The 72,089-nt window shown below is 41.8% G+C and overlaps 1 protein-coding gene across 2 annotated transcripts; it reads left to right on the top strand.

Moving 5' to 3' along the window:
• Positions 1-9,171: 9,171 nt before the first annotated feature.
• SMIM3 (small integral membrane protein 3) lies at positions 9,172-28,967 on the top strand. 2 transcript variants are annotated; one of them, XM_068980556.1, is made up of 2 exons: positions 9,172-9,521; positions 27,707-28,967. In XM_068980556.1, the coding sequence occupies exon 2, from the start codon at positions 27,718-27,720 to the stop codon at positions 27,898-27,900; it is 183 nt and encodes a 60-aa protein (XP_068836657.1). In that variant the 5' UTR covers positions 9,172-9,521; positions 27,707-27,717; the 3' UTR covers positions 27,901-28,967. The 2 variants fall into 2 exon arrangements, with proteins under 2 accessions (XP_068836657.1, XP_068836658.1); XM_068980557.1 differs by lacking the exon at positions 9,172-9,521 and adding an exon at positions 19,380-19,448.
• The last annotated feature ends 43,122 nt before the right edge of the window (positions 28,968-72,089 follow it).

Raw genomic sequence — 72,089 nt, forward strand, 5'->3', positions numbered from 1 at the left:
TTGTAAGTTTTGAAATTGAAAAATGGGAATACTCCAACTTTGTTCTTATTTTTAAAGATTGTTTTTGGTACTTAAGGTCCCTTGCATTTTCATATGAATTTAATTTACAAGCTTGTCCATTTCTGTGAAAAATACAGTTGGGCTTTTGATAGAAATTGAATCAGATGTGTATTTATTGAGATGATCATGTTATTTTGTCCTTGGCTCTCTTGATGTGGCATATTACATTGATTTTTGGATGGTAAACAACCTCGTATTTCTGGGATAAGTCCCACTTGGCCATGCTTTTGGGTATCTGTGGTCTTGTTGCTAGGTGCATATATGTTTATAACTTCCTGATGGATTGACCCATTATAAAAGTGGCTCTTTTTGTATAGTTGGAGGTACACCTGCCATTTCATTTTTTAAATATCTCATATACATTTTTGTTCTTTTATTCCTCCTTTACTGTTTTCTTTTGTATCAAGTAGTATTTTCTATAATTTAATGATATTTAAAAATTGCTCTTCCTTGCTCATCTATTCTAGTCTGAGAAACCCAAAGCTAAGAAATTAACCTCTATCAGATTCTACTTGCAGTCCCTAAAAGTAAGTGACTTTGTCTTTTCTCAAGACCCCCAACATTTGGTAAGCTTCCTGACCTGCCAGCAAGTGAACTTCTCACTATCTTACTAGCATAATGCTGAGCTCTGTAAGCCATAAAATAGGTTTATCAGACCAGTCTCCTGGGAGGATTCATGGTCTAGCTTTCACAAGGAAGTACAACTCCTGGTCCTTAATGGTTACATGATCATATTTTCTCAAAAGTAAAATTATTTGAATGGCTTTGTTTGTGTAATAGATTTGTTCAGTTTCATCCTGATAGAGATTAAGGGCAGATTCTTTGATTCTTGGCCATTATTCTTTGCAAATAATTACTAGGGGCTCACTAAAAGTATTCACTTTTGAATTTCAAGGGGTCAGTGAGAATGAAGTATCATTTTTAAATATTTCCTTTAGTTTGTACAAGCATAGCTTAACATATTGGGGGTTAGAGAGATCAGGAAGAAAACAAAAGAGCAAAAAGGCTATTCTCACAGGCACAACAAATATAAAACATTAAAAATGGTCCAATGACAAAATTCTATAACAAATGACCACAGTCCACAATTATGCTCCCCTCATCAACTTATTAGGCTTATATGACTTATTCTTGACTCATAAATCTTGGACCAGAAGCGTACTTCCATGAGGTTTTCACTTGTGGACTAGCAAGAGTCCTAGCAATCCTGCCTCAGTGCTGTAGTTCAGTATATAGGTATCTACTTGTGGCTGCAATGCCAGCTAGTATGGAGAAGTGGCACCTGGTGCAATCTTTCCCACCAAGACATTGGGACTGTCCTTGGTTGAAGACTTAAGCATGCAGTAGAAGTCTTGAGGTAAGCATGCAAGGAAAGCCAAAACCTCTTGATCTTGATGATGAGGCTCTGTTGGCTCTGTTAATTTATTTGAGAAAACAACTAATACTGATTTTATTCTAAAATCTTATTGGATTGCAGACTTTGTCAGGGTTTCCTGTGGATGTGGGGATACTGATAAATCTACTTCAAAAAATGGACATAGGGAAGACAGAACTTCTTTTTTTGATAGGACAGCTTGTCCCATTTTGTGGGCTTAATATATAATGTGTATCCTACAACAGTATTAATTCAATTAAGAAAACAGAGCATATCAAACACATCTAAGTAACTTATCCTTCCTGACTGTGAATGACAAACCATGGATTATAAGGTAAGAGGCCAAGCCTTTGATATTTTAGTCATCTAAAATAGAAAACAACAAAGATGGTTTGACATGTAAAAACACATTAATATTTACATTTTTATAAGCTACAAAACAGATCTTGGGAATGTAATATTGAAAAGAATCTTCAAAGAACCATCAATAGCTTAAAACAGAAGCACAGATGCCTGGGGACAATGAATGGTTGTAGCTTGGCTACCTATTAACCAGAGTGACAATGCTTGCTTGCTTAGTTATGCTTAGTCATGTCTGACTCTTGCGACCCCATAGACTATAGCTTACCAAGCTCCTTCGTCCATGGGATTCTCCAGGCAAGAATACTGTAGTGGACTGCTATGCTGTCCTCCAGGGGATCTTCCTGATCTAGGGATCAAACCCGGGTCTCCTGCATTGCAGGTGGATTCTTTATCAGCTGAGCTACCAGGGAACACTGGTACTAAATAAACATAACTGTGGGTATAATTGTAAGGAACTTCAACTGTTTAAAAAGTGAGGAACTTCTGCTATTGTTTCATTTTGAAATAATCAAGGGCATGACAAAGTCAGCAGAAAGTACAGACAGTTTCTTCTGGTTAGATACATAATATCTGATATCTGGGCAGATTACACAGAAATTAACTTTTACTATCTCTCGTTGAGAACAAACTGAACGGTGGTGGTGGTGGCGGTTTAGTTGTTAAGTCATGTCCAACTCTTGCAACCCCATGGACTATAGCCTGCCAGGCTCCTCTGCCTATGGGGATTCTCCAGGCAAGAATACTGGAGTGGGTTGCCATTTCCTTCTCCAGGGGATCTTCCCAACCCAAGGACTGAACCCAGGTCTCTCACATTGCAGGTGGATTCTTTACCAGCTGAACCAGAAGGGAAGCCCACAAACTGAATAGCCCAAGACAAGTTTGTCATTTTAACATAGAGGAAAAAAATAAAATTCTACTCTTGTATTAATGTAACAGTTGGCATCAAAGAGCTTTTTAACAAGTCTTATGAGTAACAAGCCCAGTAAAGAAGAACCAATTTTGTCAAAAGTTTTAACGTATTTCATTGCTTCTTTTGAGACTTATTATTTGTAGGTATTATAAACCATAGAAAACAAAGTTTTCTTTCCCTCAAACTTCTACAGTGTACTCATTCAAATTTTGTCTCTTACTAATGTTTCACATTCTGACACAGTCAGTCATTTATTTTACTTCAAGACAAATTGCTCTTTTATGTTGATAAAACCATGCTCATAATCTTACATACACATTCATATTTCTTTGCTACTTCAATTCTTAATATAGTCTCAATGGCCCATATAAATTAAAACTTTTTAAAATTTATACATTTATTTGAAAAGAACTGACATTATCACAACTAGATTCTTTTCTTCTAGAAAAGTGATAGGTTCATATGTTTGCTTATATCTTATTTTGTGTATCTCAAAAAGATTTTTCTTGTTTTCATCATATTGAATAAAATGGGATACTAACAGAATAGATAGCCCAGAAATAAACCCACACGCCTATGGTCAATTACTCTTCAACAAAAGAGGCATCAATATACAATGGAGAAAAGATATTCTCTTCAGCAAGTGGTGTTAGAAAAGCTGGACAGGCGCGTGTAAAGTAATGAAGTTAGAGCATTCCATCACATTATACACAAAAATGAACTCAAAATGGTTTAAAGACTTAAATATAAGACATGATACCATAAAACACCTAGAAGAAAATAAAGACAAAATACTCTCTGACATAAATTGTACCAATGTTTTCTTAGGTCAGTCTCCCAAGACAAAAGAAATAAAAGCAAAAATAAGCAGATGAGACCTAATCCAACTTAAAGGCTTTTGTACAGCAAAGAAAACTGTAAACAAAATGAAAAGGCAACCTACAGAATGGGAGAAGATATTTGCAAATGATGTGACTGAGAAAGGCTTAATTTCCAAAATATACAAATAGCTCATACAACTCAGTATCAAAAAAATAAACAATCCAATCAAAAATTGCAGACCTAAATAAACATTTCTCTGAAGAAGACACATAGATGGCCAAAAGGCTCATGAAAAGATCCTCAACATTGCTAATTATTAGGGAAATACAAATCAAAATTACCACAAGGTATCACCTCTCATTGGTCAGAATGGCCATCATCAGAAAGTCTGTAAGTAATAAATGCTGGAGAAGGTATGGAGAAAAGGGAACCTTCCCGTACTGTTGGAGGGTATATAAATTGGTGAAGTCACTACATAGGTTACTTTAAAAACTAACAATAGAGCTAACATTTGATCCAGCAACCTCACTGCTAGGCATGTGTCCAGAAAAGATGAAAACTCTAATTTGAAAACATACATGTATCCCAGTGTTCATAGCCACAGTATTTACAATAGCAAACACATGGAAGCAGCCTAAATGGCCATTGACAGATGAATGGAGAAAAAAAGAAGTGCCCCCTACAACAGAATATTATTCAGTCATGAAAAATTCCATTTGAAGATACATGGATGGACCCAGAGATTATCACACTAAGTGATATGTCAGATAGAGAAAGACAAATGTCATGATAGCACGATATGTGGAATCTAAAACAATGATACAAATGAACTTAATTACAAAACAGAAACAAACTCACAGACACAGAAAACAAACTTATAGTTACCAAAGGGGAAGGGGTAGGAGGGATAAACTAGGAGTTTGGGATTAACAGAGTACTAAATACAAAACAGGTGAACATCAAGGTCCTGTTGTATAGCACAGGGAATTTATATTCAGTATCTTGTAATAACCTATAATGGCAAAGAATCTGAAAAAGATTATATATTTATATATAATATACAAATCATTGTGCTGTACACCTGAAGTTAACACATCGTAAATCAACTATGCTGCAATTTTTTTAAAAAAAGATCATACCCATTTCTCTTTTTTTCCAGCACTACTGAGATATAATTGGCACTTTACATTGTATAAGTTTAAGATGTATAACATGTTGATTTGATACATTTATAAACTGTAAAAATTATTACCACCATAATATTAGCTACCACCTCCATCCCATCACACAGTTACCATTCCCTTTGTGTGCTGAGAACATTAGGTTCTACTCTCTTAGCATATAAATTACAACATTTAACCAATGTAACTGCCTTCTATTTCCTCATGGAGATAACTGTAGGCAAGTAACTGAATACACTTTGAAATACACAAACATTTAGCTACTAGCAAAACAAACATTACAAAACCTCCTCTGGCCACACACATCCCTTTTACATTTATTAAGGTGGAAAACTAAAGATATATACTTGCTGCTGTTGTTCAGTCACTCATTCATGTCCAACTCTTTGTGACCCCATGGACTGCAGCACGCCAGGCTTCCCTGTCCATCACCAACTCCCGGAGCTTACTCACACTCATGTCCATCGAGTTGGTGATACCATCCAACCATTTCGTCCTCTGTCATCCCCTACCCCTCCTGCCTTCAGTCTTTCCCAGCATCAGGGTCTTTCCCAATGAGTCAGTTCTTTGCATCAGATGGCCAAAGAAAGTGTTGGAGTTTCAGTTTCAGCATCAGTCCTTCCAATGAATATCCAGGACTGATTTCCTTTAGGATTGACTGGTTTGATATCCTTGCTATCCAAGGGACTGTCAAGAGTCTTCTCCAACACCACTCAAAACCACCAATTCTTCAGCACTCAGCTTTCTTTATGGGTCAACTACATCCATATGTGACTGCTGGAAAAACCATAGTTTTGACTATTTGGACCCTTGTCAGTAAAGCAATGTCCCTGCTTTTTAATATGCTGTCTAGGTTTGTCATAGTTTTTCCTCCAAGGAGCCAGTGTCTTTTAATTTCACGGCTGCAGTCACCATCTGCAGTGATTTTGGAGCCCAAGAAAATAAAGTCTGTTACTGTTTCCATTGTTTACTCATCTATTTGCCATGAAGTGATGGAACCAGATGTCATGATCTTCGTTTTCTGAATGTTGTTTTAAGCCAGCTTTTTCACTCTCCTCTTTCACTTTCATCAAGAGGCTCTTTAGTTCCTCTTCACTTTCTGCCATAAGGGTGGTGTCATCTGCATATGTGAGGTTATTGATAATTTTTCCCAGCAATCTTGATTCCAGCTTGTGCTTCATCCAGCCTGGCATTTTGTATGATGTACTCTGCATGGAAGTAAATAAGCAGGGTGACAATATACAGCCTGATGTACCCCTTTTCCCATTTGGAACCAGTCGGTTGTTCCATGTCTGGTTCTAACTGTTGCTTCTTGAGCTGCATACAGATTTCTCAGGAGGCAGGTAAGGTGGTCTGATATTCCCATCTCTTGAAGAATTTCCCACAGTTTGTTGTGATTCACACAGTCAAAGGCTTTAGTGTGGGCAATGAAACAGAAGTAGGTGTTTTTCTGGAATTCTCTTGCTTTTTCTATGATCCAGTGGATGTTGGCAATTTGATCTCTGGTTCCTTTGCCTTTTCTAAATCCTTTCTTTGGGATTAGAATGAAAACTGACCTTTTCCAGTCCTGTGGCCACTGCTGAATTTTCCTAATTTGCTGGCATATTGAGTGCAGTACTTTCACAGCATCATCTTTTAGTATTTGAAATAGCTCAGCTGGAATTCCATCACCTCCACCAGCTTTGTTCATAGCAATACTTCCTAAGGCCCACTTTACTCAATAATTGAATTAGACCAGAGGAATATGTCTTACTTTACTGTTTTACAAGTGAGGCAACTGAGCCAATAATGGTTATTTAGCTACTGAGTGACACACTTAGAATTTTGCTTTCCTGATTTCTAATCCAATATACCACATTATTTCTCAAAATTTGTGCATGTGCAAGTGAAAAATATACTGAAGAAAATATACTGAAGAAGAAAATTCTTGCACAGATGTGATTAACAGAGAAGGTATCTGAATGGTTTGCATCCTAGTGGAGGAGCCTTTAGACAGTGTTTTGATAGAAGCTAATGATATTAGACTACAGTTTCTTTTATTCAAATTCCCTCTACTATGGGGGAGGGGAAGATCTCCCAATAAATTGAGCTCCTGATGGTTTTCCCTTTGGAGTACTTGTAACAGAGGGTGAAGAAAGTGAAATGTGAGTGGTTTCCTGATTTTTGTTGTAACAAAAGCTTGTTGCTGAAATTAGCTCGTCTCCCCCACCTACTACCCGAACACAGCATCCATTATTCTTCCCTTCCAAAGCCATCTCACCAAAATCAGCTCACCTGAGACACCAGACCCAATGTAGGACATCTCCCATAGGATACTCAAGCTTCCTCTTCTGGCTTGCTTTTTGGGTGTCAGGGCAAATCATGACTAAAGAGAGACTGCTGCTGCTGCTACTAAGTCACTTCAGTTTTGTCCGACTCTGTGCGACCCCATAGATGGCAGCCCACCAGGCTCCCCTATCGCTGGGATTCTCCAGGCAAGAACACTGGAGTGGGTTGCCATTTCCTTCTCCAAGGCATTTATGCAAGCTAAGTCACTTCAGTCGTGTCTGACTCTGTGTGACCCTATGGACAGCAGCCGACCAGGCTCCTCTGTCCACAGGATTCTCCAGGCAAGAATACTGCAGTGGGTTGCCATGTCCTTCTCCAAAAAAGATACTGAGACACTGCCAAATGTGAAGGCAGACTAAGCCTGGCTGTAACTGGCTCTGTCTGGGGCCCCTGCAGTCCCTAAGAAGGAAGCCAGCGTTCACATAGGACACTTGGAGTTACCAGCGGTCCACCCAAAGGAACCCCCTCTCTCCCTCCGATAGCCAAAGAACATTTTGTGTCGAGATTGTCCTCCCTTAACTTTTTAATTTTTCCCTGTCACCAGTTTTGTATTCAACAATTCAGAATTCTCTGGGTACTTTAGGATCCCTTTTCATTAAAACATGCTGTTGGGTAACAATTGCTAGAATTTTCAAGTCATTTTTCATGTCAGTCCCCTTCATCCTCATTGTTCTCCCTCTAAAAAACTGGCATCTGGTAGGGATGATTTGAAAGTCATTTCTGAGACCCTATCACTGACTCAAAGAAAGCAGTAGGGGTTAAGCCCAGTGCCTACACCACACAAAATTTAGTCCTGGGAAAGTATGGTTCCTACTGTACGTATCTATTGGCCAAAGGAAGAAACTGAAACACACCTGGGCTCTAAGACTCCTCAAGGTCTGAGCTCTGTGTTTTAGAATAGTAAGACTGAATGACACTGTGCGCTGTAGGTGTGTGTGCTAAGTCACTTCAGTTGTGTTCTGCTCTTTGTGACCCTATGCACTGTGCCTGCCAGGCTCCTCTGTTCATGGGATCCTCCAGGCAAGAATACTGGAGTGGGTTGCCATGCTCTTCTCCAAGGGGTCTTCCCGACCCAGGGATGGAACTCGCATCTCTTATGTCTCCTGCCTTGGCAGGTGGGTTCTTCACCCCTAGTAGCACCAGGGAAGCCAAGAACACTGTGCTACTGAATTTAAATATTGTAGGTGCTAAGATGGGACAGGGAGCCTCCCTCACTGGGTGGATCACAGAGGCATGTAGGAGATTGTCCTGTGGAAGCTGGGGTGGAGAACTGGTAGGGCCTGGGAGGCCTCTCAGACACTGGGATCTAACGGGCCTTAGATTGGGCCCTTTCACTGTTAGCACAAAATAAACAGGAGATGCAGAGGCATGTTACAGCAGACAACCAACAGCTTCATGCTGGCCCTCCAAGTCTGTCCCTACACCAGGACTGGGAGGCAGGTGTTGCTGCCCCCATCTTACAGAGAAAGCAGCTGTCAGGAAGATAAAGCCTCTTGTTAAGGATCCTATGCTCAGTTCAGTTCAGTTCAGTTCAGTCTCTCAGTCGTGTCCGACTCTTTGCGACCCCATGAATCGCAGCATGCCAGGCCTCCCTGTTCATCACCATCTCCTGGAGTTCACTCAGACTCACGTCCATCGAGTCCGTGATGCCATCCAGTCATCTCATCCTTGGTCGTCCCTTTCTCCTACTGCCCCCAATCCCTCTCAGCATCAGAGTCTTTTCCAATGAGTCAACTCTTCGCATGAGGTGGCCAAAGTTCTGGAGTTTCAGCTTTAGCATCATTCCTTCCAAAGAAATCCTTCAGAATAGACTGGCTGGATCTCCTTGCAGTCCAAGGGACTCTCAAGAGTCTTCTCCAACACCACAGTTCAAAAGCATCAATACATTGCAAAGGAAGAGATTTGAGTTCTGCTCCTTGATTCAAACCTCCTCTCAAACCAAACTCCACGTTTCCCACGTACAAGACTACAGCTGCAAAGGATCACGGAGGACACATTTTAGGTCAACTCCCTCTTGGTTTACAATACAAGAGAATGGAGATCCTCAACAGAAGTGATTGCTAAGGTCACAAGGAGTGCGCGTGACAAGCTGCACTCTCGGGAACCAAGACTCAGTTTCTTCTTTCCTGTGCAGCCTCCTGGGGAGGTGGGGGAGGGGCTGCCGCTGCCGGGGCCCTGGCGTTCCGGGGCGGTCCCTGGCGGCCGTGCATTCCACAACCACCCGGGCACGGCGAGCCGGGTGCCGAGCTGCGCGTGCCGGCCACTCCTGCGCGCTCCCGCCTGCCCGCGGCTCCGAGCTACCCGGCACGTTGACGGCCGAGGTCCGAGGGCCAGGGGTCGCATCCCGCTGCTGGAGCCCGCCGTCCCCAGGACATCTAGAGAAGCGTTCCAGCTGCCTCTGCCCCAGGAACTTTTCGCAGACCTGGCACGATCCAGCAGCGGCGGTGGCCGCGGGTTTTCAAAGCAGCTGCGCGGATCTCGGGTGAGTGGGGTCATCGGGTGCCGTTCGTCGGCTCCGGCTCTCGCGCTGCCTCTACCCAAGTGCCCCTCCCAACTGCCTTCTTTTTATCTCCTTTTCCCCCACTTCTCCCTCTTCACCACTTCTGCTTTTTCTTGTCTCCTTTTGTCCGCCCTTAAGTTCCAGCGACCTTTATCGGCGCTCGATCTTGGGCCTCCCCGGAGGCCGGAGCTCGTATGGGTGGGCTCCAGCCCTCTGGGAGGCAAGTCTGTTCCGCGTTTCCCTGCCCCTGCCTGTGGTCGCGGGAGGGAAGGGGGAAGCGCGCCCGGTCCTTGAGCAGGTTCTGCTCTCTCTTTGCTCTCCAGGCGCGGCGGCGGAGCTCGGCTCCCGGCCTTAGCGCACCCGCTGTGGGCGCTGCGCTGGCAGTTTGGGTCTTTGCACCCCCCAGAGCAGCAGGCTCTCTGTCTTACTTTTCTCAGAGCCCTGCGTGGAAGGCGCCCGGAGTTGGGAGTCAGGGGTGGTGGGTTCCAGCCGTGGTTTGTTACTAGCAGTTCTCTGTCTGTGAAATGGAGAAAATACTCTTTGCATTCCGATCAAATGAGAAAGGGAAAGTTCAAAGTATCTTGGAGACAAAGAAGCCTTCCTCCCAAGCTCCCTCCTGCCTCTTTATTTAGGGGTTGTTTCGACTGCCAGTTCTCCCGCACCGCTCACCCCCCTTCCACAAATTCCTTGAGGGTAGGCTCTGTCTCTCATCTTCAGCACCTGGCACAGGACGCCCAATACTGCCTACTGAGTGAAAGAGAGATATAAATCTTAAAAACCTCATGCAACTGTTAAGGCTGCTTTTTGGATTGAGTGGGCAGGCTGGGCTCTTACTCATGCAGGTCCACTTGTTTCTTCCTGACTCACTCGTTCTCGTCCTGTGTCACCCATTTATCTACAGATTCCCTCAAAGCTCTAGGCTGCAGCGGTGAGAGCCCCTCAGTCATTCGATCATGGAAGATTCCCTGATCATCTGCTAGGATCTGTGATCCCACTGTAGGGGATACATAGTCCAGTCCATAATCCTGCAGGACTGTGAAGGCCTGAGTAGGGGTGGGGGTGAGGGGTTGAGGTGGGAAGGACTGTTTCCCTGGGAGTCAGGAAACACTCTGAGTACCTTGAGGCGTTTCCATATCTAGACCTTGCCTTTGCCATCCCCGTAAAATAAGGGAGTGGAGGTGGAAGAGTTGGGTGTCTGTGGTTAAATGGGATGTGCTTTGGGGTTATATTCAGGCCACCCAGCAATCCTCTGAGCACATCTGAGACAGCCCAGCTGGGTTTCAGGACATCATGTACTTCTGTAGTAACACCCAAGAAAAGCCAAGGAGAAATGCTTCTCTGCTCTAGCCGAGACCTCGAGTTTCCAGCCGTCTAGGGTTTATGAATCATGCCATGGGGGTTATAAGTCATGCTCTATCAAATCTTCCAAACACTTGACCACTCAGAGCATCAGCACAGTGGGCTCCGCCGCAAAAAAAGGTCTGGGGATTTCCTGTTTCTGGCCCAGCCAGACAGTCACTGGGCTGTGGTGAGGTGTTTGAGACAGAAAACCGATCAGATGCTCTGGGGGCTGAGTATGGCTGGGTCACATATTGGGCTCTGGGGTGTCAGACTAAGGGGACAATAAGAGGTAGGTACAACCTTAGATGCTTTCCCAGCCATATTCTGACCCTTCTTTTAAGAAGAGTGCTTCTGCTGCTTCTCCATGAAAGCACTTCTGTTTCTTCTTTTATGTTTTAATAGAAACCCAGAAAATATTTCCAAGGACAGAGGATCTTTATCTTGACTGTCTTACACTGTCGCTATTGGCAGTGGTATCAAAGACAGGCACATGTCCTCCCACTCACAGTTTATAAGAGTAAACACTAGTATTACCACACCCTGCTGACCTCTGCCTGGTTGGCCAGGTAAGCTGAATAATGTAACAATAATAATATTTGTTGTTGTTTAGTTGCTAAGTTGTGTCCGACTCTTTTGTGACCCCATGGAGTGTAGCCCGCCAGGCTCCTCTGTCCATGGGATTTCGCAGGCAAGAATACTGGAATGGGTTACCATTTCCTTCTCAGAGGATCTTCCTGATCCAGGGATCGAACATGCATCTCCTGCACTGGCAGCGGATTCTTTACCACTGAGCTACCTAACATTTACTAAGTGCTTGCTATCAGCCAGGTATTATTCTAAGCATTTTATATGTATTAACTCATTTAGTCTTTCAGTTCAGTTCAGTTCAGTTCAGTTGCTCAGTCGTGTCCGACTCTTTGCGACCCCATGAATCGCAGCACGCCAGGCCTCCCTGTCCATCACCAACTCCCAGAGTTCACTCAGACTCACACCCATCGAGTCAGTAATGCCATCCAGCCATCTCATCCTCTGTCATCCCCTTCTCCTCCTGCCCCCAATCCCTCCCAGCATCAGAGTCTTTTCCAATGAGTCAGCTCTTCGCACGAGGTGGCCAAAGTACTGCAGTTTCAGCTTTAGCATCATTCCTCCCAAAGAAATCCCAGGGCTGATCTCCTTCAGAATGGACTGGTTGGATCTCCTTGCAGTCCAAGGAACTCTCAAGAGTCTTCCTATGAGGTAGGGATCATCACTGCATCCATTTTATAGATGAGGAAACTGGGGTCCAGAGAGAGTAGCTCACACATATCACACAGGAAGTAAGTGGCAGAGCTGCAGTTTGAACCCAGGCAGTTTGGCTTTGGGGCCTATGCTCTGAACCTCATTGCAATTGAAGGGATCTAGGTTCAGATCTTGCCTCTGTCAATTACTTACAGGGTGACCTGGGGGAGTTAATTGAGAATTTGGCAGCCTCTTGACCAGTGAATCACGAGGCCCCCTAGTATCAGTTCATCTCGCTTATAGACAGTGAACCTCAACTGAGAGTGATGTACATCTGGTGTAAAGATTAAGAGTTAGGGAACCAGGAAGGGTAACAGGTCAGAATTATGACTTCTTGGCATATCAGAAAGCAGCAAAACAGATCCAGTGACTAAACTGTGTACTTCAAACTACTTAGTTGTGTGCACATACAGCTTCATTATTTTGGTGATTTGGATCCTGGTAGGCTAATTGGGGCATGTGAATTGCTGATGACCCACTGCATAGGATAGGATAGGAAAAAAGACATGGAGGAGGGAGACAAAAAGACAGAGAAGACAGCAGGGCTCCCCAGATCAGTTACGATCAAGATGACACGTCTGGCACACACATCTCTCCCCCTAACTCCCTGCCTCAGGCTGACACTGATACTCAGGACTTTTCAACAAACCTCTATAGGGAGGGAAGATCCTTCTTAACTTGGTGCTCTGGCCTCCACTGAGGGACTGTGAAGCATCTGTCTAGCCCTCCCAGACTTCCCGCTTCCTTCTTCTTGGTCAGAGAAGTAACAAGGGGGCAAAACAGGAGACTTTTTTCTCTTTGAGTGCCCTGGTGGCACCTTAGGGAACATCTTGGGGCTGTTTAAAGATTCATCTCACTTTTCCCTCACTCTTTTCTAGATTTTCTTGAATGGTTTTCAACCCAGCGCCATCCTGACTGGGGCAGGGCTCTAGGGGCAGCAGAGTCAGCCTTTGAGAGCTGGCCCTTTAGAGGTTACCTTGTCCATCCTCTCCTATTGACCTATGGGAAACTGAAGCTCAGTTTGAAAGAGGAAAATACTCAGGATTGCACCCTGCATTCATTTTCTAGCTGTAACAAATCACTACAAATTTAGTGGCTTCAAATATATTGTAATACAGTTCTAGCAATCATAGGTCTAGTATGGGTCTCCTTAGAGTAAATCAAGGCATCATCAGCTTGCGTTTCTCTCTGGAGCTTTGAGGGGACTTGGTCCCCGGCTTATTTGAGTTGTTGGTAGAATTCAGTTCTGTGGTTGTAAGACCAAGGTCACTGTTTTCTTGCTGGCTGCAAGCTGAGGGGCATTCCCTGCTTCTCAGGCCACTGGATTCCTTGGCTCATAGCCCTCTTTCTCCATCTTCAAAATAAGCAACAGTGAGTCAGATCCTTTTCCTATCATATTTCTCCCACTCTTCTGCCTTCCTTTTCACTTGTAAGGATGCATGTGAGTAGACTGGGTTCACCTAGATAATGAGGCTAATCTCCCCATCTCAAAGTCCTTAACTTTAGTCACATCTGTCAAGTCCCTGTGCCTGTTCTCTTGGCTCCTCCCTCTGAGTCACGCTTCCTTGTTCATATTCAAGGTTTTGAGGACCGGGACGTGTACCTCTCTGTGGGGTCGTCTTTCTGTCTACCATATACAGCGAGGCCCACTTTAGGAGAGTGGCTTGTTCTGGATCACACATCTTGGCAGGAGATTTCCACCACTGTGGTGCACTTGCAGCTCTATCAATGACACCCCTCTTCCCCCCAGCCCCCCACCAGTCCACCTCATGGAGAGTCTCCTTTGTCAGCCCAGCAGCAGCAGGCACTTAGTCAGTGGCAAACAGCAGTGATGGACGGTGGAGGCTTAAACAGGATACTGTGGATTTGGGCCTGGGTTTCTCCTCTGCTGGCTCCCTGCCGATTTCTAAGACTCTGTGATTGGCTGGGTCAGATGGTACGTGCAGTCGTGAATAGCTCTGGCTTGATTTCTAAAGTCTTTGAAATATCTTGGTGTTTTTCCATTTTTCCAGCCACAGAAGAGCAGATAGAAACTCAGGCAGGGAATAAGTCTTTATACTGTTAAGAATTTTGAAGGCAATAGAAGCCAATTGGGGTAAAATGAGAACAGAGTTCTCCCCAGAGACCTGGGGTCATTGGAGAAAGTCCTCTGGTTTGATTTGTTTCACATTTTTGATACTTGTGTGTCCTGCCCATTCCTTCCTCTGGCCCCTTTCTTTAGAACAAAGGTCCCTGGTGAAACGGACTCCTTGCTGAGTTGGGAAATGCTTGAGGCTAACTATAACACTGTTTCCAAGAGTAAATATGAGGCTGGGATGGCCATTTCACACTGGACTTGGCATGAGGACTCCCCTCCCCTTTTATCAGCCTCCCTGTCCTCTTAAAAGAACAGTGAGAGAAAACTCCATATTCTGGGCAGCAAGCCCCCAACCCCTACACCTACAGCAATGCCCAGCCCCTGAGCTCAAGGAATTGAAACTTGAATTTGAACCATCAGCCCAAGCAAGTCGGGAAGAGGGAAGTCTAGAGGATATTACTCAGAAAGGCCAGTGCTAGTTCATTTAGTACATAGAGGGTGAACTGGGAAAGAAAGAGGCCCCATAATCCTTTGGGAATGTACAGAGATCAAATCAGAGGGTGTCATTTTATTTAAAAGATAAGGTTCTGACTTTAAGGTCGTTGAACAGGGGTAAGCATCCTTTCTGGACCTCCCCGACTAAGTTCCAGGAGTTAAGTCAAATCTAATGTTCCCCAGCCTGTCCATATTCATTTCTTTGTCAGTCTTATATTCATCGGACACTTACTGTGTGCTAGGGCCTGTGATGGGTGCTGAGGGAACAGCAGTGAAGGAGAGACTTCTCTCTTTGTATTTGCTTCTTCTCTCTTTGTATTTGCATTTGAGTCAGCAAAGATGGCCAATAAAAACAAACAAGCAAACAGGCTAATCTGAGGCTGTGAAAAGTGTGTGCAGAAAATAAAACAAGGTATGAGACAGAGAATGGCTGGTGGATGAAGGTGGTAATTTAATAGAGAGGGTCTGGAAAGGCTTTTTCAAAGACGTAATGTTTAAAAGTTGAGGTCATGGTCATTGAGACGCTGCATGTTGAAGGGAAGATCTAAGATGATCCAGTGCATTCTAGGAAGAGCGAACAGCAAACAAAAACGTCTTGAAATGGGACCAGCCCTTGGGATATAAGTCACTGGGTAGCCCAGCTACTAGGTGGCCAGTGGGATCCCTTCTTGGTACTTGAGTTGCCCTCTCTGTCTGGCCTAAATGCTTCACTCTTTTCTGACAATCTCACCAGCTCTTTCTGAGGGTGGAGCCTCAGGAAGAGGTGCTGTGAACCAGGCCATGCAGGTAAACCCCCTAGTCCACTGCCTGTGAGCCATCACCTTGTTGTTCACATTCTGCAAGATGCTTCAAGAGATTCCTGCAGCTTCAGTGACTCAGAGCTGGTTCTAGCGGCCTCCTCTGTGGCCTCCGTGTCTAGTGGAAAGGAAACACCAGCACTTGGTGCTCAGTCAGAGCTGTGGAATAAAAGTCCACACCTTCAGGAAGTCCCCTGCCTCTATCTGCCTTTTCTCCCACTGTGGCATAATTAAGCTTGAAGCAGCAGGAAGTCACTTCTTTTATTGTGTTCTTCCTTGGAAAACTCCTTGGTGGTAAAACCGGTTGGATAGCCATTGGCAGTCATTCAAAAGTTCACTGTTAGCTGCAGTTCAGATGTGGAGAGTGTGCATTTCCGGTGGAAAGTTAGAGATGGGAAGACATCAAAGGCTGTTTGTTTATGAAACTATCACTGCAGTTTCTTGATCAGACACAGAGCAGTCATGGTGCCTAAACTAAGTGGTAGGGGCCACTGAACTTTGTGTGACTTTACAAGCTGTGGTCACTAGCTCAGTTTAACATTTATGAAGCCCTTACTGGTGGCTCAGACAGTAAAGAATCTGCCTACAATGGGGGAGACCTGGGTTCGATCCCTGGGTCGGGAAGATCCCCTGGAGGAGGACATGGCAACCCACTCCAGTGTTCTTGCCTGGAGAACCCCATGGACAGAGAAGCCTGGCGGGCTACAGTACACGGGGTCGCAAAGAGTCAGACGCGACTGAGCGACTAAGCACACACACACTACTGTGTACCAGGCACTGTCCAAGCAAGTGCTTTGTACGCATTAGCTCATTCAACTTCCATGGCATCCCCATGAAGAAGTTACTATTATTAGTTAATATCATTCCCATTTTTACAAGCGAGACTGGAGCTTTTAAAGGTTAGGTTTCCTGCCAAAGCCAGTAGCACTACATATGCTCCCAATATACCAAGTAACTCATCAGCTCTGGGCTTTGTTGATGATGCTTTTCTACTAACCCTGCCTTTCTCCCCGTTTCTTTCTTTTGAACTCCTACATATCTTCATAGTCCATATCAAAAACCCCCCTTTTGGGTGAAGTCTTCTATTTCACATAGACAAAAACAAAGGCATGAGAATTAATATTTTTTTGAGCATCTGTTATTTTCTAGGACTCCATACATATTATCTCCTATTATCCTCACAATAGGATGTTGCAGGCCAATGCTTCTAATGTCCTTATTTGGAAGATGAGAAGACCAAGGTTTAGAGATTTTAAGTAACTAGCCCAAAGTCACATTTTTATGGGTGAAAAACAGAATTCAAATCAAATACTCTTTCTGCTTTTTTTCCTGTTTGGAGATGGCATATGGTTTTTACCTTCAGTCCACTTCTCTGCCTTTTATTGCAATTTGTGATTGTAATTAATGTCTTTTCCTCCAGAAGAGTGTGAGCTTCTTAAGGAAAAACACTGTATTTATCTCCACACCCACTCTCCAGTGTTAATCAGAGTGCCATGAATGTTTATTGAATTAGACTGAATTGCTACTCTACTAGTTTCATACTTGGACTGGAAAAATAGGTCAGATTAACCAACGCTGCTGCTGGTTGATTAAAAAAACATCTTAATATGGATTAAGCATCTATCAGCTTCTGTAGCATCTCAGATGGTAAATAATCTGCCTGCAAGGCAGGAGATTCGGGTTTGATTACTGGGTCGGGAAGATCCCCTGGAGAAGGGAATGGCAACCCACTCCAGTATTCTTGCCTGGAAAATTCCATGGACAGAGGAACTTGGCAGGCTACAGTCCATGGGACTGCAAAGAGTCAGACATGACTGAGCAACTAACACTTTTACTTTTAAGCATCTATCATCTTTGTTGATAAAATGAAGTACAGTCCAAGTTAGGGATATTACCAAACTCTAGCCAAAGCGGGTGAATATTTGCTTAGGCCAGAGAGTCCCTATGGTCAGGGATTATTAATCAAAGGACGAACATTTGTAGAGTGCTTACTGTTTGTCAGAACACTACTAAGTACTATATGCAATTATCTCATGGAATTCTCCTTAACCCTATAAGGCAGACTATTTTCCCATTTTTGTTTTCAGCTGAGTAAATGGAATCATTAGGAAGTTTAAGTGACTTATTCAAGGCAGATCAGCTAGAAAGTGGTAAATCTCTTGGATTTAAAACAGCCACATTTAAATCCAAGCCAACTGGCCTCCTAGTTTGGCCTTTTAACACTACTCTGTAGTCTGAGTGTTTCAGAAATATTTCCCTGCTGTTTCCAAGTGTTCTTTATACTTCTAAGAACTTCCGTCACCTTTACCAGATTACAGTAGTTTGAGAATTTGTTGATTTAAGAAATGTTTATTCAGTACCTATACCACTGAGTAGAGAGGGAAGGCATTCTGTGAGGAGAACTGTGCTGGGTAAAGTCAGTGCTGGGGAAGAACTGGAATCCAGGCAAAGGCCACTCCTCTCCCAGTTTTCAGCTTCTATGCATGTTGGCTTTCCCCTCCAGTTTGATGAAATCTCTTATTACAAGTAGGATTCTGGTGTCTCCCTGTCTTCTCTGATGTTCTTACCCATGGTGAGGAGTAAACAAGTTACAAGGTTTAGCGTTACCTTCTTCACTGGGTTGATTTGCATTTGGACTTTAAGTCAAAGAGATGAAACACAAAGGGTGGAATTATATCCGTGAGTGATTCTGACAGGACCCTGCTTTGCTTTTTAGGGGTGTGTCTGTGTGTTCCTGGAAAAACCACCTCACTGCCTCACCTTTGAGGAAGTTGCTTAGGACTCTGAGCCCAGAGTTTCCCCTAGGTGTTTACACAGTAAAAAGGTATAGTCAAGAAGCCCACGGAAAAGAGTATGGAGGTTTCTCAGAAAACTAAAAATAGAATTACTATATGTTTAGCAGTCCCACTCCTGGGCATATATCTGGACAAAACTTTAATCCAAAATGATACATGCACCCCTGTGTTCATAGCAGCACTATTCACAATAGCTAAGACATGGAAACAACCTCAGTGTCCATTGACAGATGAGTGGGTAAAGATGTGGTGAGTGAAGTGTGAAAGTTGCTCAGTCATGTGTGACTCTTTGTGACCCCATGGACTATATAGTCCATGGAATTCTCCAGGCCAGAATACTGGAGTGGATAGCCTTTCCCTTCTCCAGGGGATCTTCCCAACCCAGGGATTGAACCCAGGTCTCCCTCATTGCAAGCAGATTCTTTACCAGCTGAGCCACAAGGGAAGCCCCAAGACATAGTACATATATACAATGGAATACTACTCAGCCATAAAAAAGAATGAAATAATGCCATTTGCAGCAACATAGATGCAACTAGAGATTATCATACGAAGTGAAGTAATTCAGAAAGAGAAAGACAAATACCATATGATATCACTTATATGTGGAATCTAAAATATGACGCAAATGAACCTACCTGTGAAATACAAACAGACGGCAAACATAGAGATCAGACTTGTGGTTGCCAATGGGGAGGAAGTTGGGGGAGGGATGGAGTGGGAGGTTGGGGTTAGCAGATGTAAGCTGTTGTGTATAGAATGGATAAACACCAAGGTCCTACTGTGTAGCACAGAGACCTATATTCACTATCCTATGATGAAACCTAATAGAAAAGAATATGAGAAAGAATATATAGGTATAACTTGAATCACTTTGCTAGATAGCAGGAATTAACACAACATTGTGAATCAACTGTACTTCAATAAAAAACAAGGAAGGCTGGCTGGCTCTCATTCTGTATATTAGTTTATTCTCTATCGCTGCTTACTCCAACCTGATGCCCCACTGCCTTCTCCTGACTCCCATCTGAAATAGGATAGTGATGGAGATGAAAAAGAGCACTGCAAAGCTGGAGGCCTGCGTTGTCCCCTGAGTCCTGCCATTAAATTGCTTTGATGACCTTGGGTAAGTCACGCCCTTCATCTGTAAAATGGAAGGTAGTCTAAAGTCGATAGTGTCTAAATCCTGTGTAGATTTCTAGAATATCATTGGTGTGTAGAAGTTTCATCTCCAGAGAACAAACCCAGTAGGATGTAATATTGCTGTATTCGTGTTCTATTGCTGCCATCACAAATTTCCACACTTTAGTGGCTTAAAACATACATACACAATCTTAGTTTCCTTGAGTCAGGAGTCCAAATACAGTTTAGCTGGGTCCTTACAGAGATGCAGTCAAGATGTCAGCCAGGCTGCCCTGTCATCTGGGGGACCCAGTAGGGAAGAATCTGCCCACCAGCTCTTTCAGGTTATTGGTAGATTTGTTTCTTGCACCTCAAGGCCAGCAGAAAAGTATCATTGACCTAGGGAAGCTTTCAGCCTTCTTTTAGACTTCCACCTTATTAAGTCAGACCCACCCAAGGTAATCTTTCTGATTACTTTAAAGCCAGCAGTTCTGGAGCCTTAACTACATCTGCAAAATCCCTTACCCTTGTTATGTGACCTAACCTAATCACAGTGTAATTCCAGGGAACAGACTGTGGGAGCCATCTTAGGATTCTGCTTCCTGTCATTGTTTTACAGAAATAGCCTGTTTGGAGTTGTAACTGGAGCATATTCTTTCCTGAGTCAGGTCAAATGACTTAGCATATGAAATCAGTTCTAAAACTTACTTGTTCCTACACTAAAACTACCCTGCTTTGAACTTGCTTTTGGAACACAATATATTATGCTTCCCTTTATTCTTATATAATTATCCTCCAAGTTATTTTCTTCCAATACTGTTCATGAATATATAGCTATGCATTGTTGTTGTGTTAGTCGCTCAGTCATGTCCAGCTCTTTGCAACCCTGTGGGCTGTAGCCTGCCAGGCTCCTCTGTCTATGGGATTCTCCAGGCAAGAATATTGGAGTTGGTTGCCATTCCTTTCTCCAGGGGGGGGTCTTCCTGACCCAGGATTCAAACCCAGGTCTCCTGCATTGTAGACAGATTCTTTATCATCTGAGCTATTGAGATAATTTAAATTTAACTTGTTAGTTTTTCTATTTGAAATCATATATTGTAAAAAAATATTAATGTTAAGGAGTCATCTTTGTCCTTAGGTGATTCTTAAAATTATTTTGTTCCATCAATATGTGAGAGAGATGTATTGAACTCCCCCACCATAATTGTAAATTTGTCTATTTCTTATAATTCTGAGATTAGGTATATAAAAATTAAAAATCATTGAATCTTTTGGTATCTCTAGTTATACTTTTTACTTAAATGTTTACTTTGTTCAATGGTAAAACAGCTCTACTAGCTTATTCATGATAGATGGTATTTCTTTGTTTCCAATTACTTTCAATATTTCTGAACCCCTATGTGTCTCTTGTAAAAGCTATTTATATTTTTATATACTCTGATAGTTTTTGTTAGTTTTGGTTTAAATCTATTATGTACTTTCTGTTTGTCTCACATGTTCTATTCCCCTCCCCCACCCCACCCCCCACCCTTTCCCTTGTTTTCTCTGGAAATTATGTATCCATTTACTACTTTTAAATGGCTACCCTAGAGATTAAACGGAGAAGGCAATGGCACCCCACTCCAGTACTCTTGCTTGGAAATCCTATGGACGGAGGAGCCTGGTAGGCTGCAGTCCATGGGGTCACGAAGAGTCGGGGTCGAGAAGAGTCGGGGTTGCCAAGAGTTGGACACGACTGAGCAACTTCACTTTCACTTTTCACTTTCATGCATTGGAGAAGGAAGTGGCAACCCACTCCAGTGTTCTTGCCTGGAGAATCCCAGGGATGGGGGAGCCTGGTGGCTGCTGTCTATGGGGTCGCACAGAGTCAGACACAATTGAAGCGACTTAGCAGCAGCAGCAGCAGCAGAGATTACAATAAACATCCTTAATTTCACAAAGTTCAGTGTTACTGGTTATTTTGCCCTTTCCCAGAAAATAAGAACACTTTGATTCTGTTTCTTCTCCTTATTTATTATTATTGAATATTTAAATTTTCTATTTTATCTGAAATTTTATTTCATCTTAATTCTCAGTTATTTTTGTTCACTTTAAAGAAATCATTGTTTTCTAGATTTCATTGTTTCTGGTGAGATGTTAGCTATCAGTCTAATTGGTTCTCACTTGAATATAATCTTTTCTTCTCTTTGTCTTTGATTTTCAGCAGGTTTACTATGATGCACCTAACTATGGATTTCACTTGATCTAACTAGAACTTTATAGTGCTTCTTGAGTTTGTGAATTCATATCTTTCATCAGCTTTGGAAAATTCTGCCATTTCTTACTGTAATGTTTTTTTCTTCCCCATTCTGTCTTCTCTCTTTCTGGGACTCCAATTACATGGAGGTTGTATTGTGTCACTGTTTCCTCTATACCCCTCACCCAGTTTATTTTTCATCCTGTTATTTCCCTGCATCATTATATTTTTTTCCCTCTGATCCTCCAGTTCACCACTTCTTTTTTCAGCTATGCTTCATCTGCTGTTAAGCCCATTCACTGAATTTTTATATTCAATTATTGTGTTCTTCAGTTCTAGAATTTCTATTTGGCTCTTTTAAAAAAATCCGTTGTGTTCTTTTCTTATAGTTTTCAGTTCTCTGTCAAAATTCTCAATCTTGTTTTATTTTCTCCTCAAACATATTAATCAAAGTTACTTAAAATGTGTGTGTCTCACAACTCCAATATCTGGAGCCCCTGTAAGTCTTTTTCTATTGTCTGTTGTTTCTGATGTTTCCATTCTCGTTGTTTTGTCTTTTTTCACTGCTACTTATTTTTAGTTATGACTGGACATTATATTTGAATAAAAGTTTGAATTGTGCTGTTATCGCCTCTACAGTGGATATGAGTTTGCTTCTGCCAGACACCTGGAGGTACTAGCAATCTAGAACAAGCTTAATTCAGTTTCAAGGACTGTGATGATTCAAAGCTGGGTTGCAGTCTTGGGGTTTAGTATACTTCTTGTTCACTCTTAGTACTAAGAGTGCTCTTTGAAGTCCAAACCCAGAATGCAAGGGTTTTACTCTCTCTGTCTTGGCAGTCTTATACTCCTGAGTCTGTCAGAAACACTGTTAGTCTCCGTCCTTCACTGAAGGAGATGCTGCTGCAAATACCAGGCTTACCTCCCTGGATTCGTCTTCTCCCAGATCTTAGCCTGGTAATTCTTCATTAGTTTGCTATTTCTTAGTGCCTTTGAGCAGATTTTTTTTGGTCTAATTTTTCTAGTTGTCCTCAGGAAGAAAACAAGTCAAAATTATCTACCTTGACATTACCAGAAGTGAAAATCCTGATCTTTACAGATTCTGTCTCTTTTTCTTTTTCTTTAATTGAGGTATAATTGGCATATAATGATATATCAATTTCAGGTGTACAACATAAATGATTCACAGTATGTATATACCATAAAATAATCACCACAATAACTCTAGTTACCATCTGTAACCATACAAAGTTACAAAATATTTTTTGTGATGAGAACTTTTAAGATTTATTCTCATCTCTTTTCAAATGTGCAATACAATATTCTTGACTATGGTTACCATGCTGCCTATTTTTTAATCAATTTTTTTTGTTGAGTTGTATGAGTTCTTTATATATTTTGATTACTGACCCCTTGTCAGATATATGCTTTGCAAATATCTTCTCCCATTTAATAGGTTGCCTTTTTATTTTGCTGATAGTGTCCTTTTCTGTGCAGAAGCTTTTTAGTTTAATGTAGTCCCACTAATTTATCTTTACTTTTGTTGTTCTTGCCTTTGAAGTCAGATCCAAAGAATCCTTGCCAAGACCAGTGTCAAGGAGTTTACTGTCTATGCTTTCTTCTAGTTTTATGGTTTCGGTTCTTTAATCTACTCTGAACTAATTTTTATATATGGTGTAAGATACTAGTCTTGATTCTTTTGCATGTGGCTGTCTAATTTTCCCAATGCCATTTGTAAAAGAGACTATCCTTTCCTTATTGTATATTCTTGCCCCCTCTGTAGTAAATTAATTGACTATATATGTGTGGGATTATTTCTGGGCTCTCTATTCTGTTCCAGTGATCTGTGTGTTCATTCTTATGCCACTGCTATTTTTGTGTGTGTGATTACTGTGATTTTGGGGCTTCCCTGGTGGCTCAGACAGTAAAGAATCTGCCTGCAGTGCAGGAGACCCGTGTTTGATCCCTGGGAAGATCCCCTAGAGAAGGAAATGGCACCCCACTCCAGTAGTCTTGCCTGGAGAATCGCATGGACAGAGGAGCCTGGTGGGCCCCAGGGGCCCTAGACAGAATTACTAGTCCTGATAGTGCTCAACCAAAAACCACATTGCTCTATCAGAGAGGTGAAAGTTACTTGTGGGGGAAGGGAGTCTCACAGTTGAAAGGTAGATAGCACAGATGAGACACTTTGAATTCAGTTATTCTAATACTTCTGACTTGTAGAAAATTTTAATTTATGAAATTTATATATATATATGTATAAGTATATATATATAGTTGGCACTAGAAGATTTGCCAGATGATAGAATTGACTGGAAGGATTATTATTATCTTGTAAACAAACTTTCAGTTGCTTAAGAAAAACAGTCCCAGGAGTAAAACTTGATGTTTCAGAATCAGGCAGCAGGGAACCTGCACTTTCCTTCCTAGTTTGGACCAAATAGACTACTACTTGATAGACGGGATGAATATTCTACCTTTGGAGAAAGTACAATGCTTTCCTCCTTTGAAGGAACTACAATTTTTTACTCTTTCACTTAGTCTTGTTAGTAGATACAAAATAGTCCTTTTCGGTTTCTTAACTTTTCCACTGAATTGTCTAGACCGCTTAAGTTTGTGGTCTAAAGTGGAGCCAGGGTGTCTCCAGGTCACAGGGCAGGTGGCGTAGGGCCTGGAAGACACCCATGATTGACAATGCAGTAGCTTCTTTGTCCGTTCAGGGTGACTTTAACATAGTCTTTTAGACAAACATTGAATATATGTTAAAGTTCATCTTTCATTAATGAGGTAAATAGCAGATAAAGTATGCCAGTTTGAGTTAACAAGAATTTAGGCCTGCCTGCTGTTCTGCCTCCCATGGTCATAAAAACATTGTTATCATTATTAATCAATGATAAGGTTAAATTTATGACATGGTTTGTGCCATTTCCTCTGACATGACCTATTAATCAGAAATCACAAGTAATATATCTGCATAGCAAACAATGAGCTTGTTGATCTATAGTTACTCGTTAGATGTATCAAGAAACAGTTTTACATCCTCACAAGGCGCCAATCACCCAGATGCCAGAGGTCAAACAGAAGTCAGCCAGCAGCAGCTTAGCTGAGTTCTGCTTTTTCTCAGGTAAAGTTTTCTAGCATGCCATTAATAGTGCTGAACATATGGTTTGTGTAGTTCCTATTTGGGGGAAAAATTTTTTTTCTTTCACAGTGGGGAGAGGTGGAAGTGACTGGAATCTCTGTTACGTGGGAGGGAACAGGTCATCAGAGAACACGTGGGAGGACTAAGAGGATTGAAACAGGGAGATGGAGCTCCCGGTGCCCTCTGACACTTGGCCACGTGTACGTCCAGCCTTAGAGCCCTGGAACAGTGGCTCCAGAAGGGTCCTCAGAGAGCATTACAGCCTGTGGCTTTCAGTCTGTGTTTTGAGAAGCCCAAGGGGTCAAGGAGCAGCTAAACAGTTCTGCTGTACCAAGTGAGCAGGCTAGCTGGGAAAAATTATGTTCACAGATTTTTTCAGTTACAAGAAAAAAAATGACTTCAATTTCATCATAAAATGTACATTTTGGTGTTACGGTTTAGTATTGCTTTTAGTTTGAATTGTATATATGAAGGGGGTGGGTGGGCACCCTAATGTCTAGGGTTTAATGTCTGCTCTAAGGATATTTATTCAGCTCTGCTGATGGGATAGGACCCCCAACCCACTCTCTGGGCCCGCCCCAGCAATCTAGAGCAGCTCCAATTTTATCTGTTTTTGTGTTTGGGTTTTAAACAATTTCATGTGTGAGAAAATAATAGTGGTATAGTCTAGAATACAGATTACAGACAGAGTTTCTTTTATTCATCTATTTGTTCTGATTTGTTTCAGTTAGGATCAGTGATCTGATCAGATTTAGGTCTTTGAGTGATTATTCTGGAAGGGGGTGGGCTTGAAGTTGAGGGAAAACCTCAGGACCTCCGTTTTGCCACCTAGGAAACATGGCTGATGCTAGCTAGCTTCAGTGGGTTTTGGTTGTGGATCAGCCTTGGAGCTCAAGTTCCTGTAAATGACAGGTTTTCCTTATGAAAATCAGCCAGGGAGATTATGTGTTCCTGGCATCTGGAGTTCCAGAGACTGTTTGATGTTAATGGGTTTACTGGAAAGGGCTTTTGTGGGGTTCTTTTGGCCCAAGGCAAGCTAGCTATTGATGTAATCAGGAGACCACAATGGATGATTTCCCCCACCCGGTCTCTCTTCAACAGTGTGCTTCTGCTGTGACTCACGCTTCAGTACCTTAGACCTTGTTTCTGAGGCTGAGGCAGGGCCAGCCTGTGCCTCTTCCTCCAAGGCCTGATAATCCCCCTGCCTAATAATCCAGTGGCCTGGAGAGCCTTGCCAGAGGCTTCTCCTCCATCCTAGAACTTGCCCACATCTGTCCAGACTGACTACAGAGTACAGAGGAATCAGTTCCCACAACATGGGGCTAGGAAGAGCTGTAGAAGCCATAGAGATCATCTCGTCTAGGGGTTCCCAAACCCAGCTGCACATTCCAATCACCTGGGAAACATGGGGAACAAGGCCCCTCTGGAGTCTAATTCATCTGTAATGGGACCTTGAATCGACATTTTTTTAAACTGTCCTAAGGTGGTTTTCACTTAGCACGGTTTATGGCATTTAGTGACTTGGAACAATGCATGGTGTGTAGCAAGCACTATATATTTGTTAAATAAATGAATGAAAATTGTTGCACGGTAGTCCATTATATGGATATACTCTACTATATATGGCTACTTCTGTTGTGTTGGTCTCTATAGCAAATGGTGCAGAAACAAACTTCCTGGTGTGCATGTCTTGGAGGCTGTACCTTGGGTATGGTAATCAGTAAACTTACTTAACACAACCACAGTAGGCATGGAGCCAAAAAGCATTAAAAAGGAAAGGTAACTGATGCAAGTAGAAGCAGGAAATAGGACTGAAATTGGGAGTTTTGCCCAGGACCTTGAATCACAGAATTATAGATCTTTTAGATCTAGAAGGGACCATAGATTGTTCTAGCCTGTGAATCAAAAAGTTTGGGGACAACTGATTTACGTCGTTTAGCTGCAAGTGAGGGAAACGAAACTGACACTGGCTTCAGCAAAACCAGAGCATTATTCGCGTATATACCTGGGATGTCCTTTGCAGATGCTGTCAGATTGGCTGGGCTGGGGCGCTCACCTGAGGCTGTCAAGACTCCACTTCTCTTTCCATGTCTAGGACATGCTCTCACATGTGGGTGAGATAGCCCCATGCCCATCCTTTCCAGACTCACATCCTTTCAATTTAGCAGTCCCACTAGAAAGAATCATCTTTCTCAATAGTTTGTGCATAAAAGTCCCAGGAGGACTTTGGTTGACCTAGCCCGAGTTATTTGCCTATCCCTGAATAGAGGCTTTGGAGATTTGTAATGGCCAAGCTTAGGTCACAGTCTTTCCCTGTGCTCAGGTGCGTGCCTTAACTAAACCACACAGAAAAGGTAGGTTCTCCAGAAAAGAGGAGGTTCTGTTACCAGAAGAGGAGAAGGGGTGCAGGACCAAAAACAACAAGTTTTCCACCTTACAGATGAGGGAACAGTCTGGTGGTATGATAGTTTAATAGTTCAACATGGAGGCTCTGGAGTCCTACTCATCTGGCTTTGTTTCCTTGGGCAAATTAACTACGTCTACACCTTTTAAGGCTTTAGTGTCTTCATCTCTGAAGTGGAAATAACTGAAGATAAAGGCCAATAAATAAAAAAAGCACGATGATAATAGTCCCTACCTCAGAGGGTTGGTGGTTGAAGTAAGGACTGAGTGAGTTAATACACATAAAGTGCTTAGCCTAGGGCCTGGCATATAGGAAGCCCACAGTAAATGAGGCTGTTATTATTATTAATCAGGCAACATCAATAAGTACGCAGCAGCTGGTAGGTGACCTACCTTCTGACTCCTAGGGCAGGTTTCTATCCAACTAGGGAGGCAGCGAGAAGGTACAGAACAGTGATTTGCTCTTTCCTGTTTGTTGCAGAGTGAAGCAGCATGGAAGCCACCAGCCAGATCCCCATGGAAGTTGTGCTCCCCAAGCACATCCTGGACATCTGGGTCATTGTCCTCATCATCCTGGCCACCATTGTCATCATGACCTCCTTGTTGCTGTGTCCGGCCACCGCAGTCATCATCTATCGCATGCGATCCCATCCCATCCTGAATGGGCCTGTCTGAGAACCTCCCAAGAGGGGTGGGTGAGGGATGAGGACAGCGTCCTGGCCCCCAGCATCTTCCCCTTTCCCAGAAAAGCAGCAGGGGGAACTTTGCAGCATGGACTTTGGAGCTCAACATGTGAGGAGACCTGAGTTCTGGCTTTGATTCTGCCACTGGCCAGCGGTGTGAGTTCGGTCCAGGGACCTAATTCCATGAGTTCCAGGTTCCTTATCTTCCAAATGGGGATCATGCTCCCTGCTGTCCTACCTCATGGGGTTGTGAGAACCCATGACCTGGTGGAGGTTAAAGCTTGTTAGTGAGCAGATTCACAGGTGTTAACTGTTGGACGTTGATCAGCTTTGAGGAACCATAGACCCTTATTACTGATGAGAGCCTTCAAGGTGGTGAGGGAGACCCTGGGGCAGAGCAGCCTTGCCAGTGACCCTCAGGTGAAATGAAGCAAAAGCACCCTGTCCTCGTTCCAAGAGACCAACAGCATGTAGCTCAATGTTTTCTTTGAGGTGCCACTCCCTTGAGTTTTCTAATTTGGGAGGGAATTAAGTGTGGCAGGGGGAGGGAGATGGGTGGATCTTCCCAGGACACCAGAAGCTCTGCCCCTGTGCAATCTGGAGGGGGCTTCACCATTTTTTGGCAATGACAAGGGATCTGGGGTGATGAACTTCATTTTGCATTAGATTTGCAAAGCTTTGACACTCAAGCAGTGCTGGCAAATGCAGAATGGCTGAGTTCCCTGGCCAGCTTTCAGGATCTCAGCCCCCATCCCCTGTGAGGCCCTCTGCCCCAGCTCCTGCATAACACATACTCCCTTCATTCCCCCCCACCAACACTACAACCATTCAAGGTATAGACTTATATTTCAAGAGATGTTCCCAGGAATTTGAAACTAACTCAAACAACACTGTTTATTTTTTAATGCTATGACTTATATTTATAGGTATAGAGAGATTTCTGTACTACTCAAGCTTTTTGGCCAAAACCAGAAGCATCTGGAGATTGGTTAAATTATGTAAGAAGATGGCACAGGTTATCAGGATATTATTTTGTGAAAATGATGCTTTTACTTTGATCTGATTTCATTGATGTACACGATTTCCAATAAAGTGCTAGAATGTAGAATGAGCATGTCTGAAGTCTTTCTTTTTAAACAGCACCTGTTAATCTCAGGAAGAGGATTCCACAGAATTTATGGCCTTAGGGACAGGTTGAATGTTGGAACAGAAAGGCAAAGAGGACAATCAAATCGACTTCCAGGAGTCTAGCTCATGGGTGAGTAGTTGTGCGGTTTACACAAAGAAATGCAGGGAGAGGAACAGATTTTGGAAGTCAGATGATGAGTTTAGTACTGGGTTGAGTATGTTGAGTTTCAGGTGCTTGTGATATGCAGGTGGACCCTTTCAGGATGCTACTGGAAACCTGGGAAAACTTTTATGGCTGGGATTATGTTTGGGGGGGAGTATCTGTGTATGGTAGGTATGCCCCCCACATACAGGGGGACAGGAACACCCAGGCAGAGTGCAGACTGGGAGGAGTGAGGCGCTAATGCAGTACCAGGAGGATGGTTAAGAGAGGAAGGGGAAGGGGGGAGGCAAAGCAAGGAGACTGAAAGGTCATGTGATATGAACTGACTATGAGAAGGATGCACCGTACTTTGTAAGTGAAGGAAGGATGGGAGGTTAGGAAGTGGAGACGGTGGGAACAGACAATTCTTTCCAGGAACAGAATGTAGTGTAGAAGTAACGAAGGAAGGGTTAGGAGAAAATGGTCAAGGAGGGATAGACAGGTAAGATTCTGATTGGTTTGCTCAGTACCTATATTCCAACATGCCTTCCTGGGTGGCAGAGGCTGGAAAGTGAAAAACTATACTGAATGTGGAAAACTCCCATTTTCCTAACTAAACTTTAGCCAGAGATTCATACGTGATTTGGTGATGGTGGTTTAGTTGCTAAGGTGCGTCCGACTTTTTGTGGTCCCGTGGACTGTAGCCCACCAGGCTTCTCTGTCCGTGAGATTTTCTAGGCAAGAATACTGGAGTGGGTTGCCATTTCCTTCTCCAGGGGGTCTTCCTGACCCAGGATTGAACCTGTGTCTCCTGCACTGCAAGCAGTCTTTACCTGTTGAGCCATTGGGGAGCTAAATGAGGGAGGGAGGTTGGCTATCAGGCTGTGTTCACCCATCTGAGGCTGGCACTTTGTAGCCTCAGCTACAGAGGCGGCCAATGGGTGTGCGTATCCCATGCCATGTGGTGTGTTCACTCAGTCGTGTCCAACTCTTTGTGACGCCAGGGACTGTAGCCCACCAGGCTGCTCTGTCCATGGGATTTCCCAGGCAAGGATACTGGAGTGGGTTGCCATTTCCACATGCCCACAAGTGCTCTTTTTTTTTTTAATGGGTTTTTTTATTTTTTGACCATGCAGCATGAGGTTCTTAGTTCCCCAACCAGGGATGGAAACGGTGCAGTCTTAACCGCTGGAGGCATTCGTGGTGCTGATGTGAATCCAATAAGAAACAGTGGACTGGGAAACTTCTGGGTATGGGCCCGAAGCTGTGTGTACTGCCCAGCCTTCCTGAGTCATATTCCTGGTCTGTATACTGGAGGGTATCTGAGCGAAATAATTCAGAAAGAGAAAAATAAATATCATATATATCCATATATGTGGACTCTAGAAAAATGTTATAGATGATCTTATTTGCAAAGGAGAAATAGACACAGATGTAGAGATCAAATATATGGACACCAAGGGGAAAGAGGGGTAGGATGAATTGGGAGATTGGATTGACATATATACACTACCAATACCACATACAAAATAGATAACTAATGAGAACCTACTGCATCGCACAGGGAGTTCTACTCAATGGTCGGTGGTGACCTAAATGGAAAGGACATCTGAAAAAGCAGGGGCATATATATACGTATATTTGATTCACTTTGCTGTTCAGTAGAAACTAACACAACATTGTAAAGCAACTATACTCCAATAAAATTTAATCGAAACAAACAAAAAAAAGTGGATGGTATCAGAGTTAAATGAGAAAACCCTCCAACAGTTTTAGGTTGTCTGAACGTGAAGACTTTTAGGCAGTCCACCAGATGGCAATACAGCTCTTTTTTCCATGTGGAGCAGTCAGCTCACAGAAGTTTCCAGTCAATCCTATCATGTTTCTAGCAGCTCAAGAGTTTATTTTACATTTCTGCTTTCAGAGACTCTGGATGTAAATAACATACGGAGCATCCAATCCAGCCTCCCCTGAAATGAAGGAATTCCCTTATTAACAATACAGTTGCCAGCTGCTGCCTATTTGGTGTTTCTCTGTGTGGCCCTGGGCTTCCCTGGTGACTCAAGACGGTAAAGAATCCACCTGCATTGTAGGAGACCTGGGTTCAAACCCCAGGTTGGGAACATCCCTGGGAAGAGGGCATGGCAACCCTCTTCAAAATTGTTTCCTGGAGGATCCCCATGGACAGAGGAGCCTGGCAGGCTACAGTCCCCAGGGTCGCAAAAATCGGACATGACTGAGCGACTGACCACACACACACACACACGTGCGGCCCTAGGCCACGTGCATCAGGGTCACCCAGGAGCATTTGCTTACACACGCAGCCCCCAGGACCCTGCTTCACACTCACTGAGAGTCCCTGGGAGAGGGTCTTGAGTGTCTGCTTTGTAAAAACAACCTCCGTGGGTGATCAGAGAGCAGGTTAAAATTGGAGAACCGTGTACCAGGGTAAAGGAATCATTTTCTTGCTGAAACTACTCCTGTTAGAATTCTTCCTTTCAGTGAGAGAGGAGGGGACCCAGGGGCACCGGCTTGACCCTCTTGGGGCCACCCTGAAGAGATAAATTTATTTTCCTTGCGACAGTGCCTGAACATTTTGAAGATAGCTCTCATGACTTATCTCATCCCATCATCTCTGAGTGGAAAGTTCACATTCTGCATTAGGCGTTGGCTGTCTTCCTCTTTCCCTCCCTTTCTGGGAGTCAGTATAGCAAGAGATGAGCAAGGGCCTGAAGAATACAGCCTTCGTGATTCACTAGTTTTGTTGTTGTGGGCGAGTAATGTAAACTCTTTGAGCCTCAATTTCCTCATCTGTAAGACAGATGTAAAATTACATTTACATCACCGAATTGTTATGAGTATTAAGTGAGGTCACAGATACAAGGTAGACAGGTAAAACACAGCAAGTACTCAATACATGTGATCTGTATGATGAATCTCAGTTTCTCCACCTGTCTGATGGTCACAACAGCTCCTTCTGAGTGTGCGAAGGATCAAACGAGATAATGTAAGTAAAGGATTTGGCCAGTGTCTGACTCATAGGAGTCTTTCAATAATGGTAACTGTCAGGCAGCCAATAATGTAAAAACACCAAAGGCCTGTGATCCTAATGGGTGGGATTTTAAAAATCACTAGTTAAAACCATGAGATTAGCAGAAAATTTCCCTACTGACCCCCTGAGGATTGGCACTAAATACACCAATGGCCTTAGAACTAGTATAAAAATTATACCTCTCCTCCTTTCAGAAATTATTTTATAACTAATTCACAATTAATAAAATACCAAGTTTTCAATTTCTAAGTTTTAATTCTCCACAGAAATGGCCTTCTAAACTTTTAAGAGCACAATCTTCAAAATCTTTAAGAAAGATTAAACTTTAATTAGGTCTTTACGTAACTCTTGCTAAAGAGAGAGAATGGAAAATGGATTGTGAGATGATGATGGTAATAATAAATTTTCCTTTGAAACCCTTAATCCCAAAAGTTGAAGAAGCAACTTTTACACTGTATAAATTACACAAATAATTTAATTCAGGGATATGAAAGACTCTTCAATTTCCATAAAGATTTACATGCTAGAAACAAGTTTCTGTGTTACCAGGTCTCCAACATGATTTATCAAAATCATAGAAATTGTTATATGTGTTTAAATTTGGACAGATACCATTACAGAGTGAATTGTTTACATGCAAAATCTTCCAAGTCAAGCAGACTGAATTCCTCTCTGGCTCCACCAGTATGTTTCTTGAAAGTAGCTGTCTTGGAACTTCGCTGCCCTTATAAGTAAAAGGGGAGATCATGTTTATTTCTACAGGGCCCCTGGAAGGATCATGTCACGCTCTGGACTTAAAATATTTATAGAGAGCCTGACCTGTGTAAATACTCAATGCTTATGTTACCTAAAAACAAAGGGGGATTTCCTTGGTGGTCCAGTGGTTAAGAATCCGCCTTGCAATGCAGGGGACATGGGTTCAGTCCCTGGTTATGGAACTAAGATCCCATATGACATGGATCAACTAAGCTTCTGCACCAAAACCAATCCCAAAGTATGTGTGTGTGTGTGTGTGTGTGTGTGTGGGTGCATGTGTGTGCACATGCGGGAGGTGGGGGGCAGGGGAGAGAGGGGTTTCCTTGCGCCAATAAGCAATTGTCAGACACCTAGGTGTCCAATAATTCAACTCAATTCTGGCACTATCTACCTGGGAATAGCCTTAGATTCTACAGGTAAAGAACTCAGTCCCATAAGACCACCCTCTTCTTCAGATGCCAACTGCAAGCCCAGTTTGTTACCTGTCCTTCTGACTGGCTATAAATCAGAGGTTTCCCTGACCTCCTTGTGTTTGATTAATTTTCTAGAACAGCTCACAGACCTCAGGAAATTTACTCCCTACATTACTCACTTATTAAGAAGGATATTAAAGGACTTGAATCAACAACCAAATGAGGAGATGTATAGGGCAAGTTTCCAAACAAAAGGGTTTCTGTCCTCATGGAGTCTGGGGATAGGTATACGGGAACATTAAAAAATTCTGGCTTTCCTAACCAGGAAGCTCTCCAAATCCCCTCCATTTGGGTTTTTATGGAGGCTTCATTATTAGGTGTGATCAATGAACTCACTGACCACTGGTGAGTGATTCAGCCTCTAGCCTCTCTCCTATACCCAGAAACGGAGGTGGGACTACAAGCTCCACCCCTCTATTCCTGGGTTTGGTTCCCCTGGCATCCAGCCCCCATCATTAGCTGCTTTCCAAAAATCACCTCATGAACATAACCCAGATGTGGTGAAAAGGGGCTCATTATGAATAACAAGACACCTATTTCACCTTTATAGCCCTGAAGGGTTTTCGGGAACTGAGAACAAGACATCAAATATTATAACGAATGAGTATTGCTCTTACTGCTCAGGAAATTCCAAGGGCTTGGGGAGTTGAGAGTCAGAACTGTGGATGAAGACCAAATATATATATTTCTTATAAATTATAATATCACAGCAACTAAACAGTCTGAAAAATTAGGGTAAGGTAAGCTAGCTAAAGCTGAGTTGGAGGGTTGTGGTTGCTGAATGTCGGGATTCCTTGTGGGTATTTCCAGTAAGTGACTGAGGTTTCGATAGGTGATGTAGGCTGGACCATGGGGTCACTGGCCATTTTCTGGGTCCCAATTTATGAATTAACTTTATCACACCAAATGTGCATATGTGCTCAGTCATGTCACAACAATATAAGGAATATATTTTAAGGAATTTTAAATCGTTATTAGTGGCTTTAGAATTTCCACTACTGGAGTTTTTTATACTTATACTTTTAATTAAGATTTATACCTCAGAAAACACACTTAGAATTGTGTTAGAAAAAAATCCAGTATGAATGTTGTTGTGTTGTTGAACACAACGATTACTTGGGTCATGTATAACAAAGAGTAGATATCTACTCTAAAAATGAAGATATTTTGTGATCTAGAAGTTGAACAGCAAATGGCCAAAGAATAATTTATGGAATCTCTGAACATCAGGGCAGTAGATCGCTGTTAATTATTTTTTCTATGTCCATACTTAGTACTGAATTATTTTGGAATTTTGAGAAGTTAAGCTAAATAAAGTACAGCTTTCCATTTTGTTGCAAGAAGCCTGATGCTTTCAGAAGGGACTAATACTCTTTCTTAGTGTAATGGATTAAATGGTGTCCACTCCCCCTCTCCCCGAATAGGATGTCCACTGCCTAATACTCTGAACCCATGAATGTGAACTTATTTGGTGAAAAGTTCTTTGATGATGTCATTAAGGATTTTGAGAAGCAATGTGACCACGGAGGCAGAGATTGGGAAGATGTGGCCACAAGACAAGTGATGCTCAGAGCCACCAAAGGATAGAAGAGCCAGGCAATGCATTGTCCCCCAGAGCCTGTGGAGGGAGTGTGTCTCTGCTGACACCTCAACTTCAGACCTCTGGCACCCTACACTGTAAGAGAATAATCTTCCCTTGTTTTAAGCTGCTAAATTTGTGGAAATTCGTTAAGGCAGCCCTAGAAAACTAACACACTTGGTAAACTGATGTGGGATGACACAGTTTTTCAATTCCATGAATGGACTAAAAATGCTACAGGGTAAACATTATTGGATAAGGAGGTATAACATGGTACACACAGAAAAGGGAAAGGAGGAGGAAAGGGGAGAAATAGAAAGAAGGGTGGTAATCAATGTGAATGAAGCTCTGCCAGCTTTCCAGGGATAGTACAAACTGTTGGGGCCCAGGGCAGGCTGCCCCCAGATATGCCACAATGGCATACTACTTTGAATTACAGTTATTTAAGAAGCAGCTGACACAAAAGAGACACTTTGACCCTCCTCTCTGTCTCCCTGAGAGCAGGAAATAAACCTCCCATGTGAAAGGTGCTCTCCCTGTTTCTGGAGGTAGAAGGACACCCTTTTCACCAGAGATGAGGAATTCAGGCCAAGAAGGCTGTGTGAACAAACCCTTTCACCTCTTTAACTCACTAAGCCAAGCCCCAAATCTGTTTAGATTCTTCGCTAATTAAGCACTAAATACACAAAGTCTTGGAAAAGGAGATAGCAACCAACTCCAGTATTCTTGCCTGGGAGATCCCATGGACAGAAAAGCCTGGCAGGCTATAGTCCATGGGGTCACAAAGAGTCGGACATGACTTATCAATTAAACAACAACAAGCAAAGCCTAAGTTTGTCCTGTCAATTCCTCACAAATTGTCTAAAAAATATAAAATCTGCTTCTTTTGTAGAAACGTTAGTCATTTTCCCGTTATGGACATTTAGTTTGGCTCCCATCTGGGGCTACTATGAACCGGACTATTAACACTCTTGTTTGAATCTTTTTGTGAACGTGCTTTAATTTCTCTTGGATAAATGCCTGAGTAGAACTGTTTGGTCATAGGGTAAGATGTAAATTTAATTATATAACCAACCGCCAGACATATCTTCAAGGTGGCTGTACATATTATACTCCTACCAGCAATGTATGAGAGTTCCAACAGAGTTACATCCTTGTCAGCATTTGGTGTAGTCATTTTTTTAGCCATCGATTTTATCATTTCTGTGAAATGAGATATCACTGTGGTTTTAATTTGCATTTCTCCATTGACTGAAAATACTGAGCACTTTTTTATAAGTTTATTAAACTACTGTTCCTTTCTGAAGTATCTGTTCAATAGTTCAAGTTTTTTGGTTATTTTTAAATATTGGGCTTTTTGTGGATTTCTAGGTATTCTTTATATAGTCTCATGCAAGTTCTTTGTTGCTACAGGTTTTGCAAATATTTTCTCTCAGCCTTGTCTTGTGGCTTGTCTTGTAATTTTTGAATGGTGCTTTGATTAGCAGACTTCTATTGGAGATGGAAATGGCAACCCAATCCAGTATTCTTGCCTGAAGAATCCCAGGGACAGAGGAGCCTGGTGGGCTGCCATCTATGTGGCTGCACAGAGTCAGACACGACTGATGCAACTTAGCAGCAGCAGCAGCTAATTCTGATAAAACCTAACCGAATAATTATTTTATGGTTCATGCTTCTTGTGTTCTGTCCAAGAAATCCTTCTCTATCCCACGGCTATGAAGCTATTCTGCTGTATTTCCTTTTAGAGGGTTTATGGTTATGGTTTTCCACTGAGGTCTATGATCCATCTCAAATTATATTAATACCTTGAAGCCAAGTGGCGTAAATCTTCCCAACTTCTTTTTCAAAACTGTTTTGGCTTTTCTACATTTTTTGCATTTTTATATAAAATTAGGAGTCCACACACGAGAAATCCCAGCTAGTATTTGGTTGGGGTTACACTTAGCCCTGCTCTCCTCCCTGGTTCCTCTCATGGCGTGTAGGATGAACAAAGCCCTCTGCTTCCAGCAACTGAAGTCTGGATTCTTACAGCTGGTGGCTTTTTTCCCTTTTGTGTTGGTTGAGAATAGTTTCACTGAATAGAAATTGTTTAAGCAATACCCATATCAGGCCTGTAATGTTTATCAATAAGTGAATGTCTGTTTGAATGGACTGGTTTTCTTCATTGTGCTTGGAGAAGATCCAGACGCAACATGTTATCCCCACCCTAATAACTCTAAGTGTCCTTAGACTTCTGTGTATCAAATTGAAACTCCAAACTGAAGATACAAACGTTCCATGCTGCTCCTGGTCTTTTCCCGGAGCTCTCTCACTGCAGCTTAGTGCTTTATCAGGAGGACATCTGCGAGCTCCTGGGCCCAGCACTGGAAGGTGCTTCAGGGCTGTCCCTGCCATTGAGAGTCTAGGCCCAAGTACACTGTATTTGGCAGCAGTAGGTTTTCTGTTCTATGGACCAAAGTTCAAGCCACTCCTCCTTCTTCCTCCTGTGGAGGTGGGAGGAATTGCTTTTCTCTTTGTATTTCTTGCTGGGTGTATCCAGCCACTTAGGTCTAGAGAGGCTGCCTGGAAAGTGGCAGGCTGTGGAGTTATCTCCCGAAGTCTTGAAGCTCAGCCCTGCAACTTGCAATCCTTCACCTTCAGGACCCTGAGACAGCTTCCAGCAGAGGGGTGCTGCTGTTTTTGTCTGGAGACAGAATAAGTTCGTTGACTCCTATATGATGACCTCTGAGAGTAGCCTTTTTCACAAACCCCTCTCATGTGCAGAGCTTTGGGATACTGAATTTTTCTGGGGGGAGGGCACACTTATACTAAAGATCCTTGACCAGTCCCTGAACCAAGAAGAAATGATGACCATTAAGGAGTTGAAGAAATTATTTCAGCCAGGCCTATCATTTCTTACAAGCACATAAAGTTACTTTTTTGTGAATTTCTGTGAACTAAAGTTTCATTACTGTGAATAATAACACAACCCAAAGAGATTTCAATTTCAGTATATTCATCAGATATGATCAGATGGTGAATGTCCAGCTACTGATGGGAAGGTGGGGGACAGGAGTCCTCAGTCATTGATGACACACACTGGGCTCTCAAAACATGAGTTAATTCAATTACAACTGGACTCCCAGAAAACAGAAGCTGAGAGGACTCTGCACAATGTTTAGCTCAAAGAGAGGTTGGGATGAATCTCGCTCTGAGCAGGAAGAGTGCAGTAATTAAAACTGGTGGAGGCAGGAGACTCGCCTCTGAATGCAGGCAGTCAAGGGGGAGGAGGCGGGCACAGTGGTGGGCAAGGGCGCAAAGGGGGGGGGGCCTGCCTCGTGGCTGCAGATCACCCCTTAGTGCTGCTTCCACACACACTTTGCCAGTGTGTCTGTAAATGCCCCCTACGTCATTATCTCCATTTCTTCCAACACTTCAGTTTTTCTTTAATTATATCTCTGATTCTCATTTTTTCATTTAACTCCTGAATTTTTGGATTTGCTAAGTTATGGCTTTTCAACTCATGCTCAGTGTGATTTAGTAGTTGAAAACATTGACCTTGAACCAGATGGCCTTGCTTGCATCCACAGGCTACTGCAGCTATTAGCTGTGATCCCTGGGCAACTCTCTGGGCCTCAGTTTCATCATCTGTAAGATTAAAATGATGATATTAATAGTATGAACCTCTAAATGGTATATGCGAATACCAAATCAGGTATATACATAAAGAGATTTAGAAGAATAATAGTTTCTATATAAGTGTTTGTGATTATTATGACATTACTTGTTATCTAGAAACTCAAACAGTTCTGATTGTATTATTATTTTGTTTGGGAACTGCAAAGAATGCCTATCCATTTGTCAGTCATCTTTATGCAAAGGAAGTACCCCAGGATAGCAATCTTGGTTGTGGTGTTGAAACAGTAGTAGCTGGATCAAAAGTAGGAGAAAGAAGGAAGGTTCAGAATTTACTTTGATCTTAAAACACTACAGAAAAACTTGAGTGAACAGAATGCAAGGTGGTGGGCCCACGATTGTTATCACCTGCTTTGCTCCTTGCTGTCTCCATCTTCCTCCCACTTCCTCTCCTTTGATTCTATTCCTTTCTCCCGCTATTTTCCACTTTATATTCTCCCCATCTTCACTATTAAACTCCTAGAATTCCCAAATAAATGAAAACACATTCATTTGACAACACTGAGCACTAACCAAGCGTTAAGAACTGAGCGAACACTGCTTGGAACAGAATGACAAATACAGACCTACCTTTGTGCTCTGCTTTCCCTCCCTACTCACGGAAAGAATCTAAAGAAGGTAGACATGCAAGTTAACAACGATGATGCAGGGCTATGCCTTAAGCTTTCACAAAATAGATATGGACAAGATACTGCAGGGGAACAGAGAAAAGTCTGTGTGTGCAATGGGCCACATGTGGGAAGGTAGTCTAGAAAAAAATGACTTGACTTAAACTTTTTAAATTGAGAAGTAATTCACTAGATGGAAGCAAGAGGGAAGGGCATTCTAGACAGAAGAAACAAGCTTGAAGGTATCTATGGATCCAACACCATGGCGTATTTGTACAAAAAAATTATTGGGACTTTTTGGCTGAGGATAAATGAAAGTATGTGAAATGGTGTGAGCAATAATAGAAAGTTATGAAGCATCAGTATTACAAAGCACTTTATGTTCTAGGTCTAAGAGTTTTGGTTTTAACCTTTAAGTCAGAGACCAGTTGTTAAGTGACACGCAAACTCAGTGAAATCTGGGCAGCTGCTAGTCAGTCCAGCCAAATGTTGCCATGCAGGACTGTAAGCCCAGTGTTGCCAGGCCACCCAGGTTGTCTTGAGACACTCAAATCTAGAAGGCAAGTAAAACATAATTTTAAAATGCTGGTAACTAATATGTCAATTATCAAGAGATTCAAACCAAACTTCATCTCTATTAGGTAGTAAGTAGGAGCCACTGAAAAACATGAGTTTTGAGAAGATTACCTGGGGTGCAGTGCAGAACACATATGCATTCAGTGGCCAGCATGGCAGCAGGCTGGTGAGTGAGGTGAACATGCTATGATCTCAGAAGCAGGTCCGTGGCAGTGGGAACGAAAAGGTTAAGACACTCTATCGTGATGACTGAAGATAATCTAGTGATTTATCACCATGGAATTGAGAGAAAATGTAAAACAGTTCTCAAGATTCCAGATTATTCAGCCAGACGGGTAAAGGTAGGGTACACCGAGCTGAGGAATGAAAGTAGAGTTTGGTGGAAAATGAGTTCAGTTGTGGAAATTTGAATCTCTGGTGGCTTTCATTAACCTGATAGGAGATCTCCAGGACACTCTTAAGATGTGTTTGGACCTTATCAAAGAGATCTAGGCTAAGAATATAGCTTCTGATTTATTAACATGTCATTTAAAGCATTTCATTTAAAAAATTTCATTAGGGGCTACATATTATACTTAAGTATTGGTTCCATGAAGAAAAAGAGAGGCTAGGATAGAGCTATATGAAACCTGATTTGGGAGAAGCATGTGAAGTATCAGAAGCATTACATAAAACTGAAGAGTTACTAAAAATGACAGATGAAAATCAAGTGAGAGATAACATACAAAATCCAATGATGATGGATTATCTTTTAGGAAGTATAAGCATCAAATACCTAATAAAAGATGAAGCAACATATAAAGAAAATGTCCATTGATTTTCATACTACTAAAGTAATTGATGAACTTAGAAAGAATACTTACAGTATTATAATTAGGAACGTAAAAGGACTTTGGGATGTTAGTTCTAAAAGGTCTTGTAGGTCTTCATAGAACTGTTCAACTTCAGCTTCTTCAGTGTTACTGGTTGGGGCATAGACTTGGATTACCGTGATATTGAATGGTTTGCCTTAGAAACAAACAGAGATCATTCTGTTGTTTTTGAGATTGCATCCAAGTACTGCATTTCAGACTCTTTTGTTGACCATGATGGCTACTTAATTTCTTCTGAGGGATTCCTGCCCGCAGTAGTAGATATAATGGTCATCTGAGTTAAATTCACCCATTCCAGTCCATTTTAGTTCGCTGATTCCTAGAATGTCGACGTTCATTATACGGGACTGGAATGCAAAAGTAGGAAGTCAAGAAACACCTGGAGTAACAGGTAAATTTGGCCTTGGAATGCGGAATGAAGCAGGGTAAAGACTAATAGAGTTTTGCCAAGATAACGCACTGGTCATAGCAAACACCCTCTTCCAACAACACAAGAGAAGACTCTACACACGGACATCACCAGATGGTCAACACTGAAATCAGACTGATTATATTCTTTGCAGCCAAAAATGGAGAAGCTCTATACAGTCAAGGATGTAAGATGTATGAAAACAATAAATTGATGAATATGTACAAATAACTAACAGAAAGCTCTTTATATAACAGTGGTAGTAACATCTAATATAAGGGACTAAACCAATCTACAGAATGGAAAGGGAAGAGAGGAATGTCAAATCGTTGTTTAAAATTTGCTGACTTAAGAATATCCACAGACTTCCCTGGTGATCCAGTTGTTAAGAATCTGCCTGCCAATGCAGGGGACACAGGTTTGATTGTTGGTCCAGGAAGATCCCATGTGCCACAGGGCAACTAAGCTTGTGCTGCCACAACTACTGAGCCCATCTGCCTATAGCCCATACTCCCCAACAAGAGAAGTCACTGCAAAGAGAATCCTGAGCACTGCAATGAAGTGTAGCCCCCAATCCCCACAGTGAGAGAAAGCCTGTGTATAGCAATGAAGACCCAGCACAGCTAAAAATAAATACATAAATATTTTTAAGGTGAGGGGGATATTTTCAATGGTACTGATAGCAATTAAAAAGTAAAATGGTTAAATGGTAAACAAATCAAATATAAAAATATACTAAAGGCCAGTGTCTTAAACTTACATTTAGTAAGACATGAATGGTCAGAGTAGATTTTTAACAGCTTGAACGTCATGATATTTACAATAGCCAAACAAAACACACATGAACACAGAAAGCTTAAAACTGGAAGGATGGAAAAATATGTATCAGTAGAAAACTAACCTAAGCCAGATAACTGATATGACTGCCTTATATGATCAGAATGTTTTAAGATGAAGCACATCTTTAGGCATAGGGGAGCAAATACATAGTAAAAAAAAAACTAATTCTTTTAGAAGATACATCACCTACAAACATATATGTACCTAATAAAATAGCTTTAAAGTTGATAACACACAAAATAATAGAATCAGAGAGAAACTAAGATACTCACAGTAAGAACAGGCTAAACATATCTTTCAATTATCGACAACTCAAGAAGAATAAAACCACACAAGTAATCTTATATTGATCAAATATAGATATATAGACATCTGTAATGAGCAATTAAAGAACACAATTCTTACCAAAACTATAAAACACATTTATAAAAATTGATTCTGTAGTAACTAGGTCACAAGCTATTGAGAAATATCAATAACCTCAGATGTGCAGATGATACCACCCTAATGGCAGAAAGCAAAGAGGAACTAGAGAGCCTCTTGATGACAATGAAAGAGAGTGAAAAAAATGGCTTAAAACTCAGCTTTCAAAAAACTAAGATCATGGCACCTGGTCCTATCACTTCATGGCAAATAGATGGGGAAACAATGGAAATAGTAACAGACTTTATTTTCTTGGGCTCCAAAATCACTGCAGATGGTGACTTCAGCCATGAAATTTAAAGATGCTTGCTCCTTGGAAGGAAAGCTATGACAAACCTAGACAGTGTATTAAAAAGCAGAGACATCACTTTGCTGACAAAGGTCCATATAGTCAATACTATGTTTTTTCCAGTAGTCATGTATGGATGTGAGAGTTGGACTGTAAAAAAGGCTGAGCACCAAAGAATTGACGCTTTCAAGCTGTGGTGCTGGAGATGACTCTTAAGAGTTCTTGGACAGCAAGGAGATCAAACCAATCAATCCTAAAGGAAGTCAACCCATAATATTCACTGGAAGGACTGATGCTGAAGCTGAAGCTCCAATACTTTGGCCACCTGATACAAAGAGGTGACTCACTGGAAAAGACCCTGATGCTGGCAAAGATTGAGGGCAGGAGGAGAAGTGGGTGACAAGAGGATGAGATGGTTGGATGGCATCACTGACTCAATGGACATGAGTTTGAGCAAACTCCGGGAGATGGTGAAGGACAGCAAAGTCTGGTGTGCTGCAGTCCGTGGGGTGGCAAAGAGTTGGACATGACTGAGTGAACAAGAAACTCATCTTCACAAATTTCAAAGAATAGGCATGTTTATTGACCACAACACAATTGGAAGTTAGTACAAAAAAAAGGTGAGTTTAATGCTTAATATATTTGAAAATTAAAGGCATGTGTATAAATAACCCAGAGTTAAGAGAAGAAACCATGTAAATTAAAATATCAATAAATTAATGACTATGAAATCATGTATCAAAATCTTTTTGGTTTTGTAAAAGAAAGCTTTTCGGTTTTGCATATTTTATTGTATACTCATGGGTTATTATCTTAGAAATGGAGACTGCAGAATAAAAGTGAGTCCAAATAAAGAAGATAAGAAACATACAATAAAGTCATTCCTGATTAAGTTATGTGAAGGCACTAAGAGCAGATTTAGTAAGAAAACAAAGGAAACCAATAAAAATGATTGATCAGAAAACAAAAGTAAAATGGAGAGAATCAAGAAAATCAAAAGATCATCCTTGGACAAGAGAATTTTAAAAGACACATAACTATCAATTCAGTCTAGATTAAAATATGGTAAGAGAATACCAGAAAGTAATTTGTATTGATAATTTCATGACTATTTCTGAGAAAATATAACTTACTAAAATATATCAAGAATAAAAAACCTATAGTCCTATAGTCCTATAACAATGAATAAAAAAAGTTATTATCTTCTCCTATATGAAACACATGTACAGCAAGTTATATAGGCAATTCTCCAACAATTTCAAAAAGAGTTAATTCTAATCCCTTCCAAGATCTCTGAATGTGAGAAAAAGGGAACTACATCCCAAGTTTATGCAGTGAAGCTAGTTTTACTTGATAACAAAGTCGTATGAAGACAGGATAAGAAAGGCACACTAACTAGAGTGTCTTTTCACACATGAATGTATATATAACAATTGAATTATCGCCGCAATAAGTCCAACAGTCACTAGATGATTTTTCATTATGACAAACAAAAGTAAACCTAACTGGAGTCCCACATGGAGAAGAAAGTAGAGAACAAGGCAGAAGAAATATTTGAAGACATAATGACTAAGAATTTTTCAAAAACAATGAAAGATATCAAACCAAAGTTTCATGTTTGAAAAACCTCAGATAGAATAAATGATGAGCAATATAAATAGCAAAACTCCCAAATAACCAACCAAATAACTCCACCCTTAAATCTAAACTCATTATTTTTGAACTGCTGACCATCAATGATAAAAAGAAAAATTTTAAGACATTGAGAAGATGAAGACATTAAATCAGAGGAATAAGGATAAGAAATACATGTCCTAGCAGAGAGTCAATGGTATGACATCTCTAAAGTTCTGAATCTCAATACTGTCCACCCAGAATTCCAGTCATAATAAAAACACCTTTCAAAGTCAAGGTGTCAGGAGCCAGGTATTGGAGGGGCCAATGGCAACAAGGCAAAATTAAAATGACAGACAAGTTTTTAATTACTTACTGTCATAGTACAAGCAAGAGGCTAAACAGGAGAAAGCACTGACTCCTCCATCCATTTTCCCTCATGGAATGGTAACTCCTGGTAAGGGTTAAGTGGGTTAGTACAGGTGCGGGGCTTGTCTCACTGTTGGAGGAGGCCCTGATCTGAAAGCTCCTGCAAATTCATGAACCCGGAGGCTAGGGGCAGGGAGAGCAGGGAAGGCTAGACTGGAAGGTATTGGGTACTGTGTGGAGAGCATGGGTTCCCTCCTCTGTTACCAACAAAGGGGTTTCAGCAGAAGTGTCTGAGGAAGGCTTCTGCCACGAGGCCTCAATAAAGAGATCTCCAGAGACACCTGAACCAGGAACGCTGATATACAAAAGAGCACGGGTGGCCGGGCGGACTGTGTCATTGACTGCAATTCCTTTCAGAGACTGCAGTGCACAAGCTGTGTGCCAAGTCTAGGCTGGTGTGGGGAGGGCAGCCAGATAAAGTTATAAAAAATTAATAAACAGAAACCTCAGTTAAATAGAGTTGGGAGACCAGAAAGGGGAGCTCTCACACTCAGCACCACTGCATAGCCCAATAGGAAGAAGACTCATCTTCTTTTCTGGCAAGAACTTAGACAGTGAAAAGCCGTGAATTCTTTATTAACTACAGCCCCCTCCCCTAATTTCCTTTCCTCCTCTATAAACATGTTCTTCTTCTGTGTGGGGACTTACATGTGGATCCCCATTGCTGCAGATTCCGAGTTGCAATTCTCTGCTGATCCTGAATAAACCCACATTTCCTGGAGAAATATTTGTCAGTCTTTTTGTTTCAGGTCAACAAAGACTTTGTAATTGTCTATGGCCAGACCTGGAAAAAAATCACACATAGTTATTTAATCAGAAACAGGACTACTTGCAAGGTAAATTAAAGACTCTATGAGACAAATAAAAGTTGAGAGAATTCATTACCAGCAGAATACGCTACAAAACTGTTAAGGACATTCTTTAGGGAGAAGGAACATTATAGTAGACAGAAACTACACCACCAAGAGTGAACCATAATATAAACTATGGAGCTGGGGTGACTATGATGTTCAATGTCACTTCCTCAACTGCAACAAATGTGACGGGAAATGTTAATAATAGAAGAGGCTGTGCATGTAGAGGGGTAGGGGAGTCTATGAGAAATTTCTCTACATTCCTCTTTATTTTGCTTTAAACATAAAACTATCTTTAAAAAAACAAAAACAAGGTCTCATAACACAGAAACAGAGCACCAAGCCATCATCACTCTTGCCATCATTTGTGTTTTCATTAGTCGTGAGTCACAGAGCCCTTAGGCACCCCTTACATGCTGGCTCTCCTGTGTTGTGCTTCTTTCTGTTTTTTGGTTTGCAAAGTCGCTTCAGTCATGTTTGACTCTTTGCAATGCTATGGACTGTAGCCCGCCAAGCTCCTCTGTCCATGGGATTCTTCCGACGAGAATACTGGAGTGGGTTGCCATGCCCTTCTGCAGGGAGTCTTCCCCACTCAGGAATCGAACCCGAGTCTCTTACATCTCCTAATGGGTTCTTTACCACCAGTGCCACCTGGGAAGCCCTTGAGCACCATATGCTATGCTAGGCCATTTACTGACATTCTCATTAGATTTCCATGAGTATTATTTTTAGAAAACAGAAGTTCAGTTCGAGCTAACACAAAGTGAACATTTCATGTGTGCCTCATCTTGTGCTATCTACTTTTCACAACTGTCCTATTTAATCCTCCCCACTAACCTTTGAGGTCATAGGTTCTATTATTTTCCTAATTCATGGTTGAAAAATCCGAAAGACAGAGTGCTTAAGTAAGGTGCCCAAGCACATACAAGTAGGAAGCATTGGTGCCGGGATTCCAAAAACACATACTCTAAGCACCAGCTGGCTACATGATTGCCTGGAAAAAGCAGAAACGACAGCAGGATGAATACAACACGAAGACTAAAGCAATAAAAAGAGAAAAGCAGAAAACTGGGGACTTTTCCACCTGGAAAAGATAGTATTAAATGTTGGAAAACAGTGCTAGCTATCTTTAAATGTTTCCAAATTCTGGAGGGGAGAGCAGTCATGCTCTATGTGGTTAGAGCTGACTTGGGTCACTGGGGGTATATTTTCATTTTAAGAAGAACTTTAAAATATGGACTTCCCTAACATCTCAGTGAGGAGCTTCAGTAGGTGTTCTAATGTGCTGGAGTTTACCATAGTGCATGATGCTATAAGGGGAATTTCTGTAAGTCAGACATGGATCTTGGTTGACTAAGAAAGCTGGAACATCTGGAACCAATGGCAAAATGCTCCATTTTTAAAAAAGAGCCATGCTGCCACCTGGTGATCATAACAATTATTATTTTTATTATTTTGTTTCTGAGTCGTTGGAAGAAAATCCATTAATATCCATCAATAATTAAAATATAAAAATTTCCTTAACTTGTTGATCTTTTTCCTTCAGTGCATTGTCTCTGTAATATTCCCTCCTGAAAAAGACCTGTTTTGTTTTTGTATTTTATTTCCATAAGTAATAAATTTTTGCATCTATATCCCTGTCCAGTTATCTGATAATTTCTCTGCAACAATTTTCTTAGAAAGGAAATGCTGCATCAAAGGGTACTGTTTAATTTTTAAACTTTTTTTAAAATTATTTTTTTATTGAAGGATAATTGCTTTACAGAATTTTGTTTTCTGTCAAACCTCAACATGAATCAGCCATAAGTATACATATATCCCCTCCCTTATGAAACTCCCTCCCATCTTCCTCCCCATCCCACTCTTCTAGGTTGATACAGAGCCCCTGTTTGAATTTCCTAAGCCATACAGCAAATTCCCATTGGCTATTCATTTTACATATGGTAATGTAAGTTTCCTTGTTACTCTTTCCATGCATCTCACCCTCCCCTCCCCTCTCCCCGTGTCCATAAGGCTATTCTCTATGTCTGTCTCCATTGTTGCCCTATAAATAAATTTTTAAGTACCATTTTTCCAGATTCCATATGTATGTGTTAGAATACGGTATCTATCTTTCTCTTTCTGATTCATTTCACTTTTGATATGCATGTTCCTATCGTTCTTCTCAGAAATATTGTGCCAACACGCCATCATTTTATAAGGGAATATTCTTCCCTGCACCCAGATCTACATAAAATCTTCAAGTTGTTTCTTTGCCTATTCAAGTATATTCAATTGTATATGGGTAGACCATCCTCTTCTGTAAGTTTGTAGTTTCTAAATACTATTTACGTTGAATGTTTTTGGTTTTATTTTCTGCTGGTTTTTTTTTTTTTTTTTTTGCCTGTTCACCTTTCCTTATTGATTTGAAGGGTTCTTTATAAAATAAAGTAATACTTTACTATAAAATAATGAACATCTTTATAAGTCAGGCACAGGGCTGGTAAAGCACATGTTTGAAAATAGCTCAAATTCTGTGGGAGTTTTTTTCTTCTCTACCCCATCAACATGTAATCGGTTTTTAAAAAATTAACTATCAAATATGCACTAGACATATCACAGTGCTGGTGATACAGTCATGCCTTTCTGCCCTGTTGCTGTTTAGTTGCTAAGTCATGTCTTTAAAGAACAATACTGCATAGGAATTTGGAATGCTGTTGTGCTGTGCTCAGTCGTGTCCAACTCTTCGCAATCCCATGGACTGTAGCCCACCCGGTCCTCTGTCCATGGGATTCTCCAGGCAGGAATACTGGAGTGGGTTGTCATTTCCTTCTCCAGGGGATCTTCCCCACCCAAGGATCAAACCTGCATCTCCTGCATTGGCAGGCAGGTTCTTTAGCCACCAGGGAAGCCCCTTCTGTCCTGACTCAGGAGTAAATGAGACGTTTTAAAATAATTGCATTTATGGTTAAATAGGGAACAATAGCTAAGTTTGCCTCCTCTCATGTGCAGCATACCACTGCTATGACACAAAATTTTTTTTAATTAATATATCCTTATAAAGTGAAGTTGCTCAGTCGTGCCTGACTCTGTGCGACCCCATAGATGGCAGCCCATCAGGCTCCCCCATCCCTGGGATTCTCTAGGCAAGAATACTGGAGTGGGTTGCCATTTCCTTCTCCAATGCATGAAAGTGAAAAGTGAAAGTGAAGTCGCTCAGTCGTGTCCGACTCTTCGAGACCCCATGGACTGCAGCCTACCAGGCTCCTCCATCCATGGGATTTTCCAGGCAAGAGTACTGGAGTGGGGTGCCATTGCCTTCTCCAAATAAACCCTTAAAAGGGCTAGAAAAAAGAAAAATACTCTACAGGGATTACAAAATTTATATGAAGATATTGTGAATCAATTTGACAATAAATTTGCCAACTTAGATGAAATGCATTAATTCCTAGAAAACATGACTTGCTAAAACCAATTCATGAAAAAATAGAAAATCTGAACAGGCCTATCTATTAAAACAACTGAATAAAAGATTAAAAATCATCCCATGAAGAAAGCTACAAGTTCAGATGATTTTCAAGAGAAATTCTTCTAAACATTTATAATGGAAGAAAGCAAAAATCTACCACAAACTTTTCTAGAGAATAGAAAAACATGGCTACTCTTCACCACATTTTGTAAAGGCAATGTAACTTTGATGCCCAACTTGATAAAACATTATAGGAAATGAAAATTATAGGATACCAGGCCTTCCCTGGTAGGTCAGCTGGTAAAGAATCTACCTGCAACATAGGAGACCCCAGTTTGCTTCCTGGGTCAGAAAGATCCATTGGAGAAGGGATAGGCTACCCACTCCAGTATTCTTGGGCTTCCCTGGTGACTCAGCTGGTAAAGAATCTGTGTGCAATGTGGAAGACCTGGGTTCGATCCCTGAGTTGGGAAGATCCCCTGGAGAAAGAAATGACAACCCACTGGAGTATTCTGGCCTGGACAATTCCCTGGACTGTACGGTCCATGGGATCACAAAGAGTTGGACATGACTGAGCAAAACAGTCTAGTCTACATTAATAAAATGAATCAACTTATCTATCAATCTGTGTGTTACAACTGTTAAGTTTATTATTAAGTTTATTTTCAGAAGGCAATACTGATTAATATTTGAAAATAAATTGTTGAAATCCACCACAAGGTAAGACACAGAAGGAGAAAAAATATGATCATCTCAACAGCTGCAGACTGAATGCAATATTTATCTGCAAGATAATCCTAGGAAACACCAGTGAGGAAACTGGGAAAGTGAGACTAGGGTGAAAATAAGGCTAAAGAGCAGGTTACTATTGTGGAAAACTGGAACTCTCTGAACGAGTGTGAGAAATATGTCTCAGAATAACACTAACAAGGACAAGGATGCTGAGATTTTATCCACTGATTGTTACTCCCTGCACATCCGGCTGCTCCTTCCAGCAGCTGAGAAGGCTCCCGTGGTGCTTGAGAAAGTGCCCAGGCAGAGAAGAGAGCTCCAGGCTCCCAGTGTGGAAAGCTGCCAGGGCAAATATCTCTTGCTGCTACTACTGAACTCAGGTGGGCCCACGAGATTTGGGACAGGGCACCGACAGCACATGAATCCAAGGGGATAACGTAAAAGACAACAAGAAGTCAAGCACAACAATTTGATAAAATGTTTAAGAGCTAGTTATTCCTTAAGGAAAATAAATACAAAGGTCAACCTAAATGATCAGAAAACATTGTTATGGAAGGTGGCAGAGGAGAGCAAATGCAGCTCCTACTTTCTATGTCACAGTAGCTATGGGAATGTATTAGCTTTAGAAATTAAGTCTACTGTTTAATAAAATAATAGGTAAGATTAATGGAAAGTATATTTTATAAACATTACTATTAAGTGTTTTTTAGCATGTGATTTAATTAATTATTTTTTGGTCAGGCTGTGTGGCTTTGTGGGATCTTAGCTGCCCAACCAGGCATTGAACCCAGACCCTTAACAGTGAAAGTGCGGAGTCCTAACCACTGGACTGCCAGAGAATTCCCTACCTGTGATTTTAAAAAGCTGACTCTCCCAACCTCATCAGATAATTATGATAATTGCTATTAACCCTCCCCCCTCCCCCCACCCCCCGCCACCATCTTTTCCTGTTAAGAAAGTGAAGATTAGAGAGGTTCAGAAACATGGTTAGGGTCACACCTCCCAAGCAGTGGCACTAGGAAATGCTCCCAAGCTGCCTGACTCCAGAGCCAGTGCTTTTATCCACAATGCTGTATTATGCATGCTAAATAACTTCAGTCATGCCCAACTCTTTGTGACGCCATGGACTGTAGCCCGCCAGGCTCCTCTGTCCATGGGATTCTCCAGGCAAGAATACTGGAGTGGGTTGCTATGTCCTCCTCCAAAGCTGTATTATGGCTTTATGCTAAAAAATTAAGTGTAACTACATAATAGATAAGTGAAATAGGAAACAAATACTGAAATGATGGAACTAAACCAAAATAAACATTAATTCCATTGAGTGTAAACAAACTATACTAACTAGAAGCAAAGACTATTAGACTAAATGGAATACTGAACTATGTAACATAAACATGCACTTAGTCACTCAGTCGTGTCTGACTCTTTGCAACCCCATGGACTATAGCCCACCAGCACCTCTGTCCATGGGGATTCTCCAGGTTAAGAATACTGGAGTAGGTGGCCATGCCCTTCTCCAGGGGACCTTCCCAACCCAGGGATCAAACCCAGGTATTCTGCATTGCAAGCAGGGCCACCAGGGAAGTAACATAAATACAAAGCAAACTAAAAAGGTATTTCAGTTGCAGGAAGAAAGCCCTATATAAAGTCTGACAAAAGGAAAACTTGGGTACTGTGCTAAAATTAGTCAGAGTAGGCTTTATAGAATAAAGACGGAAAAGGAGTACGTCAAGGCTGAATATTGTCACCTTGCTTATGTAACTTATATGCAGAGTACATCATGAGAACCGCTGGACTGGAAGAAACACAAGCTGGAATCAAGATTGCCGGGAGAAATATCAGTAACCTCAGATATGCAGATGATACCACCCTTATGGCAGAAAGTGAAGAGGAGCTAAAAAGCCTCTTGATGAAAGTGAAAGAGGAGAGTGAAAAAGTTGGCTTAAAGCTCAACATTCAGAAAACGAAGATCATGGCATCTGATCCCATCACTTCATGGGAAGTAGATGGGGAAACAGTGGAAACAGTGTCAGACTTTATTTTTGGGGGCTCCAAAATCACTGCAGTGGTGACTGCAGCCATGAAATTAAAAGACGCTTACTCCTTGGAAGGAAAGTTAAGACCAACCTAGATAGCATATTCAAAAACAGAGATATTACTTTTCCAACAAAGGTCCGTCTAGTCAAGGCTATGGTTTTTCCAGTAGTCATGTATGGATGTGAGAGTTGGACTGTGAAGAAGGCTGAGCACCGAAGAATTGATGCGTTTGAACTGTGGTGTTGGAGAAGACTCTTGAGAGTCCCTTGGACTGCAAGGAGATCCAGCCAGTCCATTCTGAAGGAGATCAGCCCTGGGGTTTCTTTGGAGGGAATGATGCTAAAGCTCAAACTCCGGTACTTTGGCCACCTCATGCGAAGAGTTAACTCATTGGAAAAGACCCTGATGCTGGGAGGGATTGGGGGCAGGAGGAGAAGGGGACAACAGAGGATAAGATGGCTGGATGGCATCACGGACTCGATGGACGTGAGTCTGAGTGAACTCTGGGAGTTGGTGATGGACAGGGAGGCCTGGCGTGCTGCGATTCATGGGGTCGCAAAGAGTTGGACACGACTACGAGCAACTGAACTGAACTGAGACTTATGAAAAGACACTTTAGAATTGTAAAAAGTTCAGTTCACTAGGAATATATAATAATTGTTTCAGTTTAAATAGCAGCAGCCATTGAATAATGGCGTATTTTTGTGCTGTGTGACAATGCACTTATTTTCACTAAATCAGTATTATAAAGGAGATAAAATACACCCTGGATCAGGAAAAGATGTCCTTATGTTCTGAGGCAAAAGCAAGGCATTCTATCAGGTGAACTCTGTTGCCTAGCTTAAGTCTGCTGGTTCTGTGACTCTGAGTTTCCATGGTGTTTGAGTCCCTGCTTCTAACCCCAACCGAGTCAATTGTTGAGGCAGCTGATGTCATTCTCTCTGTCCTGTCTGGAAATTCCTGTAGTCGGAGTGGACTCATCTTGGCCACAGTGTGGGAGAATTCATAACCTTAACAGCTGGAAACAATGCTCCTGCAAGGCACCAGGATGACCAACGTGGGACAAGAAGAGGACTTAGCAGTTTATGTGTTTTGTCTAGAGCACTGGCTTATCCTGATTTAACATAAAAAGCTTTTTATGGCTTAGATTGGAATGTGTCGCTATGGCTTGACTTGGGTAACCTCACTGTGAGGGCTGTAGGTATAGATGAGTTGGTCGTATTTAATGTTGAAGACAGGGCACAATGACTGTCATGTATAAACCAAATGTGAATTAAAAAAAAAAGAAGAAGAAGCTTGACAAAGATATGCTGATAAACTGATGGAAACTTTACACAACTCTCTACAACCCACTTGGCTGGACAGACTGAAGTTAGGGTTGCTCAGACTAAAGTCAGCTTTAGAGATGGCGGGTTCCACCGGATGTCACGTGTAGGGCTTTGAGCAATGCTGTTCAGACCTGAGATTCGGTTTCTTGCACTGCGCCCTACCCTCCCAATTCACCCTGTTGGGTCTCCTCTGTTTTCCCATCTGCTCCATTTTTTCTCCATGCACCACTCTTGCATCTCCGTCCCTTCTTCACTGCCGTATTTCCCCTGCCCCTCTCTCTGCTGCTACGTTTCAGACAACTTTTAAGGAGATCTCCAGGGAGGGCTGGGGAATAAGGGCACAGCAAGGAGTTCAGGTCTTATTCCACACAGTCTGTCCTGCTTCTGCCAGAGCCCTGAAAGAAAGGCCAGAGCTTTGCACCAGGGTGAGAGTTTCCAGATCTGGCTCACCAAGGAGCCTCATCTCCCCATGGATGGAACCATGAAGGACCCAGAATAGCCAAAACAATCTTGAGAAGGAACAATAAAGCTGGTGGCATCATGATCCCTGTATTACGAAGCTCCAATAATCACAGTAGTACAGTACTGGCGTAAAAACAGACACAGGTCAGTGGAGCAGAAAAGAGAGCCTAGAAAATAAACCACACGTGTAAGTTAAATTAATTTACATCAAAAGAGGCAAGAATACACAGTGGGGAAAGGATGTGCATGAGTGCTAAGTTGCTTCAGTCATGTCTGACTCTTTGCGGCTCCATGGACTATAGCCTACCAGGCTCCTCGGTCCATGGGATTCTCCAGGCAAGAATATTGGAGTGGGTTGCCGTACCCTTCTACAGGGGATCTTCCCAACCCAGGGATCAAACCCACGTCTCATACGTCTCCTGCACTGGCAGGCAGCTTCTTTACCACTAGCACCGCCTGGGAAGCCCTAGTGGTAAAGAAGGGGAAAGGACAGTCTCTTCAGTAAATACTGTTGGCAGAACTGGACAGCCACACACAAAAGAGTGAAGCTGGACCACTATCTTACACCATGCACAAAAATTAACTCCAATGGATGAAAGATTTCAATGTAAAACCTGAAACCATGAAACTCCTAGGAGAGAACATGGACAGGAAGCTCCTTGACACTGGCCTTGGCCATGATTTTTTGGATTTGACAGCCAAAGCAAATGCAAGAGCAAAAATAAACAAGTGGAGCTACATCAAACTAAAAAGCTTCTGCATAGAAAAGGAAACCATCACCAAAATGAAAAGGCAACCAGTGACTAGGAGGAAAAAGTTGCAGATTCCATACCTGATAGAGTTAATATCCTATCCACTCTCTTCTCCTCTCAGGAAACATTTATCCACAATTTCTAGTGTGACCTCACAGAAAATTCAACACACACACTGGTACATCCAATTTACATCATAAGAAGGAGCGCCTGTTCAGTGGGAACACAGACTCTCAAGTTGCCTTGTTCAGTTTGGAATCCTGGCTGCCCCTTACCTGTGTAGTCTTGGGTAAGCAACTGTTCCCTCTGGGCCTTGTTCCTGCAGGAGATAGGTTCTAAAGCGGCCCCCAGTGATCGCTGCCTCCTCCTAGTCACAGTCTTACACAATCCCATCCTTTTGAGTAACTTGTAGAAGTAACCAACAGAAGCAATGATGAGGAGATAATACTTCCACTAGGTCCCAGAATTTTATGGCTTTTATACTGCTGGCAAACTTGCTGTTTTTCTGAGTTTGATGGAGCAAGCTGACATGCTGAAGAGGCCCACAAATAAGTGAGAGTGGCAACCAGCCAATAGCCAGCAAGGAACAGAGGCCCACAACACAACAGCCCTTGAGGAACTGGATTCAACAACAACTTATGTGAGCTTGGCAGCAGATCCCTTCCCAGTCAAGTCTTCAGATGAGTCCTTGGAACTGGCTAACACCTTGACTGCAGCCCTGTGAGAGGCTGAGGGCATGCCCAAATTCCCGAGCCCTAAAACTGTGAGATGATAGATGTGTGTTGTCCAAAGTCGGTATGTTTTTTAACAATTTGCTATGTAGCAATAGATGAATAACGTTTCCCTCTAATGTAAAAAAGAGACAGCAGCAGTTACTAACATATTTGTTATGAAGATTGAAGAATGTGTTTAAGGATACAGAACAGCAACTAGAATATACTAAGCATTATGTAAGTGCTTTTTAAAATAAATAATTTACATTTACACCAGAAAGAGAAGATAAAAACGTAAGTGTTCCCCACCAACTTTAGGGACTCCTTGAATTCCATTCATAGACTGCCAAGGGCCTTATGGACCTCAGGTTAAGAATTCTTGGGTCTGACATGTACCCCCCCAATGTTCACTGCAGCAATATTTACAATAGCTAGCACATGGAAGGGATGTAGATGTCCACTGACAGACGAGTGGATAAAGAAGCTGTGGTACATATGTACAACGGAATATTATACAGCCATAAAAGGAACACATTTGGGTCAGTTCTAGTGAGGTGGATGAACCTAGAGCCTATTGTACAGGGTGAAGTGAGTCAAAAGAGAAAAACAAGTGTCATATATTAATGCTTATATTTGGAATCTAGGAACAAGGTACAGATGAACCTATCTGCAGGGCAGGAATAGAGATGCAACCATAGAGAACAGACTTTGGACACAGCGAGGGAAGGAGAGGGTGGCACAAACTGAGAGAGTAGCACTGAAACAGCTACGTCACCATATGTAGAAGAGATAGCTAAAGGAAGTTGCTGTATTACACAGAGAGTTCAACTCGGCACCACTCTGCGACAGCCTGGAGGGGTGGGGTGGGGCTGGGGGGGAGGAAGTTCAACAGGGAGGGGACATATGGATAGTCATGGCTGATTCACATTGTTGTATGGAAGAAGCCAGCACAATACTGCAAAATAATTATTCCCCAATTAAAAATAAAAAGAATTCTTGGGTCTAGAGCAAATGGAGGGCATTAGGCAAATGTCTTCTCCTGGCTTCTCCAAATCATTTCTGCCTAAACCATCTTTTCCTCCTGTACCAGAGAAGAAAGGTCCTCTTTAGTCCCCACTTTCTTCTAAGCCCCAAGATCCATGCTCTCACCACCCCACCTAATTCATCACCATGTCCTGTTGATTTAATCCCTTTATGATTCTTGAATTTGGTACCTCTTCTTTTCTCTCAACACTTACTGTCTTAAATCAGGTCACTGTATCTTGCCTAGACTGTTGTGGAGCCTCATATTAATAACTGGTCAGATTCCACAGACGTTCCTCTTAAAGCCATTTTTCAAGAAGCTACTGGAACCCTTTTCCTAAAACCTAAATGTCATTTGTCACAGCCTTGCTATAAACTCCTCTGGTACCCTCTGGCCTTAAAATGCCTTCTGTGGCTTGATGCCTGCTGACTCCATCCTCAGCACATCCTCCAGTCTATGTGGTAAATTCTAGCATCTCTTGCACAACTTTTGCTTCCTGACCCATGGCCCCATGGTATTCTTCCTGAGGCCCCCAGATCTGTGTTCACTTCACTAACACTGACCTGTGACTGGCAATAAGCCTCCTCCTTGTGGTGGATCCAAATGTTGAATGCAGCACACCTTGTGAGTTCAGTGATCTCCCTCCTTCCAGAACCTTGGAAGACTAGACTTGGGCTCCCATATCCCTCCAGAGGGTCACAGGGTCTATAGCAGGGTGGCACTATGTTTTGGGGGAGGGAGGTTGTTGGGGGCCAAGGACACATGGGTGTGAGATGGTGACAGTTCACAGTGGACAAGAGAGGATTAAAAGCGGCCAGGCGCAGTGGCTTAGGCTGAGGTGGAGGCTTCTGAGAGAGCCAAACATTTGCAGTATTGTTGTCGGCTGCTCATGTTGCAGCACACAGCAGAGGCCGCAGGGACTGGTGTATCAGGCTAGAGGATGGCCCTCCAGACTGCCCACCATGGTTCCACACCCTGCGTGGGGGCCAGTCTGCATCCACGGGCTCGATCATCTCTGGCATGACAGGCTAAGTGGTCAACAATCACTGACCCCATCCCATCCTCAGCTGCTCTGGGCTGTCCCACCCTCTAGGGGTTTGAGGCTAAAAGGGGATTAGGGTGAGGTGTGTGCATAGGAAAGCACTTGGGAGCCCCAAGGTGGTGAGTCCAAAATGTGGCAGTAATGGAACTGGATCCAGACAGGGAAGAGCTGAAACAGCAAGTTCCACCTTCCTTTGCCTGTGGAGAAAATCCACACATACTCGGGATACCCAACGCCAAATTCTCCATGCGCTTCTTACAAAGGAAGGTGCTGAAATCCACTCCCGTCTACTTAACATCCTACTGGATCTGTCCCTGCTGGAACTGAGTGTATTAACTCGTACACTGCACATCTTCTACCGCCTCTCTCATGCCTGAGTAAAGTGAGGTTCCCAAGGCTACAGGCTACTAAGGAGCGAAGATGGATTTCACACCAGGGAGGCGAGCCCTGGAAGCCCTAAGGAACACATGCCCTTGCTCAGGCTGTTTGGACAGAAGAGCAGAGACCAACTACAAGTAGTCTCTCAGTAATAAAATACATGAGAGTTGGAGGTGCTTCGGGTGAACTAAGTTCCAGACACACAGAGGTTTAGGACATGGTAGGCAAACTTTTTCTGTAAAAGGCAAGATAACATTTTAGTCTTGTGAAGCCCTACGGTCTCTCTTACAGTCACTCAACTCTGCCACAGTGGCACAGAAACAGCCATAGAAAACGTGTAAAAAAGAAAGTTGTTTTCCAGTAAAACTTTATTCCCCAAACAAGTAGCGGGTTGGATACAGCCCATGGTTGGCTGACCTCTGGCCTACAAGGAAAGCTAAGCTGCTCAGATTGATGAGCAACGGAACTTGAGTAGGCCTGGGGGTAGGGAAGGGTGGGGGAATTCAAGTCTGAGGTTTGAGAGTCAGTAAGGCTGTCCCACACAGTTCTGCAGGTAGCTCGCGGCACCAGGGCGCCTGCCTCACATGGCTCAGAGGTGAGGGCGAGAGTACACAATCCAGGCTGCGTTTCTTTCACCAAGCTGTGTGATCATCACGCTGCTGGCTGCCTCAGCCTGGAATCTACTAGCCAGACTGAGGGGGGGCCAGGTCTGCCTAGACGGCCCCTTTGTCTCAAAGGGCACTGTGTGTGGGTTCACCGCATTTACCAGACAATGTGCTTGTAGGTGCTATGGAAACGGATCCTTATGAGGTTGATAAGGAAACTGGGGCAAGAGATAATTCGTCTTTTCAGCTGTCTTCACAAAAGATAGCCTTAAGCAACAAATCTATGTTGCTGCATTACATGGTTCAAATGGCTTAAGCCTACAAAGACCTTAGAGCTGACCAGGTGAGTCTAGGCATTTCAGTCCCTCCCTTTAAGAATCACAGAGCACAACAAAGACAGTGATGCACACTCCAATGTGGAACTGAAGCTGTTAGGTGTGTCTGTGGCAGGACTCCCAAATATGGCATGGATTCAAAGGAAGGAGAGATATGACATGGCCCCAGAGGTTCACCAAGCCCTTGTGGAGGAAGAGACCTTCGACTGAGAGTATAAGGGGGATTGTGGAAAGTAACACCAGACAGGGTGATTGGGGATGTTCAATGGGCCTTGCATGCCAGAGAGAGGGATGGAGGTAGGGATTTGCATGTACTTATTTTAGCAGATGGCAGGGGGCCATTCTATGGACAGAGGAGCCTGATGGGCTACAGTCCATGAGGTCACAAAGAGTCGGACATGGCTGAGCGACTAATATGATGAGATCAGTGATGTACTTAATGTACTTAATCCAAATTAGGGCTTGGCCTGTCAAGAAAAAGAGGTGGATGCGAGAAGTGAAGTAGAATGCACAGGACTTGGTCCCTCTTTGAACAGAGTGAGTAGAATATGGCTAGGCCAACGGTTAACAGTACTGTTTGAATTTAAGATATCAATCCACAGGCATGGATCTCCACAGGCAATCAATTCACAGGCAACGTCTCCATCTGAAAGTTGCCACCAGTTGCTCTTTTTACCTTCAGGTGTGTTGCTCTTTAAGTGCTGGAGATCTTTCCATTTATTGGAACAACCTCCCGAGACTATCAGGGAAGAGCTCTAGCAGTGCTCAGGCCATCCCAGCTGGGACAGAGTGGATTTAGCTGCCTTTGAGGCAGAGGACTGGAGAAGGCAATGGCACCCCACTACAGTACTCTTGCCTGGAAAATCCCATGGACAGAGGAGCCTGGTGGGCTGCCATCTATGGGGTCGCACAGAGTCGGACACAACTGAAGCGACTCAGCAGCAGTAGCAACAGCAGAAGCAGAGGGCAAGAAGAGTCTACCTGAGATTCGGCAGAAAATGGAACCATGGTGCTTTGCTGCTACAAAGCAGTTGGTGCTGTGAGGCTCATGTGAAAACATGCAGTGCCTTTGGAATCTATTCTGCATCTGTACAAACAAAAAGTGTACAAAAATAAAGCAGTATGAGGACAGTCACTTGTGCTCTTTTTAACTCTTGAACTGTTCAAGCAAAACATGAATCACTACCATATGACAGGGGCTTAAAGGGATTGGACTTGACATCAAAAATTCTTTTGATTATAAGCCCTTGAGTTATTCAAGGGAGAGGGAGAGGCCTTTCACTCATTTCCTTCTCTATTTGTTTCTTCCCCCTCAGCACAGGTCATGAATATCTACGGAGAAGAACATCAAGATCAGGTCAGCATCAGGTTGACTTCACATCATCTCTGAGCTATTTAAAGTCATCTCTTCTGGTTATGCTTAGTGGGGAGCGAGGAACTCAAGAGTCCTCCTAGCAGTCTTACGGGAGCACCTACTCTTGCCATCACACAACCTGCAATACTTGGCAGAAGGATGGCAGCAGGGGCAGGGAAGGCAGCAGTGACAGCAGCCGTGGCAGGTGCTATGACGTGGCATCCACCAAGTCTTCACACTCGGGGCAGATCAGCCCAGCACTGGCAGGAGCAGCCTTCATGAATCCAGGAGGAAGCAGAGCCAGCATGGCCAGGGCAGGTGCTTCCAACATGTACCCACCTATGAGGTAGCAAGGCCTGTGAGCACCTCCTTGTCCTCAGAGGGCAATTCAGCATGTCAGCAGGAGGTACCAGTCTCTCCCCAGAAGGCAGCATGGGTGTGGCGCTTGCAGGAGACGATACCACCAGCAAGCCTGTATCAGAACAGCTAAAGTTCCAGTGGTGGGATCCCTCATCTCAAGCTTGCAGACTGAAAGCTGCATGATTAACAGGATGGAAGCCAGAAGGTCTCCCAAACCATGCTGAAGCCTAGAGGAAAAGAAAGGAAAATGACTGAACTCCTGATAAAATTTTCCATTACCATATGACTGGAAGAAGACAAATCAACTCTTAACATCATCCTTCTGCTGGCCCTTTGCCTGACACGGAACCACTAGGGGTGAAAAAGAAGGGAAAAGGCTGCAGCAGCCCAGGATGTGGGGGACACAGACCCTCCTTCAATGGAAAACCAAACAAAAACAAAAAGCCATTGGCCACAGCCTCATTCACTGGGTGTGTGGTCAGATTTCCCTTCCTTTCTTACTTTCCACTAACTTCAATGTAATTGTGAAAAGCCCTGTACTCAGGTCTGGGTGGTGAATCTAGGGAAGTGAAAAACACGAATCCTCTTCTCAAGGAGTTCACTGTATAGTAGAGCGTACTGTCATCTTTTCTGTTACTCTCCCTGCCTGCTCATGAGAATCATTAATGCTGAATCACAACCGGTACAAAGTAGAATGAGGAGTGTCCTCGGATAGGAAATCATGTACAGTAAAGCTGAAATGATCAGAATGTTTTTCTGTCTGGACTATGGGCTTGAAAAGAGTAGGGGCATAGCACACAGGTCAACTCAGCTGTGCAGTGGGAAGAAAAACAGTCTGCAGCTGCCTCCTATGTGCCAGGCGTTGTACTTGGCCCATAACCTACATACCTAATTCTCATAACAATTTTATAATTAAGGTATCAACATCTGTTTTACAAATTAAAATAACAAAGATTCAGAGGACTTGAGTAACTTACCCAGAGTTACATAGGTAATAAGTGATAACCTAGGTCTGTAACCTAAGTCTTTCTTCCTACCTTAACTATGGCAGCAGTTTACTAATAGGCAAAACCTGACTTACATTTTAAAAAACCGTATTTTGACCTACAGTAAAGTTGCAAAAATAGTGGAGAGTTTCCATATACTCCTCACCTAGCCTCCCCTAATGTTAATATCTTAATACTATAGTACAATGATCATAACAAGGAAATTAACATTGTTAACAATATTACTAACTAAACTAAAACTTTCATTTGTTTTTCATCAGTTTTGCCACAAAAGTCCTTTTTTCTTCCAGGATTCCATTAAGGATCCCACACTAATGATTTTTTTTTCCACAACAGTTTCATGCTAACAAGGATATGAATAAGGTACATACCTTATATTTTGCTGAAATCTTTCTTAATTTTATGGCTCATAAAGTAAATGATACTTTGTAAATGGTCTATAGGCACTTGAGAAAAAGTTGTATTTGTACTCTGCTATTTGTGGCATGCCCTATAACTGTCAGTTAGATGAAGTTGGTTGAGAGTCATGCTTAAGTCTACCGTGTCCTTAATGACTTTCTCTCTACTTGCCCTGTCAATCACCGAGACACTGTTACTGACATTCCCGAGTATATGCTGTAGAGGTGCCACTTTCTTCGCACAGACCCATAGGTTTTTTTGCTTCATGTATTTTGAAACTTTGCTATTTGGTGTACAAAGAATTAGAATTGTCTTATCTTCTTGTAAAATTGACCCTTTATCATTTCTACATGGTCCTCCATCCCTGTAAATAGATTCTATACTCTGAAATCTAATTTGATTGCTATTAATATAGTCACTTTCCATTTCTCTGGATTAGTGTTTGCATGCTATATATTATTTTCTATCTTTACTTTTCAGCAATATTTGCATTTTTATTGGGTTTCTTATAGACAACATATTGTTGTGTCTTGTTTGGTTTTTTAATCTAATTTGACAGTCTGACATTTAGTTGGGTCTTCTGACTTTGCTGTGGCTCAGCTGATAAAGAATCTGCCTGCAATGTGGGAGACCAGGGTTCGATCCCTGGGGAAGGGAAAGGCTACCCACTCCAGTATTCTGGCCTGGAGAGTAAAAAGTCCATGGGGTCACAAAGAGTTGGACATGACAGAGCAACTTTCACTTCACTTTGGACCATTTATGTGTAATGTTACTATTGATATGCTTGTGTTCAACACCTTTCTATTTGTTTTGAACTTGCTTATCTCTCTGCATTATTTTTCCTATTAGACTATTTTTAATTATGTTTAATCTGGTCCCATCACTTCATGGCAAATAGATGGGGAAACAGTGGCTGACTTTATTTTTCTGGGCTCCAAAAATCATTGCAGATGGTGATTGCAGCCATGAAATTAAAAGACGCTTACTCCTTAGAAGGAAAGTTATAACCAATCTAGACAGCATATTAAAAAGCAGAGACATCACTTTGTCAACAAAGTTCCATCTAGTCAAGGCTGTGGTTTTTCCAGTGGTCATATATAGATGTGAGAGTTGGACTATAAAGAAAGCTGAGAGCCAAAGAATTGATGCTTTTGAACTGTGGTGTTGAAGAAGACTCTTTGAGAATCCCTTGGACTGCAAGGAGATCTAACCAGGCCATCCTAAAGGAGATCAGTCCTGGGTGTTCATTAGAAGGACTCATGATGTTGAAGCTGAAACTCCAATACTTTGGCCACCTGATGCAAAGAGCTGACTCATTTGAAAAGACCCTGATGCTGGGAAAGACTGAGGGCAGGAGGAGAAGGGGACGACAGAAGATGAGATGGTTGGATGGCATCACTGACTCAATGGACATGAGTTTGGGTGAACTCCAGGAGTTGGTGATGGACAGGGAGGCCTGGCATGCTGTGGTTCATGGGGTCACAAAGAGTTGGACATGACTGAGTGACTGAACGGAACTGAATTATGTTATAATTTTGCTTTACATTATGATGAATTCTTAGATAACTATTTATAGTATACTTTTAAAATACAGACCACCTTCAAGCAATATTAAACTTCATGGCACTTTGAGGATCATATAATAATACACTTCCATTTACCTCATTCTTGTGTAAGTACTATTCTTATCACTCATTTCTGTATACATCATAAAACTATAAATATGTCATTTTTTTAGCTTTAAATAGTCAATTATCTCCTGAAGAGATTTAAATTGTAAGGGGAAAAAAGTCCTGTATTTGTTCTAGATTTATATTCAATGAATTTCATTTCTTCTACAAATTCAGATTTCCACATGTTCTATTTCCTTGAGATTACAGGCTTTCCTTTGACATTTGCAGTGAGGCTCTGTGGCAATTAATTCTTTAACCTTTTGCAGGGATGAGTGAGTATTTTACATTTGTGTATGAAATTTATTTCTGGTTGGTAGACTGTAGACAGCTTAAAAAAATTTTTTTTTAATACTTAAAAGAAGTTACCCTTACTCTCTTCTGACATGCATTTTTTTTCCACTGGTAAGTCTGCTGTAATTCTTATTACAGAATAAGAATAACACATCTTTTTTCTGTTTCTGGACTTCAGATTTTCCTTTTATCATTAGATTTAAGTAATTTAATTAAGGTGTGATTTTGTGCAGTTTTCTTCATGATTCTCATGCTTTGGGTTCATTGAGCTTCTTAGAGCTCTGAGTTTTCACTGTCAAACTTGAGAAATGCCACCCAATATTCTTTCAAACAACTTTAGCACTATCTCAATACAATGTACAACAGTTAACTGACAAAGTCAGAGACGGATGGGTAATGCTCATGATTACAATGCATTTACATGCACACAAATCATGTCACTCAGACTGATGCAGCAATATGATTCATCACTGCTGCTGCTGCTGCTGCTAAGTCACTTCAGTCGTGTCCGACTCTGTGTGACCCCAGAGACGGCAGCCCACCAGGCTCCCCCGTCCCTGGGATTCTCCAGGCAAGAACACTGGAGTGGGTTGCCATTTCCTTCTCCAATGCATGAGAGTGAAAAGTGAAAGGGAAGTCGCTCAGTCATGTCCGACTCTAGCGACCCCATGGACTGCAGCCCACCAGGCTCCTCCGTCCATGGGATTTTCCAGGCAAGAGTACTGGAGTGGGGTGCCATTGCCTTCTCCTGATTCATCACTGTGAACTGCAAATCATGGTTGCCAATATCAGTAATTGGGGGAAAAAAAACAGTGACAGTGACTAAAAAAGGTAGATAATCTATGCTGTATTCATCTGATATTAAAAAGTTTGTTGCTTTCAAACCTATTTTGGGGGCTGTCACATTGGTTTTGTTTTCCTCCAACCTTCTGTACCCATTATAGAAAACTGGAGATTTTCATATCAAGTAAAGGTTTCCTGAGATATATGACTTTCATTACTGAAACCAGGCTAGTCCCAGGCAAACTGGAATGATTTATTACTCTAGGGCCAAGCTTCTCGGAGCCTGTCTGGAGAGCACCAAAGCTACGAAACCATGTTTTCACTCACTTCCCCAAGAGAGTTGATTCATCTAAGGAGAGGATTTGATATGGATGGCAGGAATCAGTATCACACAGGGGGAAGAGAAGCTCAGTAAAAGAACTCAGGAAGGGAAAGAGAAAGAGAAGAACCTGTATTACAAACTGGAATCAATGTGGATGAAGTTTTGACCACAGTAGTGGTCTCCACTGTTCTGATAAATCAACTATATGATGGTCTGTTCAAGTGGAATTTATTATTGCACTGATGGAAACCTGACAATATCAACTCTAATCCCCACGAGACTTTAACTTTCATATACGTCTAGCACAAAAAACAGTAAAGATAATTTTAAGAGAATGGAAAAGAATCCATATTTTTCAACAATTGAGAGACAGGATTTGAATGGAGAGATCAGAGAGTATCCAGAAGTTTGAGTCATATTTCCACCAATGTCAGACATATAAACTGTTATTGGTAATAAGACTATGCAATGTAAAAAACAGAGAGGCCAAAGACTATGACAAAAATATTCTGCCAAAATTTACTGTTTCAGATAGCCGAATCGTGGTAGAAACTCAATGTACTGAAATGTCTGTAATTTTACTCTAGTTAAAAATAAGCATATTAGTGAGGTTGATGAAGAGTAAAAAGATGGGAATTATAGATTTTCAGAGCAAGGTCAACTGTGATGAAGATGTTTCAAGTAGAACATAGAAATTCAGAAGACACAGAGAATGAAGAGACAGGAAAAAAATCTTAGCACACAAGTATGAGTAATTACTAGCTCTCTGCCACTACAATTAGCAAAGGGAAGCATACTCTGAATTCCTGGAAGTGGTCTCAGTAAGTTCCATAGAAAAATTTATTTTGATTATGTCTTAAAAGTTAAAAGATTGTGAATCTAGGTATCAAAATGGTAACATTGTCCATGGCAAAGAGATGATTAGATGATAAACTACATGTGATGTGCATTCAATTGAATATGTGGTTAAAGGGAAAATTGGCTTTTTCATACCAACTTGGTTGTGGATGAGAGAAGGTAAGAGGATGTAAGGAAGGAAGCAAAGGAGGGAGAGAGGGAGGGAGGGAGGGGGAAAGTACTTTAAAAATTGTTCAATATGGTTTTTATGAGCTAGACTATGAAAACAAACCTTTTGAATAAAATATGAAGGCCATATGGAGACATGCAGAGAAAAATTGGGAATAAAGAAATTTTCCAAGTGTCAATTCCAAAGTAACAAAGGTTGGACAATTTTGGAGATGTGTTAGATAAAAGAAGAGTCTTGAGGAGGGAAGAATAAATGCTCCAATCCAACTGGTGCTCTCCAAGCACATTCATCCTTGAGGCCAGGCAAGCCCACGCCATGGGAAATGTTTATGTTTTCCAAAATTGAAGAGAAAGAACTTGGGCAATGCCAGAGAGAGGTTTGCTCCGAACTACCCAGAAATCAAACTTCAGAAAGACGCAACAGAAACTACGCCTTGGGTAAAAAAGGATCAATTCCAGATTAAAGAGTTTTGAGTCATTTTATTGCCGAACATTTTTCCTCCCTATAGAAGTGTGACAGGGAAACTGCATTGATCTTTACCCTATCACTATTCTATTAAGTTTTGCTTAATATGAACTATTCAGCCAAATTGGACAAATTAAATATATGAAGTCCTCAATGGGTGATGAGTGGCAATGCCAAGTCGTGTCCTCCTGGGTGACTGTTGAGGATGACTTCATCTATTTTCTAGTTGTCACTCTGCACAAAGTCAGCACTGTGAAATGTATGGGTCTATAGCAGGTAGATTTAGGAGGCACTGAAATCAGGAAAATGCAGCAGCATTTTGGACATAGATTTACTTAGATCATGGAAAGAACAGTCCCAATTGGCAGCTGGTGTTGAACACAAATATTGACATTGTATTTCAACTCAAAATTGTCCTTGCTTGAGACAGACATCATGGCAGAGTTAAAGGACCGCAAGACTGGAAGCTGGGTGTTCAGAATCCCAATCTCAGTTCTGTTAACAGGACTAAATTCATCAGTGAATGTCTTTAGACCTCAGTTTCTCCACATGGAAAATGAGTGATTGGGTTCAACATGTAATTCAATATAACATAAATCAAGTGCTTCATATGCTCCAGGAATTTTGCTGGAATAAGAAATTGTTAGGATTCTTAACATCTGGGGGCTCCTGTTACAATTCTCCTTAAAGAGGGATCCTCACCTTTTGTCTGATTGATATGCATAGAAAGTATTACCAGGGAAGAAAATTATCAGACTGTTTTTTCCAAACTTTTTTCAGAGTACTATTCATTCTTTATAACGCCTAACTGGGAGGATCAGAAATACATGGAAAATAAATATCATCCATGGATATAAGAAGAAAACTAATTCATTCCATCTTAAGTATTTTTTCACATTATATATTTACTTTTAAAATATGGACATTTATATATTTCTAACTTAGTATTTTCTGCAATATTCATTCATGAAATTAAATGCTTTTAGAGATTCATAATTCATATTGTATTTCATATCTCTGATTAGTTTTATTTATTTTTTAATGATTATTTATTTTTTAATATAAATTTATTTATTTTAATTGGAGGTTAATTACTTTACAATATTGTATTGGTTTTGCCATACATCAGCATGAATCCACCACAGGTATACACATGTTCCCCATCCTGAACCCCTCCTCCCTCCTCCCTCCCCATACCATCCCTCTGGGTCGTCTCAGTACACCAGCCTCAAGCATCCAGTATCATGCATTGAACCTGTTGATTTGTTTCATATATGATATTATACATGTTTCATTGCCATTCTCCCAAATCATCCCACCCTCTCCCTCTCCCACAGAGTCCAAAAGCCTGTTCTATACATCTGTGTCTCTTTTGCTGTCTCGCATACAGGGTTATCGTTACCATCTTTCTAAATTCCATATATATGCGTTAGTATACTGTGTTGGTGTTCTTCTTTCTGGCTTACTTCACTCTGTATAATAGGCTCCAGTTTTATCCACCTCATTAGAACTAATTCAAATGTATTCCTTTTAATGGCTGAGTAATACTCCATTGTGTATATGTACCACAGCTTTCTTATCCATTCGTCTGCTAATGGACATCTAGGTTGCTTCCATGTCCTGGCTATTATAAAGAGTGCTGCGATGAGCATTGGGGTACATGTGTCTCTTTCAATTCTGGTTTCCTCGGTGTGTATGCCCAGCAGTGGGATTACTTTTAAAGTAAGAAATTTTAACTTTATTTAATCAGGTATTCACCCAAGTTAACACTGGGGAAAGTTTTCTTCAGGAGAACATTTGAGAAAGTTTAGATTATCTCTAAGTTATGCCCTTATTTGAACGTGGGTTGTATCTACACTTTGGGTTTCTTTCTACTTAACTTCTTGTGATAGTTTGTCTGTCTTTGGCTGTAGTGTACCGAGTGGTGTCCCACACTTCACTGGTGGATGTCTCATCTGCTCCGTTATGGGAACCAGGCTACTCAGGGTGGTAGAATTAAGGGAAAGGGCCCCTACATTATTCTTAACTGAAGGCAGACTAAGGGAGGCTAAAGTTTAAAGTCCACATGGGAATCTATTGTATTGGGCAAATAACGTCTTTTTTTACAACAGAAAGATTGAGAATAATAAGTAATTCAGCCAAAATAAAACCAAGATTCCTAACCAAAGTAGTGCCACCAGGAAATGACCCTTCATATTCCTGCTTTCCAAGCCTTCAGTCTCTATTAAATACATATAAAGCTCTTTTAGACAGTCATTTACTCTTCCAAGTCACCTCCTTACTTCACCAGGCCCCAACAATAGACAAACTCAATGTCAGTCATCACACTGTCCCAGCCTACTTACGTTTAGATCTTCCTTGCACTGCAGTGAAGAAAACCATGGAAATACCAGAACACAGTCAAAATAATACTCGAAATTATCCATATTATTATTTCTGTCAAGACGGAAAATAGAGACATCAGTGAGGATAAGTAGCACTGTCTGTCAGTACAGACTCAGTCTCTTCAAAGAGCCTGATATCTAGTTCATGCTGACCTTAAAGCAGAGCACCATTTCTCTGTCTTTTAGTTTTGGATAACACTTAAGTTCTTTACTGTAGCCCCTGTCTACACTAGAGGGGGTGGCCTAGTGCTAATCTGATCATGCTACACACGCCCTTAACCATTTTTAAATCAACCAGTAAAATAATTAAATCACCTCCCTGGTATCTTACAAACAAAACAATCATTTCCATGATTTTAATATAATTTAACTGCTTATTGTGTCACTGTATAAGTATTATGAATAAAAGAGGAACTTATGTAGGGATGACAGAAAGCTGTGACTTCACTGTGCTGCCAGTCAACAATTTGCTGGTAACAATGACTATACTCATTATTTAAAATCAGACTCTGCTAAGAAACCCAATCTCAAGAAAAAATATTTTGAATTTAATATCACACCTCACACTCAGTAGCAAAGATATGCTAACAACCCTAGTCCAAGTAAGCCTTTAAATAGAATAATTCAATGTAGTATTAGGAGGTTGCCTAAAAAGTATGGTGCGGGGACTCAGTCATTTTCTGTGCTATTAGAAATTCAACATTACACAAGAAACACAGCTGTTAAAACACCACTCAAGGCAATGAGATGTAACAATATAGAAACTAACCTGCCAATAGAAATAGTCATTTCCTTCTTCCGGTTGAGTCTGGGGTTGAGGACCAAAGAGGTCACAGTTAAGCAGAACTAAAGACTCAGTGAAGAACATGCTGTTTCCACCTGCTCTGGTATTTTCAGAGTGTGGCTTTAAATTCTGTCCTTAGGGATCTCCCCAGCTTGCTTCAGGTTCTAGGTACCAGCCTGCAGCCGGACACACCAGATGGACTACTCTGGCATCACTGTTCTTGATGAGAAATGTAGGGAACTTCCTAATCCTGTAAAATGTGAAAGGGACAGGGAGCTCAATTAAGTAAGCAACATCCAAAAATTGTTTGGATCCTAGGTTTTAGACATTTAACCAAAAAGAATGATTGTCCATCTCTTGTGTAACTTAGGTAAGAAGAAGATTCTGTAAACGATTTTCTCAGAATGAATGATTACCCTAAGAGATCAAAGGTAGCTGAAAAAGAATAAGAAATCTTGAAGGAATGAGGTATTAACAAATAGTCAAGGAAAGAAGTCAAGTAATAAGAAGGTGAGTGTTAGGATTTATAGTAATCTCAGAGGCTTGTTGAGGACAGTTCCGATTAAGTCATTACACTGCCACAGATGTTGAACTGTCAGAGCAGATTCACCGAGAAATTCCCTGGGAAAAAGGAGCTTTGCAAAGAAATACAAAAACAACCAAAACTGTCTAAGAGAATCCTAACTGAGCCCAAGAAAGCAGGAATCAGAACACTTGAAACTTTTTGGATTCAAGAATATCACTTGCTACTTCCAGAAAACTGCTCCAAATTAAAATTTTTCAAGCTTCTTTTGCATTAGTTCAAGCTTAGAAAACGTTCAGGTATTCCAAGTCCACACCTACATAACTCCAGTCAGCCAGACTGGAGTGACGCCTAGTATAATTACAATAAGCAATTAAGTTTGAGAACCATATTTCTAGATGATAACCAAAAATTTTATAATAACTTAAAGGCAGAAATTACTCTGTATTTTGATTCATTTAGCTCTTATCTATGAAAAAAAGATATTTTTATTGATGAGTCATGATACTTGGCTTAAGAAAAAACCATATATTCTGGAATTCTACTTTCAAGATCCCAAAAAAACTTGTCTTACTCTTGGGACAAATGCAACTTAAAAATTTATCTGGACTTTCCTCCATAGATTTTGCACTATGAATCAGTTGCCAGACTAATGCTCTTATAATCCCACTCCCCGATGACAAGGGTGTCAATGTCACAAGAGCCTCCTCTCAGGTCAGCAACAGCAGGTCTGATTCATGGAGCTTCCTGGCCGACAAAGAGGGACGGTATCATGAACACAAATAAGTCATTACCTCGGTGAATTAACCTGCCATAATCAGTGGGTGATTTAGTCCTTTCACAGCTGCATTCTTATAGATTCCATCTCTATCCTCTCAATCTCAACAGATGGTTCAGACTCTCAGATTACTATTGCTGAGCTCTCAGGTCATCCTTTCTCCCAAGCACTGCCTCCACAGCTGTATGGAATCCCAGGTCAAGTTCTCTGCTCTGACAAAATTTATGTTAAGGCACACTTAACTTCAGCTACCAAAATCTCCATGTTCTCATGCTCACATGTGAGAGATTTTATTTATTCAAATCATTTAGCCAATTATTATTGGACACACACAGCTAAAGACGAAAGGTTTGTATCCCTTCAAAATGCTTATGTTGAAAACTAGCACCCAAAATGATGGTATTTAGAGGTGGGGCTGTTGTGAGGCAACTAGGTCGTAAGAGTGGAGTCCTCATGAATGGAATTAGTGCCCTTGTAAACGATACCCCAGAGACTCCCTCACCCTTTCTGCACTAAGAGGACACAGTGAGAAGACCACTGTCTATGATTCAAGAAAAGCACTCTCATGAGACCCTGAACTGGCCACTGTTTTGATCCTGGACTTCTCAGCTTCTAGAACTGTGAGGATAAATTTGTTTTTAAGCAGTCTATGGTATTTTTGTTAAAGCAACCTGAATGGACTAAGACATTTACTATATGACAAACATGTTCCAAGTCTTAAGGGTAGAGCATGTATTGTCACGAACAGTAAGGAGGCCAGTGTGGCTGGAGCACTGGCAGTAAAAGCAGGGGGTTAGTTACGGCTTATTCCTGTCACATTTCCTTCAAATACTGCCAAGTCACTGTTATCATTCCTTAAGCACAGCTGAAATACAGCTGCAGCACACTGTCTGTCCTCTTGCCTGGACTGTTACAGTACAATTTAAATGTTTCCACTGGAAGTCTGTGGAGTTACTACAAGGTTTTCCCTTTGGAAATGAGACATGACCTCAACTCAAGGACTTTTAAAATTCAGTTCGCTCTGTAAGCACTTTTCTCCATCAGAGCTCACTCCTTCACAGTCTTCAATGTCTGAAAGTCATTGTAGCAAACACACTTATAATGAGAGTACAGATAACAAGAGATTGCTCTATTTGTGGTGTGTGATCCCACTGGAAAATATATGCATGTATAGCCCTAGGAAGCTAACACACTGCCAGTTTGAAACGTTTATCTTAGTCCCTTTTGCCAGACATTTTTCTGATTTTTACAGATTTCTCTGCTAATGCTATGAGAAAGGTTAAGTACCATCATCCTCATTTATAGTTGATAAAACTGAGATAGAGGGAAGCTAACAGATTTGTTTAGTGTCTTCTTGGCAACAGTGATTCTGATCCTAGCTCTTAGCCTACAGGTATAACTAATTAGAAAATCTGTATAGGAAAAGCAATCAAGCCAAACCAACCAACCAAACCAA

This window comes from Capricornis sumatraensis, chromosome 9, assembly GCF_032405125.1.
Source record: "Capricornis sumatraensis isolate serow.1 chromosome 9, serow.2, whole genome shotgun sequence".
Lineage (NCBI taxonomy): Eukaryota > Metazoa > Chordata > Mammalia > Artiodactyla > Bovidae > Capricornis > Capricornis sumatraensis.

Excerpts from the sequence above, each read along its gene's own strand:
- SMIM3 (XM_068980556.1), top strand. The coding sequence starts at position 27,718 with ATGGAAGCCACCAGCCAGATCCCCATGGAAGTTGTGCTCCCCAAGCAC.